The sequence below is a fragment of the Diadema antillarum genome, unplaced genomic scaffold, assembly GCF_040938485.1.
Source record: "Diadema antillarum isolate AM-2024a unplaced genomic scaffold, OU_Dant_1.0 scf00000126, whole genome shotgun sequence".
NCBI classification, from domain to species: domain Eukaryota; kingdom Metazoa; phylum Echinodermata; class Echinoidea; order Diadematoida; family Diadematidae; genus Diadema; species Diadema antillarum.
In genome coordinates this window covers 294,779-366,867 of record NW_027271015.1, presented here as the reverse complement: position 1 = coordinate 366,867, position 72,089 = coordinate 294,779, and positions in this window count along the sequence as shown.

Below are 72,089 nucleotides of genomic sequence, written 5' to 3'. Positions count from 1 at the left end.
AAAGGGATATCGTATCTATGTTATGCTTCGTTAGATTTGTTGTAATCATATACTAGTTTTAAATTGTATGTACATAATATGATCGAGGATTTCTTTCTTTAGTTTTCGTATCTATATTTCATTTGAGATGTTCTTTTGTGGGACTTCTGATCACTCCTCTCAGCTACTTTCATCGAAACTGTGAGGATCCTTGGAGGAAACAGGAATGAAGGGAGAATCGTCTTTGCACCTCGTTACAGCCCAGACAAGTTTAGACTTATACACCAAAATGGGTGGACGGCTTATGCATCTCGTCTGGTCTGCCAGTACCTTGGATTCCAGGGAGCTTACGGAACACTAAATGGGAACCTCTACGGCGAATCGTCACAGGATGTGTACGCAAAATTGGGTGTGGTCAGTTGCCCAACAAATGCCGCGAATATCACCGACTGTTGGGTGGACGAAGAGACAGATGATGACGTTAATGCTACCATCGGCATTGTGTGTTTTTCAGGTGAGATGTTTCATATTTACGTACGACTGTTATGTTTGCGTGTTTGTTTGCCTGTTCTCATTTTCCATCTGAAAATATGTCTAGATACCCCATATGCAGCTATCATATTTGGGTTTACATCGTGTCCATGCAGTTGTATATACTTGAGGAGGACCGTATGTCCTATGTATTAGTATACATACAGCTTATGGGAATGCCTATTCGTAGTATAGGATGAAAGACTATTAAAGTTATTAAAAACGAAATCATATATCCACACACGCACACATACCAATTGTATCTAGAATCTCTTTCTCTCTCTCTCTCTCTCTCTCCATATTACACTGTACATGTATATATAGATTCGTCTATATATATGTGTGTGCGTTTAGATGCGTAATACTAGTATTTTCATTCATGTATATTCACTGTTTATGTATATTTGTTTTTCTTTCTTTTTACTGAACTAAATTAACGGTAAGAATGCTTGTCTCATATTTTTCCTTAGAGAGTCCCAGCATGTCTCCTGGTAGTCCTCTTGGTCTCGAAAATGGCGCCATTCCAGACTCCAGCATCACCGCTTCATCCTGCCACAATGCTGGCCTTTGCACCCAGCATGCTCGTCTCAACGGACCCACCTCGTGGAGTACCAGCGTCCTAAACACATCTCAGTGGTTACAGGTTCAGTTCGGCTCGAACTTTCTGGTGTCTGGTATCATCACACAGGGTACGGCGTCATTGTCATATGACCAGTATGTCACGTCATATAAACTGTCCTCCAGCTTAGACAGCATGGTTTGGACTAAATATAAGGATCCTTTCACAGGCAGCGTTAAGGTGAGTTTGATGCCTCTGAAACCAGTGTGTTCATGCTGGCGAAGGTAGGGTTGTGACACACACACAAAGAAATGAGAGCAAATATAACCATCTGCATCATGCAGATGACGAATGAAGAATTCTCTAAATAAAACCAAATTAAGATCGTGAATGATAAGGTAATAACTTTTAAACCCAATTTATCGTGATACTGTGTATACCTATCGCATATTCGAAGTTGTTATAGTGTGGTATAGTAATAATGTTTATAAAAATATTCATGATTTAAAATTTACGTTCGTGTGAACAGCTAGTTAATTTGAGTTCGTCTCAATGTGTGCACTTAACAAATACCTTTTTATAATAATTGTGTATAAATTGTTGTCGTTTGTTTACTAGTGGTTTTTTTTTTTCAAAACTTTCTTGCCATCGAAGGTATTTCCGGCTAATTATGATAGGACGACTCAAGTAAGACACTACTTCAGGAGAGCCATGACAGCACGATTCATTCGAATTCATCCACAAACTTACTACGGTCATATGAGTCTGAGACTGGAGCTGATTGGCTATGGACCTTTGCAAGATGATATCGGTAGATATGCTTGATTTTTAGACATGTAAGCACACACTCATATCAGTATATGCACGGTCCCAACTTTGTATCAGGCTATGTCGACACCGCGAACAGGGCAACAATGTAAACACGCATTATGTGTTTATAAAGAGTGTGTATATTAATTTTAACAGAACCACTTCCTCCAGCTGGGCCGTCTGTCAAAATGCGTGTAAATTGAAATAAAAAAGTTTAACAATTTAGAGTGATTGACCGGAGTCGCATACACAAATGTATTATAGATAATAATTGTTGGCATGATTGTAATGGGAATGATCCTAAAAGGTTTGCGAGAAGTGGTTCACTTTACCTGTAGGGCGAAGACTTATTAGTAGTGAAAATGAAGGTAAACAGTAAGTTACAATTTGACTCACATTCACAAACAAGCATACTAACTCTATGTTTTCTAAACTATTTGTTTTGATTGAGGACAGATATCTGAAATATAGCTTATTTCGATTTGTATTTTTGCAGCATTTCCATGTAATTACTCTTTCACTTGTTTTTTTTTCACAATATATTCACTACGTGGCCATGTTTGCATAAGTGAGTCTCTGTGCTATGATCTCTGTGTTGTGTTGGTTTGCTCTATTTGTTTGTTAATTATTACTTCCTCCGGTTCCCAACTTGAAAAAAAAAATAGATAGCATTGTTTGATTTGTTTGTTTTTATTTTATTTTCATCATAGTTGTACACATAAATGGAATTTCCTTTTGGCAATATTACAGGATATGTCGATATACTGATAACAAACATGATTTGAAGAAAGAAAATAAATTATGTATCAATCACATTACCATAAGTTACATCATAGGTATAAAGACTTACACCGTACATTGCATGTTCGTTTTTGTATGAGGCCATTCGCTATGTTTTTATTACAGTTATAAGAAGCACGATTTTTGTGAAAAAAAACTTTGACGTGATAATTGAGCTCACAGTTTCACTTCGCACATCTTAATTAAAAAGTTCTTTTGTATAATCAGGCATGTTTGTTTTTAACTGAGAGAACCATCCTTCATAATGTAACATTAATATCCATAATCGCTATGCAATTATATGGTGCTTGTGAGCCTATCCGCTTGGCAAGCGTGCCTGTATTTGAAGAGTTTGTTCGCAAAAATCGAAAAGTCCATTTTTGAAGATTTTGAAGTACGGTTTCTGTCATGAAGTACAAAATAATACTTTTTAAATTATATATTGGTCGTTACATATAGAGCTACATTTTTAAAGTTATGGTCAAAAGAAGCAACAATTTTCTTATTATTCTCTGTATTTTTCCTGACCTTTAATCGCAAATATCTCCATTTTGGCAAATATGGACTTATCGGTTTTTGCGAACAAACTCTTTATTTGTTGATACTAATAGAAAAGGTGGTTAACATTATCTATACAAAAATGAAAGCATGTACGTCTACTGAAGTGGTAATTGATGACCCAATTCTGGTCTAGTCTACACGCAAACTCACTCTCTGTTGTGAACATGAATTTCATGAATTGTAACATCGGGCAAGCTTGTGCATTATGCTACGTAAAAAAACCCAAAAATAATGAAATGCCTACCAACTATTGAAAAAGAAAAAGTGAATTGTATCATTGCTCACATAAGCCAATTGTGAACTTGCTAATGTTCATTGATTCTAGCCGCCATTGATCACAATAGCGAGCTCTGTCCACTCGATCGAGGTGTCCCTCTCGGGGTCGAAGATGGTCGGATTCCTGATGCGAGCATGTCGTCTTCTTCTACGTACAGCTATATTACCCTGCCGCAGTATGGCAGGCTGAAAGGCGAACATGTTTCAGGAATTAACTCGGAAGCATGGACACCACGTGATGATGATCAAGACAAATGGCTGAAAGTAAGGACTGGTCACTCCCTATCCTTTCACGAGACAAAAGTTGATAGCGGGTTTTCTTAATACGTGCTTAGCATTTCGCATTTACAATCACATTTCATTCAATACATAATAAGGTCAAGAATATCAAACAAGAAAATACTCTAAGCACGCATACAAACACAAATACATACAAATAATCACATTATGCATAGTGGGCATTCACACACGGATTAAAAGATATCAATCTCAGATTTAGAATTTCCTTGTATGTGAATATTCTAAGAATCAACTGTACAACAAAATAACTCTTAAGATGATTTTTATCACCATCTGGAACCCCATCCCAGATTTTTTATTTTTGTCCACCACACAATGTTGACATTTGAGGCAAGTTTATACAGAGGTATAAAGTGATGATAAAACAAATAAAAAAAAAACAACGCTTATTGGTACACATGTATGCATCAGGCTATTAAACTTAAAGCAATTCGTCAGAGACACAGGGAGCGTAATATGTAATATTATTACGAGAACATGCACGTGAATATTGTACATTTTGATATACATAAGTACATTAATCACTGTGAAAAATAACTCGAATGCCATTTTTGTGTAATTTTAAAAGCCTTGGCATGATATGTTCATTGCACTTTGCCAAGATTTTCATACAATAGTTCTAAAAGGGTAGAATTAGAGGATGGGATACACTCTATAGGGACATCTATATGAAAAAAAAAAGACATAACGGCCTATCGGTCTTCTTGGTTAATGAAAAAAAAAATCATATATTAAGGTATGACTGTAGTACACAAGGTACCGCGCATTAATTTAGATATTCAATAATGTATTCACTCTTCTCTCTGTGTCCAGGACTGCAATTTCTAAATTCAAATGTGCTTAAAATAGGGTATCCCATAATCCCTTGAACCACATACAAATTTACAAAGGGATACCATAACATTTAGTTAGGATTGGTATAGAAGTTTCAAGGATGTATTCCTTGTGATTTGTCCATGATCAGAGAGAAAAGTTGTGAAGTATTTTCAGAAATTTATGCCATGTCAATCTAATCCCTTTGATATAATGCAAAAACGGTTTAGTCATGAATAATCAAGACCTAACATTTATTTTCAGTCAATTTCAAATTCCTGTCGTAATTGTATTTACCTGAGTTGTAATAATAATAATTGTAATGAAATTTTTATAGCACATATAACAAATGACTTTTCCCTATGCGCTTTACAATCTCATCTCAAAACACACTGTAATTAACAATGTTATTTGTTGTACATTGCTTTGCTTGTGTTTTTGCACACACACACACACACACACACACACACAAAACTATTACTTTAGATCGACCTGGGGGAAGAGTTCATGGTTACAGGCGTTGTTACTCAAGGCAGATCAAATACTGGACAATGGGCAACGTCCATGCACATCTCCACCTCCCTGGATGATACCAGTTGGGTTTTTGCAACCGACCCGCTATCCCGTGGACCCAAGGTAGAGCTATACGTTTCCGACTTGCACAATAACTAATGCATGTGCCTTTTTTTTTCTTTACACCGAAAATATTGCTTATGCAAAAAGAAAAATAGTAATGAAATAAAGAAATACTGGAAAGAGGATAAACGATAATACGATATTAGCTGTCAAACCACACAACAATTTCAAAAAGCAGTATCTAATCTTACCAAGTATAATGCAAAGTTCAATTCAAGTTTACTTTTTTTTATCATATTTCCATTTTCTCCATAATGAAATTAAATTGAACTGAAATGATATTACAAAGCGATTGACAGTAAAACAAGAATACTAAATACATACAACCAGATCTTTAGACTGAAGAAGAAAGAAGAAAAAAAAACCTTAACACAATTGTATAATGTGACCGTGCACCTCAAAACGAACATAAAGTCGCACACACTGATTTTGCGTGAGGACTGAAAATAAGTGAAATGGTTTAACCTAGCCGAACTTGACTTTTTCATATTTTCTGAAAGAGCGGGTCTTCTTTTACATTATGCTAAAATTTGGTATCATAAAACGGGCAGGAAAGTGTTTTTTTTTTAGCAGTTTATCTCGAACATTTTTGGTAGAATAGTGTGATTAGGTGTGTCTTTAGAATCCTCTTTTCATTTCTGAAAAACCTTGTTCATACTCTTCACTTTCAACTCTAATAACTTTTAAAAGGATAGTGCTACTGCTTTGAAAGTTGGCATTAATTATGGACAGAAGGTGTTGATGAGGCATGCTTAATTTCAGTTTAATGTGATAATCCCTTCATTGTTGTTACTCTGAGGGTTTACTTCCTGTTTTTTGTCCCATTCATCGCACAGCCAGCACGGTTTGGTAAAGATTAAGCGCTTGAATAGCAGGGCCTCTTTTCTCAGTTCACACTTTTCCTGAGTTTGTGCTTTCTTTCCAGTATTTAGATAGGTTAGGAGAGTCCATTTGATTTGAGTTATACATCATTTTAAAGCTTGAAGTCTGCTCTTTCAGAATATGGTCTTAACTTAAAATTCATGTCTGGCGACTTTTTGTTTGTTTTGAGGTGCAGGGTCACATGGTCATATCATCTGGATGTCACAAGCAAATACAATATATATATATATATATATATATATATATATATATATATGTGTTTACTTGTGACATCCAGATGATATGACCATATGTGACACTGCATCTCAAAACACACAAAAAGTCGCCAGACATTAATTTTTAGTTAAGACCATATTCATCATATATATATATATATATATATATATGTGCATATATATATATATATATATATATATATTGATGATGGGGCCTACATAAAAGCTATAACGCTTGTAAAACTGTAGGTTCCCGAATTCATAGGCATGAAGTTATACCCAGAACGGATATGTTTATCTTGACCAACTACAATTATACCGGTACAAAAATCAGTATAAAGAATGAAGTGATGAACCTCATGAATATCGCTCAAACCAGATTGTACAGATCTCACCGTTTTTGAAAAAGAATGTTATACGTTTAATAAAACAAAAGTGGGCAGAGAAGTCTCATGTGTCCTTGGTAATGCATGCAAACCCCAGGTTTTCGCCCCATTATCTCTAGTGTAAGTTGTGGTCTGACTGTTTAGCTCAAGTTTGTTTTTCTTTGTGTGTGATATCATATCAGGTGTACCCAGCTAATTATGACACAAACTCCCACGTGACTTCGTTACTACCTAAGCCGGTGAGGGCGCGTTACGTCAGGTTCCATCCAATCACGTTCAGGAACTATGCATCGATGAGAGTCGAAGTTCTAGGCCATGTTATTTGAGGGCTTCTTTGTATAATCATCCATCTCGTGGATTATCTAATTTAATTTTATTTATTTGTATCATCTCCTTTGTTTATGTCCATATTCGTAATGTGTTGATATCTCAATCTGAAAACCTGGGATTCCATGGATATGGATTTTTTTTCTTTTAGTTGAGTATAGATAAGTATTAGTTTGATGAGTATTTGATGAGTTTAGATGAGTATAGACTTGGAATAATTATGTTTTCTCCCCCAATAATGATCGTTGATTATGAATTTTTTTTGTTGCTGTTTTGAATTATCAGATCATTCTTTCCATGTCTTTAAATTTTTGAATTTGTGTAACATTATACATGAAAGTAATTTCATGTCTGTCTCCAGAAGTTATTGCCATCATATCAATTTCTGTGTCATCATGATATCACTTGTATATCATTGAAATAAATATTTTTTAGTGCACTTACTAGTAATCTTTATACTTAGGTTAGAAGAGCTCTTATTTCTCACATCCCCTCCCCATTCAGAACAGTGCAAAATACATGAATTTGATTAAAACGAAACAAAAACACAAAACAACAGAGTTTACGAGTTGTATTGAGCTCATAGCTCATCGTTTATTTTGTAGATTTTCACTTAACTCCCCTCCCGTCTCCCGCACGGTAAAAAAACAGTTATTGACTGGTTGAAAACCTTAATCATAGCACTATAGTAAGAGATTCGCTCTTGCCAACTATTGCCGTGGAGCTACTACTTGTCTTACTTTCCTATCGTTATTGACCATTTATCCTCTAGTGCCACCCACCGGCGTAGCCAGGATTTGATCTTAGGGGGGGGGGGGGGGGGGGGGGGGGGCGGTTAGTCTGCGAGGGAGCGAAGCGGGGGAGGGTGTGGGAGGGGGTGTCCCCCCTCCCACGGTAAGAACTTTTTGCATTTTGATGTTGTAAATGGTGCAATTTGATGCATGTTTTTGCGCGTTTAATCGACGTGAAACAGTCGTGTAGATTATTATTGAACAATTTACCTATAAATTGGTATAATTTAAATACACTTCTTCTATTAATTCTTTTCACTGAGTATCATGAACGCGACTGAACCCGAGCGAGCGGAGCGAGCGAGGGGGAGGGGAGGGTGTGGGAGGGGGGTGTCCCCCCTCCCACGGTAAGAACTTTTTGTATTTTGATGTTGCAAATGGCGCAATTTGACACATGTTTTTGCTCGTTTTATCGACGTGAAACAGTCCCACTTGTTTAAGGTAGCAGTATATTTTAGTGTAGATTATTATTGAACAATTTGCCTATAAAATGGTATAATTCAAACACACTTCTTGTATTAATTCTTTTCACTGAATATCATGAACGCGACTGAACCCGAGCGAGCGGAGCGAGCGAGAGGGGAGGGGAGGGTGGGGGAGGGTGTGGGAGGGGGCTGTCCCCCCTCCCACGGTAAGAACTTTTTGCATTTTGATGTTGTAAATGGTGCAATTTGATGCATGTTTTTGCGCGTTTTATCGACGTGAAACAGTCCCACTTGTTTAAGGTAGCAATATACTTTGATGTAGATTATTATTGAACAATTTGCCTATAAAATGGTATCATTTGTGACCGTGCACCTCAAAACGAACATAAAGTCGCACACACTGATTTTGCGTGAGGACTGAAAATAAGTGAAATGGGTCAACCTAGCCGAACTTGACTTTTTCATATTTTCTGAAAGAGCGGGTCTTCTTTTACATAATGCTAAAATTTGGTATCATAAAACGGGCAGGAAAGTGTGTTTTTTAGCAGTTTATCTCGAACATTTTTGGTAGAATAGTGTGATTAGGTGTGTCTTTAGAATCCCTTTTTCATTTCTGAAAAACCTTGTCCACACTCTTCACTTTCAACTCTAATAACTTTTGAAAAGATAGTGCTACTGCTTTGAAAGTTGGCATTAATTATGGACAGAATGTGTTAATGAGGCATGCCTAATTTCAGTTTAATCTGATAATCTCTTCATTGTTGTTACTCTGGTGGTTTACCTCCTGTTTTTTGTCCCATTCATCGCACAGCCAGCACGGTTTGGTAAAGATTAAGCGCTTGAATAGACATTGTACTTCAGAGCCTCTTTTCTCAGTTCACACTTTTCCTGAGTTTGTGCTTTCTTTCCAATATTTAGATAGGTTAGGAGAGTCCATTTGATTTGAGTTATACATCATTTTAAAGCTTAAAGTCTGCTCTTTCAGGATATGGTCTTAACTAAAAATTTGTGTCTGGCGACTTTTTGTTTGTTTTGAGGTGCAGAGTCACATTTAAATACACTTCTTGTGTTAATCCTTTTCACTGAATATCATGAACGTGACTGAACCCGAGCGAGTGGAGCGAGCGAGGGGGGAGGGGAGGGTGTGGGAGGGGGGTGTCCCCCCTCCCACGGTAAGAACTTTTTGCATTTTGATGTTGTAAATGGTGCAATTTGATGCATGTTTTTGCGCGTTTTATCGACGTGAAACAGTCCCACTTGTTTAAGGTAGCAATATATTTTGATGTAGATTATTATTGAACAATTTGCCTATAAAATGGTATCATTTAAACACACTTCTTGTGTTAATTCTTTTCACTGAATATCATGAACGCGACTGAACCCGAGCGAGCGGAGCAAGCGAAGGGGGAGGGAGGGTGTGGGAGGGGGTTGTCCCCCCTCCCACGGTGAGAACTTTTTGCATTTTGATGTTGCAAATGGTGCAATTTGATGCATGTTTTTGCGTGTTTTAACGAGTTGAAACAGTCCCACTTGTTTAAGGTTGCAGTATATTTTAGTGTAGATCATTATTGAACAATGTGCCTATAAAAATAATGGTATCATTTAAATAATCTTCTTGTATTAATTCTTACACTGAATATCATGAACGCTGTCTGCAGTTCAGCAATCAAACAGAAAAAGCATGCACACGAGGGTGTAGATAGGGGCATATCCCCTCCCACACGAAGGTGATTTTGCGTTTTCAGACCTGAAATTCAGCGATCTGGTGCAAATTTGTGGTGCAATACTTTTTCATCGAAGTGTTAAAATCACGGAATTTAGCTCTTATTCCGAATGTGCACCATCTGTGTGTATGTATAAAGTCTAGTGAGGTAGAGCTTAGGGGAAGGGGGATTCCCCCTCCCGCTCGCGGAGCTTTTGTGTTTTTAAAATTGAAATAAAGCGATCTGGGTATAGCCACAGTCTACTTCTATGCATGGTGGAAGGGGGGGGGGAGGGGTGGGCGACCAGGGAGAAGGCGTGGGCGAGTGTTATCTCCACCCTTCCCTTCCGATGGAGCTTTGAGATATCTCGTATACGCATATTTGATGGAATCAACATTTGGGAAATCACACACACAGAAAAACAAAAAACTGATGGGGGGGGGGGGGCTGAGGGAGGAAAGGGTCGATTAAAAGGGGAATTCCCCTTATACATGAGGGAACCTTGAGTTTTCGGAATATAAGTGATAAGTCTTGTGCACTCAGAAGTATTCATATTTTTTTTTGGTAAATCTAAAAAGTGTACTAAGCTAGGGAAAGAGGCACACAGGAGGAGGGTTTGGGAGGGGGATACCCCCTCCCAAGCACGAGAGATTTTGCATATTTTGAATTGAAATTCAACGATCTGGTGCACACTTTGGGTGAAATATTCAAAAAAATATCTTATCTGATGAAAGGTTGCAAAGGAGACCCGCTAATTCATGTGCATGCATACAGTAAACACGCATTTTTTTTCCGCCTCCCAAATCCCCGGTCCAAATCTTAGGGGGGGGGGGGGGGGGCGACCGCCCCCATCGCCCCCCCCCCTGGCTACGCCAGTGGTGCCACCACTCTCTGTCTTTTTCTGATGCACTTTTTTTTAATATATGTTGGACAAAGGACAGAGTACTACTAGATCAGATATCGTGTTTCTTCGAAAGTACTCATAATATCTAATTGTGAGTGACGTAACATGCCACGACATACGGTGGAGCAAAATAACGATTCCCAGATTTTTCTGGCTATAAACCATAGTGTACAGAATAAATTGTGGCCAAAAACGTTGTGGTAGGCAAAAAAGAAAAAAGATCATCGAGGTCTTATCAATACAATAAAGCATTAATTGCAATATGAAATGATTACGATTTTTGAATGGCCGGGCGTGAAATGTGTGCTTATAATATATCTGTATTAAAAGGACTATAAGTTTGCCTATATCACTGTAAAGTAGTAGTTTCTAACGAAAAAAAAAAATCCTCTAGGACTCTTGTTTCCTACTGACTAAATTCGTCATGAGTTACTGTTATGAGATTATATAAAACAATGAAATGAATGTCGTGTTGTCAAAACAAGTTTAATCGGTATCACGTGCGTTTTAGAATGGCGAAATCTTTATTTTTCTGGGGATATGAAGGTTACAGAATGTTAATTCGTGAAAAAAAATCTAAGATGGTAAAACACATTTTACTCCGGTTTGAACTGTTTGTCACTCATGCCGTAAAAAGTGGACATAATGAATAATGTATCATTATGTTTGCGTCGTATTTAAATGACAGTTCCGTGTCTGTAAATAAGTATGCAGTCATTACATGTATATAGTGAATGAGTGATGGAGATTACACGTGGTAATTAACAACATGATATGTGATCAACAAACTTACAGTAAGTAGATATACAATCATGACAAAAAAAAATCGTGTCATATTCCTTGTAATAAAAACAAGTTATAGGTAGTATTGCATGCATCATAAAGCTATTGGATGTGAACTATTCTGCGCGTATGTATGTTGCAGAATTGCTGTCTGTAAAACACTGTCAGAGAATGTTATGACTTCTGTTATCGAATTTTCTGTCAGGCATTATATGTATAAATAGTAATCATAAAGCTGTTGAAGACTCTAGCGTGGTACTTTAATTACAATGTATTATCTATTATTCAGCGTGTAGTGAATGAGTGATGCAGATCTTACAGGCTTCATGTCAACTTGTGATCTCTATTTCACAATATGCTGTTTGAGCAAAAAGAAAATTGTAAAATTTTTTGTTGTAAAAAATTATTGTGTAATAAAAACAGATAGAATAGGAGATGAAAATTACAATTGCAACTTAACAAGATGATATCTGAGCAACAAACTTTTTAAGTAGATATACAATCATGTAAAAATTGTTCGAAATTCCTTGTAATTAAAAGAAAAATAGGTGGTATCGCATGCATCTCTCGTATCGCAGGAGACTTTTGAATGTAAACTATTCTGCGTGGATGGAGATTGCAGCATCGCTGTCTGTGAAACACTGTCGGTGAATTTAATGACATCTCTGGGTTTGAACTTTCTGTCAGACATGTCATGAAAAGTAATTATAATGTTGTGAAAGACGCTATAAACACCGTGCTGATGTGAAAAGTATCTATTATTTAGGGTGCAGTGAATGTGTGATGCGACTGTACAAGCTAATGTTACTTGCACTTGCTACTTGACAACATGTTGCTTGAGCTACAGAATTGGTACTGTGCTGACTATCGTGTAATACTAGGTGTTTCAAAAAACATTTTCCACATTTGATCATTAATAGCTCAAAAACTATTCATCTGATAAAATTGTCATTGATATAAATAATAGCTGAATAGTGTACAATTTGGTTGAAGGTAATTTGAATGTGAAAGCTTAAATCAGTTTCATTAAATCTAAGATTGATTTGAAGTAAGGTTACAGATTTTGTCAAATTCTAATCCTCTGTAAAAAATTAAACTTTGCACAGGAACCAGTGATGTGTATGTGAGTGTGTGCTGACAATGGCCCTGAACAATGGACATGCCTGAACCACATGTTGACTTGGCGTCAGTCTCGTGCTCCCAGGCACATGAATGCTTAATCAATAATTCATGTGGACTGCCCTGGGCACTGCTAGTCTGGATTCATGCACGGTAAAGGGTAAACTGCATGCACATGGAAAAAAGGAAGCACACGTTTCCATGTGCTTGCAAACACCACATTCCATTCCAGCTGGCAATCATTTTAAATTTTTGCTTCACATATCACTAAATTTGGAATATAAATAAGCATAAATGATCTAAAGTTCCTCATTTTAATACAACTGTCTACTAGTAATTAAATATTCTGACAAATTTTTCGCTTTTTGATAAAAAGAAATAATTTTTGGTAAAGAGTTCAGCAGCATTTATCATTGGGGCGATATGTTTCATAGTAGATTTATTTAAGGCTCCGTTTACACAAATGTATACTCTTATTGATTGTCTTTCTTCCTGTCACCATGTTTACGATAGAACAGAAGGTATTCATTGTAATTTCGTTTTTCAGATGTAGGGAGAGCACTGTCGAGACCCAACGACAGTATCGGCAGGCGTTTGACTTTATACACAGATACTGCCAGAGGCTGAATAAAGACTAGTTGTGATAGTGGAATTTCTCATGATAAATAATGAAGCATTCAAACCCTAACCATTGTTTAGGACCATTGTCAGGGTGTAAGCACACACTCCCATACCCACCCATTGACCCTGTGCAAGTGAACATTTTGTACAGAGGGTTGAAAATAGAGCAAAATCTGAAACCTAACTGTGAAATTAATCATGGATTTCATGAAACTGATTTATGTTTCATATTCAAACCACCTTCACCAAATTGTACACTATCAGCTATTACTCATATCAATGACAGTGTTATCTGATATATAGTTTATGAATTATTAAGAATCAAAAGTGGGAAGTGTTTTTTGAAACACCTAGTACAAGCAGTTTTAGGGTGAAATAACATGCGCTTTGATCTTAAGTACATTTAGCGTGTAGGTGTAGACTGCAGAATCGCTATTATTGTGTGGCACACTCCGTATGAATTTACAAAAAATAGTTCTCATCTAGCTTTGAAATTTCTGACAGGAATGTCATGCAAAGTAAGCACAATATTCTACACACGATGTCGTGGTACTGTTATGACAAATTTCTGTGTATTAATTAATATGCAGTAAATTGTGATGCACATTTTACTGTAGTGATAGATTAATTCTGCTTGCTATTTGAGAACATGCTGTTCAGCCACAAAGTTGCAATATGTAGACGAAATAAAAGTGTGAAAAATATAGATAGGATTTCGTGTAATAAAACATTAGGTGGCCTCAGAGGAAAAAAAGAAGGATATATATATATATATATATATGTATATATATTATATATATATATATATAGAGAGAGAGAGAGAGAGAGAGAGAGAGGGGGGGGGGGGGGGAGGGAATGAGAAACCGGGGAGTAGAGGGGGTGGGAGATAGACAGATAATTAGGGAGATGAGCTGATGAGCACGATGAAGCACACAAATTATGGAATTCCCTCGAAAAATATAAAACATTATATTAGTTTGAAATCGTTTTTTTTTTTTAATTATAACGAAATATCTTAGTAGTTTATGATATTTACCAATGATTACTTTACCTGAACTGGAATTGCTGTTGTTGACGTTGTTTTCTTTTTCTTCGCCGTGCATCGAGAATATTCTGATCGGCCTTCGTTCTTTCTACCCCATCTCCTTCTCTCTCCCCCCACCCCCCCTCCACCCCCGCCTCTTCCCTTATTCTCTTCCGCCCCCTCATTCTTCTCTGTACTTTATTGGTTGACACATATCCAGGTGACTTTGTTTTGTGCGTTCTTGCTTTCTCTAGCGCCAATGTGAAGGTGCGCGCGTGTATGAGTGTGCACAATATGTGTGTGCGTGTGTGTGTGTGTGTGTGTGTGTGCATACGCATGCCTCATGTTACCATCGATATAATGATACGTGTATACTCATGATACTTGCGTTGATTTATTTGTTCGGTACATGTATTGCAGTTTTGTAAGCTTTCTATTAAAATGTATTGTAGTAATATACGGTAAGTAAGGGGACAGCACGATACAAGTTCGCTTTTTAGCAGCCCCTCATTCTTTATTTCCATCAAGTCCTTAAGGACGTTCCTCAGTTGAGTTTGTACGCATCCTAGCTGCGCAAGTTTCAGTGACGTAACAAAGAGCGTAGAAGCGCACGCACGAGTGATGAGCTGACCAAGCTGAGCTGAGCAGCTGCTACCGTAGCAGATCGCGCTAGAGTGCGGTACGTACGGATACCCCGACAGCTGTACAGCTCCCTACCGCGGCTGCGCTGGGCGGCCTCGCTCGGCTCGCATGCCAACTGTACGCTTTACAATGTACGTACTACGCAAAGTTCAGCGGTCCGAGCCGCATATACATAGACATGGTAGCACAATCTGCACTGATCGACGGAATCGGGAAGCTTGGAAGTGGAACTGAGCTGTTTCCATTTTCAATCCATCGATCTGTTTTGTGACATGCAGTTCATTATCTGTTACAATTAACATGGTCAAATCGAGTGCTAAGGTACCTAGGGCCTATAGGCCCTAGTCGGGGACTACTAGTCTACTAGACTAGGTGTTAAAAACAAACAAACAACAACAACAATAACAACAAAACAAACATATGACACAAATTTCATCTTTAGGTCTTACAACTAAAACAATCTGAATATCTCTGTTAAAATCTAAATTAGATCTAAACTTGTCATTACTACATTACAAAAGAGTGCGGTGACATCCTCTATAGGAAACGAGCGTTTTAAATGCACCGCGCAGAGCGCACAACCAGGTATAGGACACATTCCCGGCCCTCGACTTTGCGAACTCATACCTCCCAGAATATGTCTTTTTGCTTAAATGCACCTAGTTTTTATGAAAATCTAGATTTGAAGCTTGCTCTACATACCTCATTTGTAGAGTTTTGTGAAATTTTTACATCAGTACCTTTCGAGTTGAAAATTAGGTGTCATTTCTCACGCAAACGTACGGAAGCCCATTCTTGCCACGCAGGATAAAACTTTCAGTGGAGCTAACTGGCGGCCGCCAGAAAATTTTCTTCTGGCGGCGGCCAGATGATTATTGTTTAGCGGTATCGATATCGCGCCAGATAAGCATCTGGCGGCCGCCAGTTAGCTCCACTGAAAGTTTTATCCTGCGTGGCACGAATGGGCTTCCGTACAAACGCAATCAGCTCTACGACAACACGCAATTTTACATTGACGGCGCGTTGTGCCAACTGTAAGCCTGAAAGCCATTTTGGAAGGGCTTTTTTACTGCCATACCTGTTGTTTTTGTACAATGCATCTGCCTAGTGAGTTGCAGCAAATACTCACGTGTATTTATACTGAGTTTGGAGGAATTTCGTGAAACGTTGCCATCGGTACCTTTCGATATTCATAAACCATGTCAGTTTATTGTCATTGGCCTTACGACGTCGCATCGGGTCAACGCGTGATCGTGACGTAGCGCGTATGTAAATTCGTGACGTGACAATAGGTGCGCGCGTCTTTATTACTATTTAGATTTCATTAATACATTAGCTCAACGTAGCATTTGCGGCGCGTGATTGCATCATGAATATGTATTATTCTTTAACGCTCAACGCACTGTGATTGGTGGTAAGCAAAATATAATGACAGATCTACGTGACAGCTCATTATCTCTTTGTCACCGTTCGCGTGTAGACTTTTTGTAATGAATGCAAAATATTGTTTGTTTGTTTTTATTTTTGGTTACAATATACAAGGTCACGAAAGTATTATTAAATATGTATTGATCACTTTCACCATTCAGATATTAATTTTTGATTACCAAATCTGGTGTAACAAAAGGAGAATAAAAAAAAAAAGGTCGGGGGGGGGGGGGGAGGTACTCAAGGTACATGTTATCCATAGTTTACAACACGCACTTTACCAACCACTGCAACAACCAACACATGCAACATAATTAAGATTTGTGAGGACCGTCAAACTAATGCCAAAATTCCCATTTCCTTGTACTTATTCTTTTTCCTCCATTATAACTTTCTGCACATGGTAACAGCAAGTGGGTAAAACAAACAAACAAACAAACAAACAAGCATGTTAATGTGGAGTTTTCCACGCTTGCGTCCACATGATATCATGGCTGTGTAAAGGGAAATAACAAAAACGCTCTTGGACCTTAATTTCTGAATATTTTTTCCACCATATCACTGCAATTGTGACACGTTTTTGGTTTTTGTTTTTTGTTTTTGAAAAGAAAGAAAGAAAAGAAAGTGGGGTTTTGAGTGAACCGCATAGAGATTCATCCCTACGTTGGTTCCTGACCAGATTTGGGGTCTTACGATGATTTCTGTCGCAAGGAGGCTCTGCTAGCACAAAAACGAGCGTGTGTTAGTAAATGAACCTCCCATTTTTACAATTGTTCTGCATAAAGTAATCCTTTCTGTACAATTTGATAAAGTTTCGCAAAAATGACATGGGTATTGAATGTACAGCATGGCATTCATGAACCCCACCTAATCAGGACACCCGTGTTAGGTTTATAACCACATTTGGGGAACCTCGGATGATTTCTATCACATGGAGGTGCTCCCAGCACAAAAGCTAGCACATGAACCCCCACTTTTCATTATTTTTCTGGACTAAGTAAACCTTCTTTTACAATTTGGTCAAGTTTCGTGAAAATGACATGGGTTTTGAATGTACAGTGTGAGATTTATGAAAGCATCCTGCCAGGGCATCCTTGCATAGGTTCCTGACCAGATTTTGGGGACTTACGATGGTTATATGTCGCATGGGGGCGCTACTAGCACTAAAACGAGCACATGAACCCCCACTTTTGATTGTTTTTCTGGAATTAGTATGCCTCTTTATACAATTTGGTCAAGTTTCGTGAAATTGACATGGGTTTTGAATGTACAGCATAAGTTTTATGAACCCACCATGTCAGGGCATCCCTGCATAGGTTCCTGACCAGATTTTGGGGACTTACGATGATATATGTCGCATAGGGGCGCTGCTAGCACAAGAACTAGCGCATGAACCCCGCTTTTGATTGTTTTCCTGGTATAAGTGAGCCTCTTTCTGCAATTTGGTCGATTTTCATAAAATTGGCATGGGTTTTGAATGTACAGTGCGAGATTTATTAACCCACCCTGTCAGGGCACCCTTGCATAGGTGCCTGACCAGATTTTTGGGACTTACGATGATATATGTAGCATGGGGGCGCTGCTAGCACAAAAACGAGGACATGAACCCTCACTTTGTATTGTTTTCTGGAATTAGTAAGCCTTCTTCTACAATTTGGTCAAGTTTCGTGAAAATGACATGGCTTTTGAATGTACAGCATAACTTTTATGAACCTTGTCCTTTTGCTCACCCCTAACAGAAAACGTCGATGAGAAGGATTTGAGAGATTTCGGTGTTTTCTTCCGCGTGAATGAGAGTGTAAGCACTAACTTTAAAACTTTTCCCTCGTTTTGGGTATCCTTTTCTGCAATTCTTGGAAATTTGGAGAAAATAATGTGAGTTATGGGGATTTAAGTTTGTCATTGCAGACTTTGTTGCCAATTGTGGTCTTGATCCTGTAACGCTATACTATTTTGGTACAGGACGGCAGATTAGTCATATTCTTCAAAGTCCCGTAGAAGAAAAGCAAGCACATGAACCTATGGTTTTATTTACATATTTGGGGTTCGGATGGGTCAAAGTTACGGTATGGAAAGTTGGAAGAAAATGACATGGACTTTACTTTAAATGAGGAACGTCCTTAATGAAACACGATGCATTCCCACTGATTATGTGCCATTATAATCATGTTACAAGAATGTACCATCGTTTTGACGATTGAGTATCTGAATATAAGAACGACCCAAGTCCATTGAAGACCATTTCGAGTAAACTTTAAAAAACTTCATGTCTTTTTTATTTGTCCAACAATATTCTATCTAACTCTGATGGGAAGGCAACATTGTATATACAAATTAGAACATACATTATTATGACAATTAACATTTACATTAATTGTGGAGAGGCCATTTTGTGTGATGGACTTGGGTCGTTCTTTGATTCATATACATGATATTCCGCTATAGAGATAAAAGAAGGACGAGAGAGGGCGCTATAATAAGAGTGTAAGAATGACCCAAGTTCTTCATTCTTACATTCATATAAGATTTAACTCATTTATTTCAGACACTTCCAGGGGTAATTAGGATTTATCATTTATACATAAGATGAGACCATGCATAAGCTTCAATTTCCCATATCAAACTGAATTTGGCCAAAAAATGGAATTTGGGTCGTTCTTATATTCAGGTCTTCGATTGCATTACCCTTGTGTTTGGAAATGGAAAGAAAACGGAAATGAATGAATAAAAAAAGAAGAAATTCCAAGCTGACAAGAGCTTTTTAAAGTACACCTGTTGGCTCTTAGTCCACGAATTATTCTTTAAATCATTCCTCTAGCCAGTTGAATATGTAGCTGAGTGCATGTCTTTCGTCAATAGTAGGTAATTATGTTTTACAGTTCCTCACGTGAATTTGGGAGCCGCGCGACAGCACAAGCAGCCGTAAAAATACACACCATTGACGAGGCTAATCAAAATCGATACAGCTGAGTTTCATGTCACAACTGAGTTTTCATGTTCATGGGAGAATTTGTCTGAGCACAGCATAATAAAGTTTACATGACATGTTATGAGAAAAACGGCATGTTGGAGGAAACAGTGTCTGCAAAATCTTCTAATACAAACAAGATGAAGAGACTGAGGAATCTTTGTGACAAAAAGGTAAGTTGTCATTTAAACTGATGAAAACATTATTTTGAGCAGAAAGTGATCAGCGAATGCCGTGAACGAGCCGACGCATTGAAGCCAATACCCACGTCACATTGGAACTTGGAATTATTGAATGATTCAACCCGCTGGCGTGTGGATTCTTGAAATAATACTGGAATAGCAACTATACGTATATGTATCTCAATTTCTAGCAGCATAATCTAATTGAGCAAAATTAGGATAAAACGAGTGTACATTAGACTTTAAATACTAGGCCATCGCCGATGAACCAGATTTGGAAAGTCTACTCGACACAAAACGTCTAGAATAGAATATAGTGCTTTTTTTTCTAACTTAAATATCTTGGTAGAATTTGTCAATTAAACGCGTCATATATTATTGCATGTCGATGTTATTTATTTATTCTTTTTTTACTTCCAGATCTGATATCAATATTATTAGATTAGTTCGAAAACCTGTTTCTAAGACACTTGTCTAGATGATGATAAATGACTTCCTACTGGTTCCTTTACGACGGAAACAGAAATAATGTGAAGCACTTCATTTTATTTACCTTGAATTGAATTTGAATTGAATTGAATTACTGAAATCATGAATACGCCCTGCTTATCTTAAAGTCCACTTTGTATATATGACGTAGGAACAATTTTCCTTTGTTTTGGTTTCTGTCAATTTTTTATCACGCTTTGGCACAATAAGCCAGTCCGTACTTCAACCTTCCCCATGGGCAGAAAGAAAAGATCATCCTTTAAAATACCAACAACCGTGTTGGTTCCTAAATTAACTGGGGTAAGCATCTCTGATGTAATGATTATTCATGTAATCCTTATATGCCGCTTGCAAGCACATCCACATGACAGTAAAGGTAGTATTTGGCAATATGAATAGAACGAGATTGTAAATATGAAAAGTTTGCTCCCGAAAAAAAGCCAAATACATCATTTTTTAATGGATTTACTACCTTCTGTGAGCAAGCTCTTCATATAGTGAAAATCATGAATTGGGCCCTTTCCCAAACGTTAATTGACAAATCATTCTGGTCATCTAGACTACTCCAATTCATTCCTCATTTGAATGAAATCTTATAGATATCATCACTAAGGCTTATTTCACTCTGAAAACAAGTGAGATACCCCTCACCAAATAAGAAGATCGGTCATTCGTACCCATGTGCTTTAGTGGATAATTGATTTATAATGCTGTTATCATGATATATATAGCAAATTGAAGTATCCGGTGTTGCTTCTAGTATTCTAACCAATGTTTTTTTAAACATATATTCAGCGGTTTTCAAATAGCCCGGTTGTGGATATATTAATTGGCATCAATGAAGACATGATGATGTCAGACGCCATTATTTTGAATGACTGCTATAGCGTCCATTAGGCCTACTTAGTACTTCTTGAAAGTAAATACAAAGAACAGATCTTACTCGTTATATTTTTGTTACTTATTATTGAGGAACGCTTCGATTTTTTTTTCTCAATGAATTCCAGGGAATTTTAGTCTCAATATGGTTCTCGTTTCTGCTGTGGCAGCCGTCTGGTAAGTAATGCCTTGTTGTTGTTGTGTTGTTGTTGCTGTTGTTTTTGTTCTCTCGTCAAATAACTGTTCCGTGTAATAAGTAACCAACTATGTTTGAACGAATTGGTGTATTTGTTTGTTTGTTTGTTTCTTTAATTGTTTTCAAACCTGTTTTTTCTTTTCATACATTGCTTGTGAATCATTAATTGTCCCAAGCAACAGTTTAGCGTCTTTTGTCATGAAACTTACAGCACTTATTTTTCTATGATCTTGGGATGGACTCAATATTTTCCTCCTTGCGATCACCCAACCGTGACATCTGCAAGACGTCATATTCTCCAAAAGCATCGTTGTCTGTATCTCCAGCGCTAGATATTATTTTTATATGAATCCTGATAGCAACATATTTTACGTGATGATCCAGCTATTATATTTATAGACAAAATAATTTCCCAATGTTTGTATATTAGATGCGGAATATGATTATGTTGGGTGGATCTACTGAAATGTATTATTATCATTTTGGTATAATTCAATGAGTGATCAGAGTAGTTTGTTTGTTTGTTTGTTTGTTTTTTAGGTGATGTCAGGTTAATTGTTTTTGGAAATAATTTCATTTATATTTTTTACCTCTAACAGCTGATCAAATGTATTACATGTATGCTGTAAAAGTGGATATTTTCGCGCGACTGATTTTTCGCGCTGGGCTGGGTCAGAAGAGAGTGTTTGGTAGTTAATGTGTGAATATATTTGTGTCCTTGTCAATTGTCAGTGGTGTAATGACAAATTTCATTTTTCTTGACTCCACCACGAAGTGTCGCCGGTTGCATAAACTTGCGTTTGCTCTTATTTATTTTCTCACTTTTCTTGTACACCCATATGCGCATAAGTGAAGAAAAGAGGACACGTCTTTGAATTCGATTGAATTCTTGTGAAATACACAATGAAAATGTGTGAAAAATGTCTACTTTAAATCCGTACCAGCTTGTTAGGGCGAACTATAACTGTCCCAACCACCACCCCGCTTGCTTTTAACAAATTCCACATGCTGATGAGTTGTAGACATTGTGATTTGTGCGACTTGATGGTTCATCGATTCTGAAAGATCAATTTGAAGTTATTTAATTAATATTGCATGTAATGCAAGAAGAAAAATACTCTCACCTTAGCATATTTTATGTATTCTAGACCAATTTTTACCCAAATTTCCATATGCAGTACCATACGTAACAAATAAAAATCCTTGCACTCATCAACACGATTATTTGATTTGATGACGCTCTTACAATTGAACAGTCAATTGAGTTTACCTTTAAAAAAAAGTACTGCTTTGCGTGTTATCTCCACGTCAGTCGGTCCCTTTCAAAATGCCATTACATCTGTCTTTGTTACTTGAGCAATGGATAATATCATTCTCTTCATCTTAAAGGGGAAGGCTAGTAACTGATCAGTGGGAATCAGTGGAAATGCTGGGAGATGATTGTTCCAATCCTTATGGGATTCATTCAAGAGTTCATTGTATATCTATTGTTGTGTGAAAATGATTTGCTTCAGAACGGTCTCATATTCAAGTAATGTGAAGATTAATGCTCCGTCACTGACCAGGGACGCTAACCTGGAAGCAGTAAACTGCACATTACTTGAATATAAGACCATTCTGAAGCAAATCATTTTTACACAACAATAGATATACAATGAACTCTTGAATGAATCCCATAAGGATTGGAACAATCATCTCCCAGCATTTCCACTGATTCCCTCTGATCAGTTACTAGCCTTTAATTCTCCTTTAAAGATTAATGTTACAGTTGAAAATTTGGGCTCTCTGGATTGTTTTCGTCAATTTATTGTTAGACCTCAATACCAAGGGCAGAACTGTATCTAAGGTGTGCTTGAAATTGAAACCTGGGTTTCGATTTGGGAATATTTTTGCAATAAATGTTGTGTATTAACACAACCTTTGCCTCAACATAATCAATATAGTAATCCAAGTCCTGGCGCTGGAGTTATTTTGTAACCAAATCTTCACTTAACAAGAATTGTGAGAAAACAAACAAGGGAGTTACAAAATACGGGTTGTGCGCAATACAAATTAACATATCTAAGCGTATGAAAGCCACCTCCGGGAGAACAGTATGAGCCGAAATTCGGATTTGAAATGACAGAGCTGATATCCAAAGGACTGCAAGTTTGAGGCCCCGCCAACCCCTGCCCCCCCCCCCCCCCCCCAGAAAAATAAGGGGAAAAAGATGTAGAGGAACAGTCAAAGCCGTCTATAGCGGCAACCCAAGGGAAACAACAAAAGAGGCCGCTATGGACAGGTGGCTTCTATAGAAAGGTCCGTGACCATTTTGAGTTTCAACACTTGCATTGTTTTATGATATAAAATACCGCATATTATTCTTGAAAAATAAAAGAACCAAGCAAGTAAGTTTGCATGGGCAGCTAGTATATGTTGATTTTCTTTTTGGTGAGTTGCTGTTGTTGTTGTTGTTGGTGGTTTTTTGTTTTTTGTTTTTTCTTTCATTTTTTTTTTTTTTTTGGGGGGGGGGGGCTATTTCTATCCTTTTTTTAAATTTTTGATAGCATATCTGGCCTGAGCAACTGCATTGGTTCGTACCGGTTGACATGGATGGTGTTCACGTATGAGTGTGAGGGGATTAATATTGTGTGAAGCTGACGTAGGCAACAAACAATGCCCAGACATGAACCCTATTACCTTTAATCAAAAGTATTTTAATCACTAATTGTTTGCATTTTGGTCAAATTCTATACCATATCATTAGCAGCTTTCTTTGCCTCTGTAACATCTATTTAGAGCGGCATTACTTGAGTTTAGATCTGGTCAGGTTTGAGGTAAGACGGCTTTTCATGGCAAAGAGCATGACTGTGATTGTGACTGAGGTAGGACTCGGTACAATGCACACAGTGAACGTGAAAGTCAACGTATTCATGGCTGATTTAATGGTTCAGTTAAATTTCTGTGGCTGCTAAACGCATGTAGGTATTCACCACGGGACACAAAAATAAGTGGCCGTTGACCGAGTGAGGCTGGTGACTGCTATATAAAGGGTCCATAATACAGGAATTTCGTGCGGGAGATTTGTCAGTGGCCGCTATAAGCAGGTGGTCGCTAAGACAAGTTTGACTGTACACTATTGTAGACAGGGCAGAGCCAGGCAAAAACTGCCTTTTTTTCCAGTCAAGGTTTTCTCACTTGATTCTGGTACTTTAGACCATACTTAACAAAATAAGCTTCTGCGCCATCTTGAAATCTGTCCCGAATCCAAGATGGCCGCCAAAAATCCAAAATGGCCGCCAGAGGACCTAAAAAGTGCCTTCTGTGGTTAAGATTTGTCTGGGGATGGGATTTTTTTTACTCTATTTGATGATAAATGGTAAGAGAAATAAGATTCAGTGGATTAAAATTAGAATCAGTTTCTTTTTTATTGCGAAAATCCAACATGGCCGCCAGACGCAGCTCCCGAAATTAATAAATGTCATGATAACCGAAGGGCCAAACCCTAAAAACTTGCTTACTTAACAAGTGAGTTCCACTCTCTCTACAAACTAAGTAGACCATGCTTATTTTCAAATTTTTATTGTAATAAACAACATTCCACTGGTCTACCTCAAAAAATTTGTTGCGAAAGCCTCCAAATCCAAAATGGCGTCCAAGATGGCCGCCATATTTACTGAATTTGCTATTTGAAAGATAGAATTTGATAGAAACATCAGATGTCAACAAATGTGATGTCATATGAAAGAGAATAAAATTTCCTACAAGTTGATACCATTTTTGTGGGAGATTGTGATAACTGGATTGAGATTTTAAGGAAAAATACTCATTTTTTTATATTTTTCTGAAAAATGAAAATCATGAAAATGCTTGATTCAGCATAAATCAGAAAAAGGACTGAAGGATTATCTTGAAACGTTTTTAAGAATTTTGTTTAACATATAATTAATATTTGGAGAAAATTAGGGGTCGGTACCATATACGGTTCAGGAGTTATAATGTCTCAAACTTGAAAAGTCACTATGTAAAAATTTCCACTTTAGCTGTGACAAGACCTTGTTGGTCGTAAAGAGAGTCTGCACGCGCCAAGACTACTACACGCACCACTGGCACCGACGCTTGTAGCAGTGCCAGTGGTGCGTGTAGTAGTCTTGGTGTGCGCAGACTTTTTTGACAAACAAGAGTTTGTGCCTGCAAACTAACTTTTCATACCAAGTGGTAGCTCAGGTGACGCTGATCGCTATCATTTCAAAGTAAATTGTTCTGGAGCAGATGAGATGAAGCAAAAAATGTCTTTCAAATAGAGGTAGAAGCTTGAAACAACCATGCTATAGAAAGTTTAAAACAAAATTTGGATCAATCACTCAAAAACTTCAAGATTGCAGGCCATCAAAGCTGACATAGTTTATTGCGCCAAATTAAATGTATTATTTTAATTTTGGTACAATTTTGTCTGTTGTGCTATCTATTTATAGTTTGTATATGTTTTGAACATTGTAGTGCTATTTCAAACCGTCGGGTTTTTATGGAGATATTTTTAAAACCAGTGATATTCTACTCCGAAAAAGAAAAAAAAAATCAAGTGGAAGTTTCATTTTTGAAGGAGTTAACGGAAATCAGTAAATTTAAAGTAAAATTGGAGTGAATTTTGAGTGAAAATTTTCATTTTCACTCATTTTAGAGTGACCTTAGGGATCACTCGTCACTCTTTGAGTGATCCCTGAGATCACTCTAAAAGGGATGAAAATGAACATTTCCACTCTCGAGTGATCCTGATATCTAAAATGTGAAAGCATCTACCAATGGCATTAGTTCAATTCAATTTTGACACTATAACCCACATGAAATCAGCCTACAACGATGTAAGAAAAATCTATTCACAGTGAATACACTTTCAGCATGCTTATTTGTAAATTCAATTCAATTCAATTCAATTCAATGTTTTATTTCATTTTTCGACAAGAACATATAAACATCATTTCTTTTTTGGTAACAGAAAATCAGGTGCTCAAAACTATGTAGGATGAAAAGAATACAATAATTGTAGCACCTTACAATCATTACAGATTATCATAAAACTCGAGTGATTTGAAGTAAGTAAACATTGTGGATAATTCGAAAAATGGAGGGACCCACTAAAAAGACAAGTCTTGTAGAATGTGGGCCCCTCAGAAATGTGAATATACAGCATGAATAATCATTTTGGACAGTGTTATTTGAACAATATACTGAAAAGTAATTTCGCACAACACATTTAAAAGCAACTTTGAGAAATTGCCGCCATGTTGGATTTTTCGGGGGGGGGGGTGCTCGGATCAGAAGGGCTTTCAAGGACATGTACGGATCAGATATTATTACACATATGCCATCATCATTCACGTTTCTACAACAGCAGAGTAACATACGAGTACAAAAGCATATCTTTGATACAGAAGCATTTCTTTTTTTAAATCAAAGATCGGGCCTTACCCAAACACTAAAATGAGCTCCACCCCCCCCCCCCCCAAAAAAAATAGATAAATAAATAAACCCTCAATATGGTTTAAACAAGGACAATATATATGATAGACAGCAATACAAGAAATTCTAGAAATATATCAAATTATTAATCTAGATTTGACTCTGACGCAACACACTAAAGGTATCGTTTACCATTGGAAGAGATATCACATTCGATTTATATGTGCAGGTTAGTTGTATCACAAAACATTCTACCATGTAAAAAAAAAAAAATATATATATATATATATATATATAATGAAGCCTAAAACATACGGAGATATCACCATTTCTTTTCAAGAAACCATAACATTGATAACTGTTGACAGCTTAGTATAAAAAACTAGAAATGTCGCTACGGCGACTGGTATGCCTCCGCCATAATGCATGGTTCTCCTAATAGGTCTACAGTACAATGTCTTGAAAATGTGTGATAACAGTTTCACACAATTGGCAAAATATCAAAATGATAGGTTTGCCACAAATCAATGTCTTGACAATGTGTGATGGCAGTTTCACACAATTGGCAAAATATTAAAATGACAGGTTTGCCACAAATGTGCTGAATGTTCACTTTCCTAGAACTAGGGTCAATTGGATGAATGATTAAAACGTCAGAGTGCAGGTATTTGGGGAACTGATGATTTTTACTTGACTTTTGGCCCTTTTATAAGTTTATGCATTGAGTAATTTTCAAGGTATTGAGAAAAAGTATAATTTCAGTATCAAATGGTAAAATAGCATTATCTAAACCTGGCCTTTGACCTTTGACCTCACAGTTCCAAAGAGAATCACTGTCAGGTAGAACATGCATAAATATGTAAGTTTCATGATGATACCTTGAGTTACTTTCGAGATATGGAGGAAAAAGTGCAATTAAGCATTTTCACTTCACCTTTGACCTTTTGACTTTTGACCTTTTGGCAAAAACTTCCCACAGAATATATATTTGGTAATACATGCATACATCAAGTTAAAAAAAAAACAAACCTTCAGGCATTGCATAAATATAAGTAGTGATATTTTGAGGAGTTGACCTTGACCTTTGACCCCCCTGACCTTTGACCCATGACCCCCAACTTTCCTAGATAATCACTGCCCATCGGTACAAGCATATATATACTAAGTTCCATGAAGATACCTTTAACCATTTGCGAGATATGGAGAAAAACATGAAATTTCAACCTTTTTTTCACAAAATAACCTGTGACCTTTGACCGTTGACCCCATGACCCTAAAATCCAAACAAAGTATTATCCCCCAGGATATACCCTCATACCAAGTTTGATGTAAAACCACCACACAGTTCTTGAGATATCGACAAAAACAAAACGGGACGGACGTCCGGACGTACGTACGGACGGACGGGCGGACGACCCGAAAACATAATGCCTCCGGCCACTTCGTTGGCGGAGGCATAATAACATATCAGAACAATCTACTTTGAAATGATAACGATCAGCGTCACCTGAGCTACCACTTGGTATGAAAAGTTAGTTTGCAGGCACAAACTCTTGTTTGTCAAAAAAGTCTGCGCACACCAAGACTACTACACGCACCACTGGCACTGCTACAAGCGTCAGTGCCAGTGGTGCGTGTAGTAGTCTTGGCGCGTGCAGACTCTCTTTACGACCAACAAGGTCTTGTCACAGCTAAAGTGGAAATTTTTACATAGTGACTTTTCAAGTTTGAGACATTATAACTCCTGAACCGTATATGGTACCGACCCCTAATTTTCTCCAAATATTAATTATATGTTAAACAAAATTCTTAAAAACGTTTCAAGATTATCCTTCAGTCCTTTTTCTGATTTATGCTGAATCAAGCATTTTCATGATTTTCCTTTTTTCAGAAAAATATCAAAAAATGAGTGTATTTTCCTTAAAATCTCAATCCAGTTATCACAATCTCCCACAAAAATGGTATCAACTTGTAGGAAATTTTATTCTCTTTCATATGACATCACATTTGTTGAAATCTGATGTTTCTATCAAATTCTATCTTTCAAATAGCAAATTCAGTAAATATGGCGGCCATCTTGGACGCCATTTTGGATTTGGAGGCTTTCGCAACAAATTTTTTGAGGTAGACCAGTGGAATGTCGTTTGTTACAATAAAAATTTGAAAATAAGCATGGTCTACTTAGTTTGTAGAGAGAGTGGAACTCACTTGTTAAGTAAGCAAGTTTTTAGGGTTTGGCCCTCCGGTTATTATGACATTTATTAATTTCGGGAACTGCGTCTGGCGGCCATGTTGGATTTTCGCAATAAAAAAGAAACTGATTTTAATTTCAATTCATTGAATTTTATTCCTCTTACCATTTATCATCAAATAGAGTAAAAAAAACCCATCCCCAGACAAATCTTAACCACAGAAGGCACTTTTTAGGTCCTCTGGCGGCCATTTTGGATATTTGGCGGCCATCTTGGATTTGGGACAGATTTCAAGATGGCGCAGAAGCTTATTTTGTTAAGTATGGTCTAAAGTACCAGAATCAAGTGAGAAAACCTTGACTGGAAAAAAAGGCAGTTTTTGCCTGGCTCTGCCCTGTCTATTGGAGGGACACCCCTGAATCCCCGAGAACAACAGGGATACTGCACTCTCACCGCATAGATGGAGGAAAACGAAATTGTGACCGTGCATAACAATAAAGAAGAAAAACAAGTAGCTCCCCTTGATTTCACGTGATAACACAAGAGAAACTCAATATTTTGTTTTTCATATTTTCTGATAGAGCTACCCTACTATACTGTATTATTCTTCAGTTTGGGATCTTAAAATAAATGGAAAAGTGCATTTTCATTTGTTTTTTCTACAACGCTTTCTTATATAGAGTAGTAAGATCAGGTATGCCTCAGAGGCCCCTTTTCATTTCTTGATAACCCCTTGCACACTCTTCACTTTGAAGTCTAGTAACTTTTGAAGGCCTGGGATAACGCTACTGCATTGAAAGTTGGCGTTGATCATGGACAGCATGTTTTAATAGAGCATGTTTACGTTCAGCCTGATCTGATGATTTCTTCATTGTTGTTGCTCCGGTAGTTTACACCCTGTTTTCATTTTTTATTTTTGTTTGTCCCATTCATCGTATAGCTAGCACGGTTTGTTAAAGATTAAGCGCTTGAATAGACTTTGTACTTCATAGCCTCTTTTCTCGGTTCACTCTTTTACACAGTGTGTTCTTTCTTTCCAATTTTTATATATGTTAGGAGATTTAATTTGAATTGAGCTTTACATCCTTTCAAAGCTTGGAGTCTGCGCTTTCAGAATCTGCGCACATTTAAAAATTCTTGTCAAGCGACTCTTGTTGGTTGTGGGATGCAGGGTCACAATTAAACAAATTGAAGCCGAATCACCGACCTTCGCTGTAAAAGAGGACTAATTACGCTTTTCTTTTTTTTTTATCAGGGCGATTTGCGCTACCCATGATCGGCTGCCGGTATTCTGTAATTTACTAAATGAAAAAAGAAAAAGAAGAAGGAAAAAAACAACTATATCAGATGTCCGATCGATGATTAAACGGATCATATCATTTTACCATCTTGACAAATTTCCCTAGCAACCTCGTGTTTTCTCTTCTATTTGATATTCTAATCTATACCAAAACAAAATATAAGAGTCATCTGAAAAAAAAAAGATAAGACAAAATATAAGCAAAGAAAATAATTCGGTTCTGATCTCTCTTAGCAGGAAGGAGTTCATGACAAGGAAAAATGTGACCCTGCACCTCAAAACAAACAAAAAGTCTCCAGACATGAATTTTTAGTTAAGACCATATTCTAAAAGAGCAGACTTTAAGCTTTGAAATGATGTATAACTCAAATCAAATGAACTCTCCTAACCTATCTAAATATTGTAAAGAAGGCACAAACTCAGGAAAAGTGTGAACTGAGAAAAGAGGCTCTAAACCGTGCTGGCTGTACGATGAATGGGACAAAAAACAGGAAGTAAACCACCAGAGTAACAACTATAAAGGGATTATCAGATTAAACTGAAATTATAACATGCCTCATTAACACATTCTGTCCATAATTAATGCCAACTTTTAAAGCAGTAGCACTATCCTTTATTAGAGTTGAAAGTGAAGAGTGTGGACAAGGTTTTTCAGAACTGAAAAAGGGATTCTAAAGACACACCTAACACCTAATCACACTATTCTACCAAAAAAGTTCGAGATAGACTGCTAAAAAACACACTTTCCTGCCCGTTTTATGATACCAAATTTTAGCATAATGTAAAAGAAGACCCACTCTTTCAGAAAAAATGAAAAAGGTCAAGTTCGGCTAGGTTGACCCATTTCACTTATTTTCAGTCCTCACGCAAAATCAATGTGTGCGACTTTATGTTCGTTTTGAGGTGCACGGTCACAAATGATCATATTGCTAATTTTGGTATCGAGACCAGGAAGCTGCCTATAACATGAATAACGTATATTTCTATAATAATTATGAATTGTTAATGGCATCTAAAATACATGCACACACATACATACATACACACACACACACACACACACACACGTGGCGCATATAGGAGATTTGTGCGAACGAGACTAGTGAATGTAAATGTAGACTAGTATTATTTTTTATCCAAAGGTTGATGCAGATTATTCATCACCAGACATTTGCCAGCTTATGCTTTGGTATAAAAGAATGAAAATTACCATTTTGTGACCGTGCATTAAAAAGCAAACAAAAAGTCGCACCCCTTGATTTTACGTGAGGACTCAAAAAAGGTTAAATGGGTCAACCAAGTCAATTTTTAGTTTTCCATACTTTCTGAAAGAACTTGTCTTCTTCTACATCATTCTGGAGTTTGAGATCATAAATTAAATGGGAAAGTGGGTTTTCAGCAGTTTTTCCACAACCCCTTTTTTGGTAAAGTATTGTGATCAGGTTTTTCTTAAGAGGCCTCTTTCATTTCCTGAAAATGCTTTGCACCCTCATCACTTTCAACTCTTATAATATTTGAAAGGATAATGCTACTGCTCTGAAAGTTAACATTTATCATTACCAGAATGTGGTAATAGACCATGCTCAATTTCAGCGTAATCTGGTAATCCCTTAATTGTTGGTGCTACAGTGGTTATCATCATGTTTTTGTCCCATTCCTGGCACGGGTAGCACGGCTTAGTAAAGATTAAGCGCTTGAATAGACGCTGTACTTCAGAGCCTCCTTTCTCAGTTCACACTTTCCAGAGTGTGTGATTTCTTTCCAATATTTATATAGGTTAGGAGAATCCATTTGAATTGACTTATACATCATTTTCAAGCTTACACTCTGATCTTTTAGAATCTGCCCTCAACTAAAAATCCATGTCTGGCGACTTTTTGTATGGTTTGTGGTTCAGGGTCGTATATGACGTACCCCACAACGCGCGCAATAGTGACATTCGAAAGTCGTATCGAACACAAATATTAATAACTTTAATGAAACCAGTCATTCCACTAATGGAATTTGTCCAGGTCTCTCGTTCATATAGTTGATTAGTAAGTGATCTCCATAGGCCCTATTTCCCAGACATTTTTTTTCTTCAATCGTATGTCGAGAAGCCATGAAACTCTAACCAGTTTTGTGTCATTCAATATATATATATTTTTTTCTATCACCTCCTCGTTACCATCGTTAAAGCGCCGTAACCAAAAAATAAAATCATCTGTCACGTTTATAACATTGTTAGGGCGAATGTGATCGTGACGTTTCATGGTAACGGTGATGTAATGATCAAAATTGCTGCTTTAGCCTGCAAAGAAAAAAAAGAAAGGGGGAGGGAGGTGTCAGATATAAATTACATAGCCTGACAGTTACCAATTGTAAGCTTTCGAAGGGCAAAAACAAAAATAAGTACAACAAAATGGAGGATGGGTGATGGCAATTTCTACACGATAGTGTAAATACTCCTCGGGGTAGGCGGAGACTTTTGTTTTTAATTCAAAGGTGCACTCTGTAGCTACATAACACAAAAATAGTCCTCACTCTTGTACTGTGTAGTACTTTTGAGTGCCTAGATTGAAAGTGACACATTGAATATTGACATTCGAAAGTCGTATTGAACACAAATACTAATAACTTGATTACTGAACCATGCAGTCATTTCACTAATGGAACTTGTCCAGGGCTCTCGTTCACAATAGATAGTTGATTAGTAAGTGATCTCCATAGGCCCTATTTCCCAAACAGTTTTTTTTTTCTTTAATCGTATGTCGAGAAACCATGAAACTCTCACCAGATTTTGTGTCATTCAATATATATGGGTGAGAATTTTGAACGATGTACAATTGCCAATTTTCGTACCTTATGACATTCTTTCCCTTAGAACACGCCAGGATGATCTTAGAAACCAGATTTTTTCATGTCATCTCAAAGATTGGTAAATTTCCTTTCAGGAAATATATGGTTTGGTTGACTTTTGCCTGATATTTTTCATTTCACAAGGACTTAAAGCGTAAAAATACGGTAAAAACGCTATTTTCACAATAATTTTTGTTTTTCAAACTAATGATGTGCATTTTTAATGGTACGTGGCATCTAATATCTGACCATGTTCTGGATCTGACATATCATGGGTATGTACCACAAAATTATAAGAACTCTATGAGCACGTATAAAATTACAGAGAACAATTAGAATATCAAAGTCCTAAACAGACGAACGTCCGTGATGCTTTTATTTCTATCGCTGCTGCAAATTCTACTTTGTTGTCCCAACTGTAACGTATACGAAAATTTGGTGTTCCACCTAATGAACATATCCTGCAAGAATTGTACGTCTGCTGGCTGTACATGGGACGTAATATTCTTTTTATGCAAAATTATACTCAGTTTTCGTCACGGACGTGCTTCCGCTATTTTCTAATAAAGATCGTAGCCCATGAAACGTTATTGGCGATATTGTTCTGAGTCGTAATCAACTAAGATCTAGCAACACGATAAAATGTTTGTTTTGAGTTTCTGTCCATCCTTTGTCAAATAGGAACCGAAATTATATTTTTAGACGAACCTCCAAGAAAAAAAGAACGTCCGTGATGATTAAAACGTTTTCGAGTGGGACACCATCTTGCTTTGATGGCGAAGGTGCATTTTACCTTTGGCTCTCTAGCCGAGGAGCTGCATGCCATTTTTGGAGCGGACTGAGGTTCGTCTGCAGTTTTTGGACCATGCAATTCTCCAAAAATCAAGCATATAATTAATATTTTCTCTGAAAATTCACCTCCTGATCCCCCTCTGAGCAATACATATGTTGTAAGGCTGTCAAATTTCTTATAATTTGCATTGACAATACCTTTTTCAAATTTTTGAAAGAGTTAGGAAGGCTAGGTACTCTCTGCCGATTAGTTATCCGTCCTGGAACATGACCCCAGTAGTAGAACGAACGTCCGTGATAATTCCAGAGAACGTCCGTGACGTATGCAATCCCTCCAATAGGGATAACTTGTCCCGAAAGTGTCCTGTATTCTTTAAAACTTTTGGCTCGAATAGCGACAAATAAAGTTTTACAAAGTAGAAAATGAGTTTAGAGCAGTAGTTTCAGAATTTTTAAGGCGTTATGTGATCATGACGAACAAACAGTTGAAAATTTACTCACAATTTTACGCTTGTTTTCCCTCTAATTATACAAAAAACAGCTAAACACTTAAAACAAAGTTATAGGAAAATGGAATTTTGCTTAATCTGTAATTTCTGTGCGTTTAAATTTCTTTCTAATGAGGTTCTGGAGACAATGTGTACTGTTACAGGTTCTGAAAGTTTCGCTCACGGACGTTCTGTCCGAGAAAGGAAATTTCTGACAATTACAAATATATCACTGCACATAAGATTAATGTTAGTTGAAAATATTACCAAATCACCGAGCCGCTCATACCCGAAAGTGAATAGCGTTCAGCACTCAATTTGCCTGTAATAACAAACGGAAAACGTTTTTTTTTTCACGGATGTTCGTTGGTTGAATAAGTCAGTGGATTACATAGTAGGAGAAATAGGATCAGTGCCACTTTTTAGTGACAGGTGCTCTAAGTGTTTATCTTTTGAGTATGGTAGCAGCCGTCTCAAACAGAACACATCCAGTTTTGGTCTCCATAACGGACGTTCGCTGTAATTGTCATGATATTAAATGCCTTAATTCATTCTTATTTTTCTCTTCATGACGATTTTTCTTTCATTCCCTCAATAGCCTGAACATGCAGCGACCAAATAGAAAACAAAAAAACAAAACAAACCAAAACAAATCCGAAAAGTGCTACGCAATCACATTCAGGATAATGACGGAAGAAGTCTGTCAGTAATGAGCATGTGTTGAATAAGAAACGGAAAAGTTTCAAAAGGACGTGGAAGCAGTTGAATGAAAATGACTGAGAAACAGAGAAGGGATCGAGCTCCAACACACAGAGAAAAGAATTGCCAGTGCACTCCCGTTATACCAAATTCCTCTGGAGAAGTTTGTGCTTGTTTGTTTATGTTTTTTATTCATCGAAATGCCGTCACAAGCGAACAAAAATCATGCAGTATACAATTATTGTCTGATGAAAACACACAAATCCTCCGCTTATCATCACATGATGTTGTTTTATACTCATCAATGAAAAGCAATATTCATTTGTAATTTTTTCCAAGATTTTTTTTTTTCATTTTACATTTAAGAGACAGAGAGATCGTCAATTTGTTTGTGCATTTGTGCTTACTTTGAAAACACATGTTAAAAAAAGTAATGATTAAGAATAGGTTTAAGGTTGCACTTTGATACGTTCGCTCTTCCAAAGATTCGTTACTCCGATGTCCAAAGGTTTATGATTCCAAAATGAAAAGAAAATTGTAGTTAATTCAGGAGGTTTGTCATTACAAATGTTCTTCGAAAAATAGATATTAAGGATCATTATTTTTAGGTCCGTTCTTCTAAAAGTGGAATGGGCCTAATATTCGTTTAGGTGAAAACGGTTATTATGAGGTTTTGAAATTTTAGTTGTTGACTTGTTTCTCCACATTTGGATAAGCGAACATAATTTTTCATGTTCCAATTAATAAGCCTTTCGGTTAACCTTCGGAGATTCCTATCATTTACCGAATAAAAAAGCTTCATAATTATACGAACTCTATCAATTTTCGTATTGACAAACTGTATGAATAACGAGCCTCCGAAATGACGCGCTACAAAAGGTTTGTTATAACAAACCATATTGTATAATATTGAAGTCACAAACATCCATCCAAGTTATATGGACTTATTATGGACTTGTTATGACGAAACTTCGCAGTATCGAACCAATTATCATTTCTGACTAATATAATAACACAAATTCTCCTCGGTAACAGTGTGTAACACAAGGAGCAAACACAGAGGGATTTCTTCCTTACGTATTCGTTTGCCCTCCCCAGCTAAACTTCGTATTTCTATAACGGAGCACATTTCTGTTGTTTTTCTATATTAATTCTTTGTCATATGTGACCATGTTCGTTATATAAAAAGCAAATTTTGCATTGTAGACTTTATATAACAACTTTAGGACCTGAATATTTACTTCATGATAACGAAATTTTGATAAATATATTCGTTCTCAAGGATGGACTACGTCACTGAGATTACACGTACGTCCGTACGTTCATTTACAAGAGATGGAAAATTGTTTTCTTTGATTCCCCAGTATGAGAAGATAAACAAGCTTATATAATTGAGAATTGGTAATATCTATTCAGGATTTTGCAGAGGAGTTTGTTCTCGACATGAAATTGCTGTTTGTTGTGAGTAGAATGCGTTTCCAACTCAAGAAAGCTGCATTGTTCAATGTCTTGTTTGTTCCGAACGTCCGTGAGCTACATGCGAACCTCCGTGATGAAAACTATGCTATGTTTGTTGGGTTATAGAGACTGCCCAGATGAGATACATCTTAAAAAGGTATATTATTATTTGGGGGTGAGGATTAAAGTATGGGATAGTGGAATAAGAGGTGAAAATATTGAGTTTCTGTAAAATGCGCGTAAAGTTAAGAAAGTGTTTAGCGGAAGAGCAATATTTCCACAGAAATGACGAATTTTGTTTAATCATCAGTTGTCTACCATTACGTACAGGTTAAGAGTACAAGCTTAATATTCTGCAATCACGTACACATGTCCCTTAAGATATATCGTTAGGATTTTGAACTGAATCAGATCTTTGGAAACTATGTTAAATGGTATTCAAATGTATGTGCAGTACGATTCCTCACGGACGTTCGCTGCTCTGGACATGGTAAACTTCAGCGGTGAATAAAAACTTGTTCCTCTGGGAAAATCCTAGTATAATTGGGTTCATATTAAAGCTTGAGTTATACTCTTTCAGGTAAGATGAATGATTTGGAGAATTTCCTACTTTTTAAATTTTGCCTTGTTTTGGCTCAATTGTACATCGTTCAAAATTCTGACCCATATACATGTATGTTACCGTGCATCAGAAAACGAACAAAATAGTCGCACCCCTTGATTTTACGCGAGGACTCGAAAAAGGTGAAACGGGTCAACCCAGTCAACGTAAATTTTTTTGATATTTTTTCTGTAAGAGTTACCCTTCTTCTACATTATTCTTAAGTTAGGGATCATAAAATGAATGGGAAAGTGCATTTTCAGCAGTTTTTCTATATCAACCATTTTTTTTTATACAGTAGTGAGATCAGATGTGCCTTAGAGGCCCCTTTTTATTTCATGATAATCTTTTGCACACTCTTCATTTCTAAGTCTGATAACTTTTGAACGGATAACGCTACCGCTTTAAAAGCGAGCATTATTCATGGACATAATTTGTTAATGAAGCATGCCCATTTTCAACTTAATCTGATAGTCCCTTCATTGTTGTTGCTCCAGTAGTTTACCATCCTGTTTTTTTTTTTTGTCACATTCATCGCACAGCTAGCACGGTTTGGAAAAGATTAAGCGTTTGAATAGACAGATAGACGCTGTACTTCAAAGCCTTTTTTCTTGCTTCACATTTCTCCAGAGTGTGTGCTTTCTTTCGTTTAGATAAAACAGAGTCCATTTCAATGGAGGTATACATCATTTTAAAGCTAAGAGACTGCTCTTTCAGAATCTGCCCACAACCAAAATACATGTCTGGGGACTTTGTGTTGGTTTTGTGATGCAAGGTCATATATTACTCATATATCAATGAGAAATTAATAGTATATAGAAGAATTTAAAATGAATATGTTTTATTGGTATAACAAATTGGTGCTGTTGTTGTTTTGTCCCAGTGTTTCACGTCTTACAAGCTTGGCTTTCTGATAATAGTGGAACAATATTTTCCATCATTGTGATTATTTACTATTTTTGTTGCCATGGCAAAGTCCATTGTTTCTTTTTTATGATATCATTCGTGCATATACTTTATATTGTATTTGAAAAAAAAAGACGAGTGTAAGAAAAATTAAAAAATTGTATCACTTTGAATTATGTCAACTTTTTCTTTTCTTTTTGATGATGGAAATAAATACACTATTGAATTGAATTGAATTACTTTCCTATCACCGTCTCGTTGTCGTTTTAAAAGCACCGTTACAAAATCACCTGTCACGTTAAACACTGTTAGCGTAAATGTGATCATGACGTATCACAACAGTGATACAATGATCAAAAGCGCTGCGTTAGTGTGCAAAGGGAAAAAAATCAAGGGGGGATCACAGATAAATGACATAGCCTGACAGGGACCAATCGTAAACTTGCCAAGGGCAATCAAGGGCAAAAAAAAAAAAAAAAAAAAGAGGAGAAAACAGGGTGGGTGGGTGATGGAAATTTCTAAACGATAGTGCAAATATTCATTGGGGCAAGCGAACACTTTCTTATACTGTGTAGTACATTTGAGTGCCTAGCTTAAAAGTGAGGACAAGGCCTGTACTGAGGAAGAAGACCTATTTTCTCCCGGGAAGGGGGGGGGGGTGCTGTTCGTTATTCCGAAGGTTCGCTATTCGGAAGGTTCGTTATTCCGAAGATTCGTTAATCCGAAACACACAAATTCCCTATACCTAGAGGGTCGTTAATCCGAAAATGAAAAAGGGTTCGCTAATCCGAACATTTGTGGCGTTATTCCGAAGGTTCGTTATTCCGGAGATTCGTTAATCCGAAAATGAAATTCGGAATAACGAACCTTCGGAATAACGAATCTTCGGGCTAAAGAGCCTTCGGAATAACGAACCTTTGGAATAACGAGCTGTAACCGGGAAGGGAAGGGGGTAGAATAAGAATAGATGACAATGTGATGACTTTTTTTATTTAGACGTGCTCTGCCTCGAAGCCATCCATCCCCATGGTGCCCGGGCCCAACACTTACTACTCTATCGAAGAACTTAACTTTGACGTCACAAACCGATACAAACTTTTTTACATTCATAATGATAATTGTAAAACAAAAGCTATCAATTACCAACCTTCTTAATATTAAAAAGAATTGAATTACAGAAGCACTGATTTATTGAAGTAAAAATGATTCTAATCTCCACCATCATAGCCAGAGTTTAGGGCTGGATTAGAGGCAGCGTGTACTGCCGACTGCTCCCCTCCTCCGGTTTACACCATATTCTACACTACCTCGAGATATGGCAGGTTGTAGTGCTTGTTAAAAATGCTGGTTTACCAAATCTCGCTGGAAGACCCTAAATACCATAACGTTATCATGACAAATTTATAGCAATAATGTCAGGGCACATATCATTTCAGTACCCAATATTCCTCTGCATGCGTGCAGAGTGTGTGTAATGTGTGGGTTAACTGCCTGGGTTTGACTTTTTTCTGTTGACCTACTCTTACAAGCATCTGCTTCTACGTAGGTTCTCATCGCACAATTTTATTCATCCGTCATGACTGTAATGTACTTGAAATTGATTTCATTTGATTTTTTGTCATGTGAATTATGCTGAACTAATGCGTTAATTTACATTGTTATGGACGGATGTTGCAAAATACAACACTCTATATACTTTGTGTGGAAACTGCATAATACTTAATCAATGAAATGAAATGAAATTTGACGTTGGCGGTACAGGTTCTGCTTAATAATTATTATGTGGAAACAAAGTTTAGCTGTATTTTGAAACTGTTTTGCTAGTTTGGTTAAAATAGTTCCATCTTTATGATAATGGGACAGTTCTAAACCAATATGTCCCACCTCTATATGTTTATATCTAAAAAAAAATGCTCAGTAGTCCTGATATGAAATCGTAAGATTATATTTTGTATGTTGCACTATTGATCTTATGTAAACTGTGCTTTACATGTCGACAGGGTTGCATGTTCGAATTCATTACGAGTTGAATTGAGACAATTTGAAATGCAAACTTACAAACTTTTCATTTATCAAATTTGGTAATATTTTCATTCCAAAATCAAGTGGCCAGACTATGCAATTACCTAATACTAAGACTAGAGCATAAGGGTATAAAGTTTAACTCTTATCAACCATTTTTAAATCCATGTAATCTAAATCATAAGAGATGACGAAACACCGTTTATGAAAATAAGCCATCAAATAGTAGTTTTGCCTCCCCAAGCACAATTGCTGTTTTAATATCTCCTCTCACAAATAAGCGGCTCTATTGCCCTATGTATATAGAAGAACCTGTTTGCACAGGGATAGCATTATGCAGTCCAGGAGGTTCGAGAGATGGAGTTACAACTGACTATAATTATTCAATCAGCTGTCAGTTTTCTATGGATGGACAAAAGAATTCCACAGGTGCATTTGTGCCTTTGATGTTCGATGCTTGAAGCCGCCATCTTTCTGAGCAGTTTGAAGATTCCTTTTTAACGCTAACATAATATTGGGTATATGCTGCTCGTTAATGTATCAAATGCAATGAAATTTCACCTAATGATAAAGCATATAATACAAAAGTCAATTCCGTTCGAAAATATGAGCAAAAGTGTAAATCTGAGCTGTATTTTGTGAAAATGTTTGAAATTGTACACTCATGGAAAGCCGGTTTTTATCACTTTTCTCCTTATTTTCTCCCTAGTGATCTATCACTTGGTGTACTCCCACTTCGTTTAATCGCCATTTAATTTCAACCCACATAGTCAAATCATGTTTCGTGTACAGCCAGTTCGCCTAATGATTATTTAGTCCAACTGCCACTTAACCTAATTACCAGTTGGCTTACTACTTCCATATGGGATATACGGCTTACAGCAATACGTTAAAACAAGGACATTTGTTTAGGCTTAAAATATACTTAATTTGAACAACTGCCACTCTGTTCAATTAACACTAAAAGCCGTATTCGGCAGAAATCCTTGGGTCTGAATGAGCGCATTGGTATCTGTGTAATTTCGCACACAAAAATCCTCTGTTGAATAGTCACCTCTACAAACTATGAATTATTTTGTAATCTTCTTTCATATCCTAAAGTATTAAGACCGCCTTGTATCTGAGTAAAACTTATCTGCATTAATTTGATATACATGTTATATTATATATACATGTATATACATGTTTATTATTATACCATGTACGATCACTTTTGTATACCTTCGAAATATTCAAATACTAAATTTCAAATTCAAATTAATCCTTTACAATATTGAGATTTATGTGGAGACTCTGTGACATAAACGTTTTACTTTTAGCATTCAATCAAAGGACCCGAGTTCGATCCCAGTCTAGTGTTTTCATATTTGGGCAAGGTTTAATCACAACGGCAATGGCCCTTTCGGTGATCTATCACTTGGTGTACTCCCACTTCGTTTAATCGCCATTTAATTTCAACCCACATAGTCAAATCATGTTTCGTGTACAGCCAGTTCGCCTAATGATTATTTAGTCCAACTGCCACTTAACCTAATTACCAGTTGGCTTACTACTTCCATATGGGCTATGCCTATATCGTGTAATACCCACTGTTTATTAGACAAAGTGGGAAAAATCCAAGGAGACAAAGGTGCAACTAGACCATCTAGTCAGCAGACGAAACGATAATTAGCCAAACTGGGCATTAGACCGTACGGACACTAGATGAATTTGATAGTAGATTAAATGAGATTAACCCTGTAGTATTAGACGAGCTGGGAAGTAGACTCTCTGATAGTAGACCAAGTGGCAATAATTAAACCTCCCTCTCGACCCAGTTGTAAAAACGGGTCTACGTACCCAAGAATGCAGGGGTGATATTACTAGCAAGGCCATCTGTTACAGCATGATCCACCCGAAATAGGCTACCTTCGACAAAGAAAACCATATCATCTTGATTTTATTAATATTTTTGTTACTACTACTATTACTACTACGACTATTATTACTAGTGTTATTATTATTATTATTACTACTATTATTACAACTACTACTACTACTACTACTACTACTATTATCATCTTCATCATCGTCATCGTCATCATTTTCTAAAAGGTTTATCTTACTTCCTCCGCCACGTCAAACAGCATTGAACAATGTGTCCAGTCAGTAATTCTGCGCACCACTCCATCGTTTGTTTGTTTTTTCATCATGAGGATTAAACTGTTTGATCCCATTTGGAATTGAAGGCATTTGTGGTAATCAAGTTTTGAATGACACTTTTCAATAGTTGGGTATGAAAGTAATGCACCATGCCAAAGTTTCCATGTTAACATGACAATATTTGCTGGGTTTACAAGGGTGTTGATATCTTGTGATTCTGTCTTTTCTCTTTCTTAAGAAAGTAGTGACAATGTTTTCCTATTCCATTTTTTTTTTGCAGCATCATGCGATACTGCAGTGTGCCCCCAGCTCACCCAAGCCCCATGCCCTTCTGTGCTGTCAGATAATGGGGCCGTTATTCAGTACATACCTAAACCCGTGAAGTCGCACGCATACACTTTACCGCAGCTGCCGCCAGGAATGAAACTTCCCGAAAACCCGACAAGATACATCTGCGCGAGACCAGGTACGTCCTCAATCTTAAATAGGATTTACGTAATACAACATGGTATACTGGAGCACTGTTCCGTTGTGCGGCTTGGTACAACTTAATAAACAAGCTGTTTATCTGTACATTTTTATCAAGTTCAAGTTCAAATTTATTTTTATTTTCATCAAAAAGTGAAATTATGTACAATTTATAAGCAGAACGTTATAGTGGCAAAAACGTAAATAAAAAAAACATGTGAAGATGGGTAACAACATGAAGAAAGCATAATTGTATCGTTTAATATGATAATTATAAGTCTGTATAATACAAATTAAATAAAGATGGGACCCTCAGAAAATACATAAGCAAACTCTCTTTCCAATAGATTAATATGAAGACACAATTATTTGTTTCCTTGCAACTAATGGCACAGATGTTGCTGAAGTTGGTTATGTGGAAAAAGTCATAGAAGATGAAAATAATCTCACTTAAAATACTAATATACATTTGTCCTGTATACGTATATGATGTATATTGAGTCTACTTTAGATGTACAGTTTTGCGAGTCTGAAATAATCGGGGGGTTTTTGTTCTTCACATATTCTATAATATTATGTGACCGTGCACCTCAAAACGAACATAAAGTCGCACACACTGCTTTTGCGTGAGGACTGAAAATAAGTGAAATGGGTCAACCTAGCCGAACTTGACTTTTTCATATTTTCTGAAAGAGCGGGTCTTCTTTTACATTATGCTAAAATTTGGTATCATAAAATGGGCAGGAAAGTGTGTTTTTTAGCAGTTTATCTCCAACATTTTTGGTAGAATAGTGTGATTAGGTGTGTCTTTAGAATCCCTTTTTCATTTCTGAAAAACCTTGTCCACACTCTTCACTTTCAACTCTAATAACTTTTGAAAGGACAGTGCTACTGCTTTGAAAGTTGGCATTAATTATGGACAGAATGTGTTAATGAGGCATGCTTAATTTTACTTTAATCTGATTATCCCAACATTGTTGTTACTCTGGTGGTTTACTTCCTGTTTTTTGTCCCATTCATCGCACAGCCAGCACGGTTTGATAAAGATTAAGTGCTTGAATAGACACTGTACTTCAGAGCCTCTTTTCTCAGTTCACACTTTTCCTGAGTTTGTGCTTTCTTTCCAATATTTAGATAGGTTAGGAGAGTCCATTTGATTTGAATTATACATCATTTTAAAGCTTAAAGTCTGCTCTTTCAGAATATGGTCTTAACTTAAAATTCATGTCTGGCGACTTTTTGTTTGTTTTGAGGTGCAGGGTCACATATACGATTTATGAACTGGTTGTAGGGAACACCCGGACAACCGAGACAAGCATTCGTCATCATTATTGCTGAGGAAAGAATATATTTACTTTTAATAGCTAACTTTGCATTCAACTTTTCTGATGTTAAATGAAAGAAAGAAAGATATTATTCAGAGGGGTGAAGGTGCAGGTGCGAGTTTCTTCACTTTGTCTCCCTCTACCTTATCTTCCTTTCTTTCATTTAATATGCTTTGTCCGCCTTGGACTACTTAACATAACAATGTCGGAATTTCGGAGCTTGGGTATTTGTTCCATGTTCATCGTGTCACTGCCGGCAACCAGGGACAGCCTGGTGGTAGTGTCGCTGCCCGGAAAGCAGTAAATGACAGGTTCGAGTCAGATTGGTTCCTTTCCCGACACATTTGTTAATTTTCTGATGTTCTTGGTAGGTTTAATCTATCTTTTGGTTCTCCTTTCCTGTAATCCCCGCTTCATTCTTTCAACATTTTCGTTATTATGTTGTTTAATAAGACACTAACGTTATCATCTTGGCATATATACAATGCAAGCTCTGCTTTTTAGTAGGTTCCCAACATTTCATGATGGTTAAATTATCTGTTCTCTTGATTACGACGTTGTGTCTTGTCTTATGTTCTATGGATTGTGTTGTTATATTGTATTACATCTTTATATTGTATTATTATATTTGTGCTTGAGAATTCGAACAATAAAATCAAATCATAACTCAAATTAATTGCAAGAACATTGCAAGATATTTAAGTAAAGAAGCTTCAAAAATACTTTTAAGTTACCACGGTAAAAATATTCAAAGGAATAACATAGTGTTTACACATTTACCATCTATTATACACTCTTGTAAAAACAGCCTGTCTGTCTGACCCGTGTCTTCATCAGTCCCAGTGTACTGAGACGGACGACGGTTTCAACTGCACGTGTCTCGACGGTTGGCAGGGCACTCGGTGTGAAAAAGGTTGGAAACAGAATATCTGTTGCATAAATGATGTCTTAGTAGTAAATTTAGCTTCCTCTTCTTGAGTACCTTTATGCAGAAGATTACCTCATGCGGTAGAGTCCATTGTCTTGATTCTTTTTTTGGTGTTGAATTCTTTTCAATTATAAAACGTGTGTTAAAAAGAGATGTATAATTCTCATCAGTGTTTTCCGTTGGTTTTACTATAATAATCACAAACTAGTTTTAAATTGTGACCAATATACATGGGTGAGGATTTTTATTTTATTTTTTTTTCGTGTTTATGCATAATTTCATTTGACATATTCTTTTTTGGGACTTCTGATCACTCCTCTCAGCTGCTTTCATCGAAACTGTCAGAATCCTTGGAGGAAGCAGGAATGAAGGGAGAATCGTCTTTGCACCTCGTTACAGCCCAGACAAATTTAGACTCGTACGCCAAAATGAATGGACGGTAAATGCATCTCGTCTGCTCTGCCAGTACCTCGGATTCCAGGGAGTTTACGGAACAGTTAATGGGAACCTCTACGGCGAATCGTCACAGGATGTGTACGCCAAAGTGGGTGTGGTCAGTTGCCCAACAAATGCCGCGAATATCACTGACTGTTGGGTAGACGAAGAGACAGATGATGGTGTAGACGCTACCATCGGCATTGTGTGTTGTTCAGGTGATATGTTTCATATTTACGTATGCGTGTTATGTTTGCGTGTTTGTTTGTCTGTTCTCATTTTCCATTTGCAGATATGGCTGGATAGCCCATATGCAGCTGTCATATTTGGGTTTCCATGGTGTCCATGCAATTGTATGTACTTGTGGCGGACCGTACACGTCCTATGAAGTTATATATCCACAAACGCACACATACCAATTGCATATAGAATTTCTTTCTTTCTTTCTCTCTCTCTCTCTCTCTCCATATATACGTATATATATATCAGGGCTCGACACTAACGGTGGCCCGGTGGCCCGGTGGCCCGGTGGCCCGGGGCCACCAAAATTGAAAGTCGGGCCACCAAATTTCAAAAAAGGGCAAATTTGGTGGCCCGCCTCGGGCCACCATTTTTTTTTTTTTGAAAAGTACGTCAATTAATTTGTAACTTTTTGCGCCGGAAATTAGCCGTTATATTTGTTTAAAGGATGGATGAAAAGGACTGAATGAGTGCCTGAGAGTGACTGTTGCGAGTTTGTTGAGGTTTATTTATGAGTAGAGTTATGTCCAACTTCCAATTCTTACTATGACTGGATAAAACTTAGATATTTGACTCATCAAAAAAAAAACAGGACTTTTAATGTTGTTTTAATTTTTTTTTCGGGGCCACCAAATTTTTCTCTCGGGCCACCAAAAATTTGAAATTGAGGATTTTGGTGGCCCCATCGGACCACCAAACAAAAACGTTAGTGTCGAGCCCTGCTATATAGATGAAAATGTTGTGGTAAGACAAATGTCACATTCATCATTAGATAATGTTGTGACTTGGCAAAATTGTACAGCGAAGAAGTTGGTGAACCCTCTCTGTACCAATGATAGGATCAAGAACCATCTCTCTGTACTAACCTATTGAGGGTTAAGAAGCATCGTCTGTGTCCTAATTTGGTGACTTTTTTTTCCAGATATACTTAACCTCAAACTATATTTTGACCACACATAATAATAATAATAATAATAATAACTATATATATATATATATATATATATATATATATATATATACAGGGCTCGACAATAACGGTGGCCCGGTGGCCCGGGGCCACCAAAAATGAAAGTCGGGCCACCACATTTCAAAAAAAGGGCAAATTTGGTGGCCCGCCTCGGGCCACCAAAATTTTTTAAAAAGTATGTCAATAAATTCGTAACTTTTTGCGCCGGAAATTAGCAGTTAAATTTGTTTAAAGGATGGATGAAAAGGACTGAATGAGTGCCTGAGAGTGAGTGTTGCAAGTTTGTTGAAGTTTGTGCATGAGTAGATATGTCGAACTTCTAATTCTCACTGTCATAAAACTTAAATATTTGACTCATCAAAAAAAAAAAGACTTTTAATGTTTTTTATTGTTTTTTCGGGACACCAAATTTTTCTCTCGGGCCACCAAAAATTTGAAATTTAGGATTTTGGTGGCCCCATCGGGCCACCAAACAAAAAAGTTAGTGTCGAGCCATAGCGTTCATATGCATAACACTCGTATTTTCATGCATGTATATTCACTGTTTATGTACATATATATATATATATATATATATACATACATATATATATATATATATATATATATATATATATATATATATAACGGGTAAGAATTTTCATATCTTATTTGTCCGTGTCACAATATCTCTCAGAGAGTCCCAGCATGTTTCCTGGTACTCCTCTTGGTCTCGAAAGTGGCGCCATTCCAGACTCCAGCATCAGCGCCTCATCCTGTTACGATGGCGTTCTTTGCACCCAACACGCTCGTCTCAACGGACCTGAATCGTGGAGTACCAGCGTCCTAAACACATTTCAGTGGTTGCAGGTTCAGTTCGGATCGAACTACCTGGTGTCTGGTATCATCACACAGGGAAGGGCCTCATATCAGTATGACGAGTATGTCACGTCATATAAACTGTCATACAGCTTAGACAGCATAGTTTGGACAGATTATATGGATTCTTTCACGAGCAGCGTAAAGGTGAGTTTCATGCCTCTTAAAGCAGATTGTTCATGCTGGCGAAGGTAGGGTTGTGACACGCACAAAATTGAGAGCAAATATACCCACCATGCAGATGATGATTAAAGGATTCTCTAAATAAAACCAAATTAATATCATCGTTTTGATTATCTACACGTCAACATTACCAAGAGCCGCGTCAAGGCTACACGTAAAGAAATGAGAATGATGAGGTAATAGCTTTTAAACCCAATTTATTGTAATACCGTTTACCTATCATGCATTCGAAGTTATTATAAAGTGATACAATAATAGTGTATAATAAAAAATGAAGAGTTTGTTCGCAAAAACCGATAAGTCCATATTTGCCAAATGGAGATATTTGCGATTAAAGGTCAAGAAACATAAAGAGAATAATAAGAACATTTTTAATTGTTTCTTATGACCATAACTTCAAAAATATACCTTTATAATGTAGTGACCAATATATCATTTGAAAGGTATTTGTACTTTATGACAGAGACCATACTTCAAAATCTTCAAAAATGGACTTATCGGTTTTTGCGAACAAACTCTTCAAGTATTCATAGTTTAAAATTTACGTTCGTGTGAACAGTAAGTTAGTTTGTGTGCACTTCACAGAAACCCTTTTTCAAAAATAATTCATAAATTTTTGTCGCTTGTTCACTAGTGTTTTTCATAACGTTCTTGCCATCGAAGGTATTTCCCGCTAATTATGATAGGACGAGTCAAGTGAGACACTACTTCAGGCGAGCTATGACTGCGCGATATATTCGACTCCATCCACAAACTTACTACCAGTACATGAGTGTCCGACTGGAGCTGATTGGCTATGGACCTGTGCAATATAATATCGGTAGATATTCTTGATTTTTAGACATGTAAGCACACACTCATATCAGTATGTGCACGGTCCCAACTTTGTATCAGGCTATGTCGACACCACGAACAGGGCAACAATGTAAACACGCATTATGTGTTTATAAAGAGTGTGTATATTAATTTTAACAGAACCACTTCCTCCAGCTGGGCCGTCTGTCAAAATGCGTGTGAATTGAAATGAAAAAGTCCAACATTTTAAAGTGATTGACCGGAGTTGCATACACAAATGTATTATAGATGTTAATTGTTGGCATGATTGTAATGGCAAAGATCCTAAAAGGTTTGCAAGAAGTGGTTCACTTTACCTGTAGGGCAAAGACTTATTAGTAGTGAAAATGAAGGTAAACAGTAAGTTACAATTTGACTCACATTCACAAACAAGCACACTAATTCCATGTTTTCTAAACTACTTGTTTTGATTGAGGACAGATATCTGAAATATAGCTTATTTCGATTTTTATCTTTGCAGCATTTCCATGTAATTACTCTTTCGCTTTTTTTCACAATGTATTCACTACGTGGCCGTGTTTGTATAAGTGAGTCTCTATGCGATGGTCTCTATGTTGTGTTGGTTTGCTCTATTTGTTTGTTGATTATTATTTACTCCGTCTTCCAAGTTAAAAGGAATAGATAACATTGTTTGATTATTTTGTTTGTTGTTATTTTCTTTTCATCATAGCTGTACACATAAATGAAATTTCCTTTTGGCAATGTTACAGGATATGTCGATATACAGATAAGAGGTGTGATTTGAAGATAAAATGAATTATGTATCAATGACATTTCCATAATTTACATCATAGGTATAAAATAGTTCACACTACTTTGCATTGTATGTTCGTTTTTGTATGAGGTTATTCGCTATGTTTTTATTACAGATATAAGCACGAATTTTGTAAACAACTTTGACATGATATTGGAGCTCACAGTTTCATTTCGCACATGATTATTAAAAGGTCATTTCTATAATTAGGCATGTTGGCTTTTAACTTCACTGAGATAACCATCCTTTATAATGTAACAACAATATCCATAATCGCGATATATGGTGCTGGCGAGCCTATCCGCTTGGCAAGCGTGCCTGCATTTGGTGATATTAATAGAAAAGGTGGTTAACGTTATCTATACAAAAATGAAGGCATGGGTGTCTAATGAAGTGGTTGGTGACCCAATTCTGGTCAACTAGTATAGACGCAAGCTTATTCTCTTCTTTGAACATGAATTCCACGAATTGTTACGTCGGACAAGCTTGTGCATTATGCTATTTTAAAAGAAGTAAAATGCCTACCAACTGAGAAAAAGAGAAAAAGCGAATTGTATCATTGCTCACATAAGCTAACAGTAAACTGGCTATTTAATGGTTATTGATTCTAGCCGCAATTGATCACGAGAGTGAGCTCTGTCCACTCGATCGAGGCGTCCCTCTCGGGGTCGAAGATGGTCGGATTCCTGATTCAAGTATGTCGTCGTCTTCTACATACAACCACTTTACCCTGCCGCAGCATGGCCGGCTGAACATGAATCCTGCTTCGCATGGTATTTCGGCAGTATGGACACCACATCCTTCTGATCAAGACGGATGGCTGAAAGTAAGAATTGATTACTACCTTTACTTTCAGGAGACAAAAACTGATATCGGGTTCTCGTGCATACCATTTAACTGATCAGTGGAAATCAGTGGGAATGCTGGGGGATGATTGTTCCGATCCTTGTGGGATTCATATTAAGAGTATACATTGTATATCTATCGTGTGAAAATTATTTGCTTCAGAATTGTGTCATATTCAAGTAATATGGAGTCCAATGTTTTCCGGTTAGCATGCCTGTACAGCGTCGGGACGATTGTTAACGATCGCCCCGACAATCTAAATACATTTGAGACGCATATAAATACAAATGCACGTATTCAAATACATAAAGGAGCTGAAGGCATGTTTTTAACTTATAAAAGACGTAATCGACAGAATTTATGAATAACTAAGTGCTCGACAGGAAGGCAGCTCATAATGATTATGTGTGAAGTCAAGTTCTGAAAACGTGTACAGAAAGGGCAAAGTAATGAGAGTCTAAACTTGCTAGGTGAAACAACGATAAAGTATACTAAGCATGCTTACAAACACACACACGTACAAACATGCACACAACGGACATTTACTCATTGACGAAAAATATCAATCTTAGATCTAACATTTTCTAACAGACTTGACAATATCACTGCAGTATGCCGAAATCTGTATACAGTATTTCAAAGAGGGCAAAATGAGACAATTGGATATCGGTGAAATCTATACGAAGAACCAGACAGTGTTCTGGTTCAAAGAAATAAAAAGAGTGTGACTGACTGCAAATTACTACAATGTACAATTGTTTAGATATTCAATCATTCATTCTCTATTCATCCTGTGTCAGGAACTGCTATTTTCCTGATCGGGAAGTATAAGAGCATAAAATGAGGTATACATTCTTAAAACTATAATATGGTTTTATACACTCTGACATAGGAATTATATACCATAATATTCACTGTGGACAGGTAGAGGGGAATGTTAGTGTGTATTCCTTGTGATTTGTCCATGATCAGCGATGAACATCGTACAATATTTCAGAAATTTGTGCCATGTCAATCTAAACCTCTTGACATTTTCTTTCTGTTCAGTCCTTTGTGTCTCGCCGCATTCCAAAGGAAGTTCATTATTCTGAGACGGAAAACGTTCATAAACAAGATTACTATTTTTTTCAAGTTGATTGGCGATTCGATCAATTTCATAATTGGCAAAATGTTTGTCCATACGTACATACCCAATAGTCACATTGTTTGCAGTTTCGAATATCAACATCGTAAATTACACTAACATCATTTTCATTGATTCACGTTAGAAATGATAATCATCAGATCTACACACTACAAACATGATTATGTCTGTCATCATTATAACAATTGAAACCTACATGAATTCAGAAAAAAATACTGATCCTCTGGATATCATGGAGAAAAACACGGTTTGTCGATGAATAAGACCTAACATTTACTTTCAGTCAATTTCCTGTTTGTTCACTTGAGTGTTTTTATATCATTTCATTTCATCTTATTGTTTCAGCTTGGTACGTGTAATCAACTATGATCACTTTCGGAATATACACATCTTACATGTGGTTCATTATTATTCATGGCTATTTTGCACATGTGGGTAAGCAAATCATTGTGACAGAGAACAGGGATATAATTAAAGGGGAAAAAAAATCAAAGTTCAATACAGGAGGATACTCAGTATGCCGACCTTAATATTGGGGCCTCATTGAGTGCACAAAGAACTAAACAGTTTTAATCAACTGTCGATGTCTCTTAGCTACAACAAAAACAAACTATTTGGCCCAATAAAACATACATGGTCAAGTACACAGGTGATGCTAAGAAAGAAACATGAATACAAAGAAAAAAGGAATAGTCATAATGGAATGTAGTGAGAAGGAAACAGAAGAGAAAGAAATAGGCTAGAAGGACTCCTCGTTCTATTTAGGGGACAAAACCCAATCACTGTACTTTGTTATATTTCTATTTTGCAATAGATTGACCTCGGAGAGGAGTACATCGTCACAGGTGTTGTTACTCAAGGTAGATCAAATGCTGAACGATGGGCAACGTCCATGTACATCTCCACCTCCCTGGATGATACCGATTGGGTTTTTACAACCGACCCGCTATCCCGTGGACCCAAGGTAGAGTTAAAGTGCAACGAACGAGATATTTATATTAGGAATATCTTATGAAAGAAAAAGTATCACAGAAGAGGGAAATACTCCTGAAACAGATTATCATTTTGTCTTATCAAAATATATTCGCGCCATTGAGAAATTGTGAGTTAAAACTAATCAATTCACTGAACAACAATTTACAGCCGCGTCCTTTTCGAGCCCTGAACTGTGACGTCACAAAAGACTCAAGACCTTTTACGAGTGCAGCGGGACATTGTGTGATTTCAAGTTCGGTGGTAGTACCTTTAGTGCTAGCCCGCGAACAGTCTTAAATCGAGCCGTTCCAACACGTCAGATTAACGAGGCGATACCGATCAAAATTATCGATCACTAGCACTGGTGTTGGAATCACAGGACCGCGAAATCCGCGGGAATAGCGCGACGAAGTGATGGCGCATAGTAAAAGTCAAATATATATATATATATATATATATACATATATATATATATATATATACATATATATATATATACATATATATATATATATATATATATATATACATATATATATATATACATATATATATATATATATATATATACATATATATATATATATATATATATTACATATAACATAATATGTATATATATTACATGTACATATATATATATATATATATATATATATATATATAGCCATGACTGCTTAGTTTTAGACACATAACGAAGAAGACTGATTAAATGGCACAAACTTTATCCATTCATTAAAACACAGTTATCCTAATTTTGCTTTTAGGCTCAGAATTAAAAAGGCCATGTCGAAAGTGTTCGTGTACGATACGTTTGCGACCACTGCAGTCGCTAAGATGTTGCACGTAAAACGTGCATCTATTATGAGCGTGAATATGAGTCTCAAGCACAGTACGGGCAACGGGCCGGGTTTTTGCTATGGTGCGCCAAAAGGAACCATGACTGGTTCTGTTACAGTAGGGAGCTTTAGATTTGCTGCACGGATGTTTGAGACGACGCTTGAGCTGGACGTTCTCCTTTTTCCTGCGTCGTGTTGAAAAGCAGCTTTAGATTACGCCAAGACGCAACCTATAAAAAATAAAATGGCGCCCCCATAATTATTGTCGGTGCATGAAGTAGCTCTCTACCAAAGAGCGTACAACCCTTAGTCTAAGAGGGTCTACTTGCGCGATTCTGCACCTGAACAGGTGTAGTACGCCATGGAGTCCAACGGCGGCCATTTTACGAAGCAAACCGCTGGATTATTGCGAGCGTCTAATACGTGACCTATAGGAGTGAATTCTGCCTCCCCTTCATTTTTTCCCTTTTAAGGGAGCAAACAGCGGTATAGTTTTGTTTAAGACCTAAAATTTCCATTTAGTAGCATCATTCATGCCTAAAGATAAAAAAAATGAAGAAATGTCCATTATTTTCGAATCTGTAGTCCCTCAAAGTTCGAGCTATTGAAACGCTTTTCTCTCCATCTCTCCCTCTCTTTCGCCCCTGCCCTTTTGGCCTTATAAAACATCTTTAAGGGGGGGGGGGGGGGGGGGGGGGTCGTGTCCCCTAGATTTTTTTTTTCTGAGGATCACCCCCCTTGTATTTTTTTTTCAAAGTTAGCTTTCTTATCTTTTTTTAGCACTCTTTATAGACCTTGTCACGATGATCTGCAATGGGAACATGTTGAAGATTACAATGTATTCCTATTTGATTGAAAATTCTCAAATATTTCACCAAAGGTGTGCATCACATGGTTTGACTTTGATTCTGAAAATGCATTCGGTCCACCTCTCACACAATGAAGACACGCATATTATGTCGATCTTGGATAAAGAGGTTGCGAATAATAACTAATTCAGCCAAATTTTCCGTACATTTCCTCTCTTTAGCCCGTTAAGGACGGACTGAATTTGCTACAAAACGCATTTCCCATAGACACTTGCCCGAGAATACTCGGGACTCGTCCTCAACGGGTGAAAAAAAGCAATTATTCCGTCAAAATACGCATCAAATCATATCAATTTTGAAAATAAAAAAAAAAACTCCCTCGTGTGGGACCGAGACATCCTCTAAGTCTCCGCCCCCCCCACACCCTCCCCCGAGCCCCACTGTCAACTTCCAACACACATGTCAGAGTGCACCACGAAGACCGACAACATATGGATCAAGAGTTGACAGATACCATGATTCAGGCAATCCTACTGTCCCAGAATCTATTTAATTAAAAAGATTTTAAATATCATTCCACCGAAATGGGCACCGGCCAAAGATTGTTGAATTCTTCTTGAGAAATCCAAAAGCTCCGACGGTATAGAGGGGGCAGTGGCGTAGACAAGTCCTCAGATTAGACCTGGTATGATTTGTAACCGAGAGCGATCTCAATGTATTGCGGCCAAGAAAGGCGATTAATGTCCGTTCAACCCGCCCCCCCCCCCCACACACACACAGGTGCTGTTCGTTATTCCGAAGGTTCGTTAATCCGAAAATGAAATAAGTTCGTTATTCCGAAAGCTCGTTTATCCCAAAATGATAGGGTTCATTATTCCGAAGGTTCGTTTATACGAAAATGAAATAGGGTTCGTTATTCCGAAGGTTCTTTGATCTGAAACTGAAATAGGGTTTGATACGAACCTTCGGAATAACGAGCTTTGTGTCATTTTTCGGATTAACGAACCTTCGGAATAACGAATCTCCGGAATAACGCACTGTACCCCCCCCCCCCCCCCCCACACACACACATACATACTCATCACTACACTTAAATACATGGCCACTTTACCCAGGAATACTTTTCTCTTAGGGCAAGAATAATTGACATTTTGTTGCAATAATAAGAGACGTTGTTTTTAGGTATCAGTAATGTGAAAATGTATAAGGTGATGGCCACAAAGATCACCAATAAGATAATTCATACTAAGAAGAAGAGTGTCATGGTTGATAAGAATACATTTTTATTAATTTCATAATTGCATTTACTCCAGGACAGCACATGATTCAGCCAATAGGGCTGTTCCTCATGTCCGTGCATCATAACAATAAAAAATGATTATAATACCATGCACCGCATTCGTTTGGTCCATGTTAATTCTAATTCCAATTCCAATTTAGATTCAGATTTTATTTTCACTTCTCAACAAAATGTACGAAAAATATATGTGAAATTTGACATGCGTGTTGTTGAAAACACAGCGACCCGGTCATATAGGAATACATTATGTTAATGTCTATGATTATGATCAGTACAAAAAAAAAGAAACATACAATTCACAAATTTTAAATGTGCAAAACAGCGAAAATGACCAAGATGTCTACACTACCCCATCCACGGTATCCCCCCCTCCATCTACAAGAAAAAAAAAGAAAGAAAGATAACCCCCAAAGAAAAAATATAGCATAGTGTTCTGCAGCTTTTCTGTAAACAACTGTTTAGAAAGGAAAATTGCATTGACCGCCTACACTGATTTCTATTGGTTGTTCTAGGGAAAATCAGGGCATGCTAGCCTGCATTGCTGACCAAGAGAAGAGTTGAGAGAGAGGAAGAGAGAGAGAGAGAGAGAGAGAGGAGTGGGAGGGAGAGAGGGGAAGGGGGGAGGGCTCTGAAATTGTGAGTCACTTATTGACGACATGAACATCTATCAGTGACTAATTGACATGGTTTGTGAATATTTGAAATAAATCACATCATTTAATGTTTACATTATATAAAATAACCTTATGATACCATTATTCTTATCTCTGCATTATATCGATATTTTCAAAACGACCCTAAGACAAATTATGGCAAGGCTTTCTATTTATTGTTCACCCGACCCGTTCCAAGGTTGAATCACCTCATTACTGATATTCAACGTTCTAGAAATACTTCTTGTAACAGCACTGTCAGAACTGAATTGGTCCCTCGCTTAGAAAACTATAAAAATTGAAAGTCTCGTCGGGTCAAAATCATGGTGTGGAAATTTAAGATACATGCGTGATCATGCGCTCCAAGGGTATCACTAGATAAATTACTCAGCGATGTATACAGTGGATCAATATGGAATGATTATTGTAATACAAAAAAGAGATCCCCAAAGAACTCATGTGTGCAAAGTCAGTGTTATATCTTTTATTATTGATTAATATGGAATTCATTAATGCAACAATAAGTGTATCTAATTGAGTAAACAAAATCCAAGCCAAAATTGAGCTGTCGACCAGAGTGGATTGTAGTTCTTGTTGTTTACGTGGATTTAATTGCAGCTGCCTGAGCCAGAGCGCATTTATTATACATACATCGTGCGCGCACACACACACGCACACATACACACACGTAGGTTCCTACTCTGTCATCTACATACAGAGTATTACTGTATATAAAGTTCACGTTTACTGTCCTTCCGCGAAAGTTTGTTCAACTCTCCACTCCGAGAGAATTAACAAATCAGGTACGCGCCTCGCGGCAAACTGAAATCTTGTCAAAAATTAATGGTACAACGCAATGATTTATTTGACAACCTGACCCGTTCCAAGATCAATCCACATGAAGTCATTGTATTTTCATAGAATGATTTTCCTCTTTCATTTTATACCTCTTCCATTTTGGTCCATGTTTATTGCATTGGTCTAGTGTACCCCCAAAGAAAAATGAAAAATATGCAAACTTTATTTTTTATAATTTCCTTCTCTGGTTGTCTCATTATGGAATACGTGGAAAGGCCTTGGAGTGGTTCACGAGTTACCTATCAGAAAGACCCCAATTTGTACATGTCAACGGCTTTGACTCTCAAAGTAAAACAATTGCATGTGGTGTTCCACAAGGGAGTTTATTAGGCCCATTGTTATTCATTATTTATATTAATGATTTTCATAGATCCTCGGAGAAACTATCATTCATATTATTCGCGGATGACTCTAATCTTTTTTTCCCCCACCCTGACCCAAATATCTTAATAAGAACAGTCAATGAAGAATTAATAAAGGTCATACAATGGATATACGCAAACAAATTGTCATTAAATATTCAAAAAACAAAAGTTATGCTTTTTAGTAATTCTTTAGATAGCCTCCCAAGCAATATAACATTTGATACTACTCCCTTAGTAGAAGTTTCTTCTTTTAAATTTCTTGGTGTTTGCGTTGATAACAAGCTTTCATGGAGGAATCATATTGATAACACATTATGTAAAATTATTTCACGTAACATTGGCGTAATGAATAGATTAAAATATTATCTTCCTTCATCTACATTATTAACTCTTTATTCTAGTTTGATACTCCCTTATTTAAACTACGGGATTCTTGCTTGGGGTAATACATATCAGATGTTACTTGATAAACTTGTTTTATTGCAAAAGAAAGCGCTTAGAATTGTCTTTAATTTACATACCCGAGAACATACAGATGCTTTGTTTTCTGACCATAGAATATTAAAAGTAAATGATTTGTATGTGTTTCAACTTGGTCAGTTTATGTTTAATTACAACAGTACCTTTTTACCTAAAATATTCCACGATTTATTTCATCGAAACAGTCATGTTCATGACTATCCCACGCGACGATCCGACGAATTCCATCTTCCGTTAATGAGAACCGCACATGCCCAAAATACATTTCTTTATACCGGACCCAGACTTTGGAATTACTTAGATAATAGTTTAAAATATTCCCCCAAATTTGTCACATTTAAATATAAACTCAGAAAACATTTACTTTCTACTTATAATCTTAGATAATTTAAATTGCTATAATTTATTCTTGAGCTTTCACCTGTCCTGATGTCGCAGCACTTGGCGTGTTCTGTGTGCAGACCTCTCTTCTTTCTTCTCTCCTTTTCCTTTCCTGTCTATTGTTCTTCGTAGACTTGTATTGTTACCGTCTTCTCTCCTCTCGGTACTGTCTCGCGTCCAACAGTGTATATGCGTGTGGGTAATTGAATGTGTGTACGAATGTATTGTCCTTGTCATATTTCCCGGTACACGTGGTTCAATTAACAGTATCCGGGCACTATAGCATTGGTATTCTATATTTTTTTCCCGACCTGTGTATCTCAAAATAACTACATGTATGTTGTTATAGAATGGTATATCATTCACTCATTATTTATCTAGCGATCGACGTCCGACAAGCTTTGCTTTTTAGTGGATCACCATTTTCCATGATCGAATTTATTTTCCGCTCTCCCACGTAGTATTTGTACAGTGTTCCTCTTTATTATTGTACATAATATGTTGTTCTATAATTTGTCTCGTATATTACATGAATCTTTTGCAAGCGTTTGAACAATATCATTTAATGACATGTATACATTGTACTATGTTTTTGATTTTCGTTGAGTGGAAATAAACTATGCATGATTGAATTGAATTGAATTGAATTGAATATATTTCATATGTCACAACCTATCGAGTGGTAGGATTTCATCAAAGTACAACTCTTCAGCTTTTTATCGATGCATAAAATAATCATGTTGATTGCTAATGTCATTTAGATTTACAGGGACTCTAAAAATGTGGTCTACCAGCTCATTACGTATTCATGTCCGGGAGGTCCATGCATACGCGTTTATTATAAATGCGAAGGCTTTTCAGGGTTTCGCGGTCTGACTGCTAACGCGTAGTGACAACTCAGGTGCGCAAGCTATATTATATGCATCGACTTTGATATGCGATTCTGCGCATGCTCAAAGCATGTTTTTTTTTTCTCTGAACCTCTCAGTCGCGAAAATCTAAACCTCCCTAATATCGCTATTAAGTAAACTTTTACTGGTGACTGATTATTGCCGTTGATTAAAACATAAGAACACTATTTTTTGGTGATTTTCTGTCGAAATACTGTCTTTTTTTTTCTTAAGAGAACCAGACATGATTCTCTTTTTCGCACCATAGCCTTCACCCCCCACCCCCCACCCCCCCCCCCCCCAAAAAAAAAATCATGACGGTTGGCGTTAACGTGCTCGGTGTAAACGCGCTCTCACTACCATTTGTTTGAATACTGATACACGAGTAGCTAGGGTTATGGGCACCGTAGCTCATATAAAGCGTGTTCAGTGGACGCATTCTAGCTGCCAGCCGGTCGCCAGCAGCAATTAAGCTAGCAGCAGAAGCCGTTAGGACAAAAGGGCACTGTCTTTTAAAGAGTCAAAATTGATTATAAAGTTAATTTCAACTGTAAGTCTATGGCAACTTGTGTGGTAAGGAAATTGATATCAATTTTATCTTTTGATGAAATGGGGCGGTGTGTTTTAGAGGCAGGGCATAGTTACGTCTCACAAAAGTATAGGGACTGTTTACTGTAGAACTCTGCAGTAGCTTGTAGACCTCTAAATACTAATTTAAACCTACATACTATATTTAGCTTTGCTTCCTTATAAACAAACTACGGACTGAAGCCAAACCCTAAGTTAGTTATCCATATATGGGATACGAATCTGATATATATGTATTTAGCTAGAATCCTGAAATTTCCAGGGTTCAGAGGGTGTCTTGGGAACACTTTTTTTTTTCAGGACTCTAGGAATAGGACTAATTTGCTAGTCTAGATCTTTAACGTTAGCTCAATCTAAAGATGTAACATGTTAGATCTACAGACGAAGATGGATGAGCGAAATTTCAAGGGAATTACTAGCCCGACCAGACTGTTACGAGCTTCTAGTTCTAGCACGAATTAGCAAGTACCGACTGTTCGAGGGTCGATACTATGGCACAAAAGCACAAGTAAAAGTATAGAAGGAGCGCTGTATTCTTCTTAGTTCTAAGCAAGACATACGAAAAATTTTCGAAAATTATATGTAACAAAGTTCACGTACCTCCTCTCTTAGGAAGATGTCTCGCTGAAATGTCCATACAGATCATGCAGAACTCACGCTTTGAACCACGGTGATGTGTAACAACAGCGCATCAGCGCAGGGCTAGCTGGTTCGTTTCTTGCGTGACGTCATAATTTTGGTCCGGAAATTTTGCCGTCAGATTGGGTTCTGGTGGTCAGAAAAAAATCTCAAAACACCATCTATCCATCGTTTTCACCTTCTGAAACTTAATTATCCATATTTCTACAGACCTAAGCTTTCCAGAAATCTACAGTTCACCTTATTTATGAAATCGGGCTATATTTTCTCCTTATGAGTACTTTAAATGTTTTCCACTCGCACAATAACGAATGCATGTGGTTACTTTTCACCCACAATCATGCTCATGTAAAAAAAACAAAAACTACTTGAAAGAGAATTCTTTACTAAGCTATGATTGGACGAAGGAAAATGAACAAAACAGTCCCACAAATGGGCGCACATCAAGGTTGTGATGACGGGTCGTCTTGTCTTAGAGTTACTCTCATTTGGCTTACAATCAGCTAATCACAAACCTGAAATGCTGGATCCGTTAGTACATTTTGCTTCTGCCTGTTATTTTCCTGGCGCTTGAACTATTTAAAGCACTAAAATGAATTTCTTTAAAATGTTGTACAAACCTTTAAAATGAACCAGATTGATTCAATAATGTAGTTAATGAATAAAAACAGAACATTCAATTTGTTAATGCTTACTAATGAGAAGTCTTCATCTTTTTGATAGTACTTACTCAGGGGTCAAGTTAACAGAATGATCTAGAGTTAAAAAGCTCAAAATGTCTCCTATCAAGTTTCACGCTCATATTTTCAAAGCACATGTTGTGATCATGAATTATTGCAATTTCAAAAAGCGGTGTCTGAACTCGTGAAGTATAATGCAAGATGGACAGAGAGGTCTCGCGTGTCCTTGTGTACTGCATGCAATTCCCAGGTTTTTGCCTCATTATCCCTATAATCATAAACAGTTGCGGTCTGACTGTTGTGCTAAAGTTTGTCTTTCTTTGTGTGTGATATCATATCAGGTGTACCCAGCTAATTATGACAGAAACTCCCACGTGACTTCGTTACTACCTAAGCCGGTGAGGGCACGTTACGTCAGGTTCCATCCAATCACGTCCATGAACTTTCCATCGATGAGAGTCGAAGTTCTGGGCCATGTTATTTGAGGGCTTCTTCATATAATGATCCCTCAAGTGAATTAATTTGATTTATTTATTTGTTCGTATCGTCTCCTTTGCCTTTTTATGTCCCTATATGTAATTGTGTTGACAACTCAATTGGCCAAATATAGAATTCTATGGATATATATTCTTTATTGTGCAGTAGACTTACAATGATCATGTTTTCTCGCGTAATTATGATCCTTCATTATGAAATCGTATTTGTTTGCTGTTTTCAATTATCATATCATTCTTTCCATGTTCATGAATTTTTGAATTTGTCTAACATTATACATAAAAGTAATTGCATGTCTGTTTTAATTTGTCATGTTATCAAATCAATTTCTATATCATAATGATATCACTTTGATATCATTGATACAATTATTTTTCAGTTGACATAATCTTGAAACATATGGTTATAAGAGCTTTTGTTTCTCCCACTGCCTCCCCACTCAAAACAATGCAAAATAAACGAACTTAAAACGAAACAAAAAATACAAAAACACAAATAACAACAACGTTTACGAGGTTTATTGAGCTAATAGTTTACAATTTCTTTTGTAGATTTTCACTAACTCCCATCCAGTCCTCCACAAAAAAAAAATACTTACTGACACCTTTAATGCACAATGGTAAGAGATTCATATTTGATATATGCTCTTCATACTCTTGCCAACTGTTACAATGGAGTTACTACGTGTCTCACTTTCTTACGGTTGTTGATCATGTATCCCTTAGTTCCATAACTCAGATTTTTTTTTCTCACGTATTTTTCAAAGATGTTGGACAAGTGACCAACTACTACTTCAATTCAATTCAAATCCTTTTTCTCGATGTCAAATCACAAAATATAACATTAAACATCCAGTGTTACAAGATAAAACATACAACCAATGACATATAAAATACACAACAAGAACATGAAGATTACATACACATACAACAATACAAAAAATGAATAAAAAACAGACATAAAAAAAGATGTTTAATTACGTAGTTTTTAATGAGAAGACAAAATATGTCTCTTATGATGCTTCTTAAATAAATCATTATTTTTGCTTATTATAATTATCCGGGTTTATTGCATTCCAAAAAAACTGGTCCTGCATGACAAAGAGTTGCTTTAATTTCGTACAAGGACATTTCCATTGATGAACATTATTGCAGCTCCATGTATGATAAGTATGTATATTTTAGTTTAATGTGAACATGTGATTATTCATGATAATATATATTTCATATGCGTTTCATATGCTGATGACACTACCAAACAACAACGGAAAACACTTTTGATAGTTTTAGCTTGGCAGGTACAATACCGTTGGAAAAAGATTGATTAAAAACATACATTAGTGGTTCAATAATTACATCAATTGCCCCTTTTTGATATCTACTTCACCATCAACATTATCAAATGTTACACTTTTCCCAAACTACAACTACTGAAATCAGAAATCGTGTTTCTTCGAATGTACTCATAATATCATATTGTGAGTGACGTAAGAGGCCATGATACAACATTCCCAGATGATAAAACATTCCCAGATTTTTCTGGCTGAACCATAGCAGCATAGGGAATAATTTTGGCCAAACACGTTGTGTAAGTCAAGTAAAATGGGCGAGATTTTGTCAGTACAATTAAACATTAAATGCAGTATAAATCATTTATGATTCTGGAAGGCTGGGCAGGGGATTATGTGCTTGTGTGTGTGCCTGTGCGTGTACTTATATCATATCCCTATCAAAATGACTTAGGGTTTGCCATATTATTGTAAAAAGTCAACTCTAAAGAAATTATCCTCCTAGACTATTGTTCCCTTCTGATCATGCTGATTCCACTGACTGTATTCGTCATAAGTTGCTGTTATAAGATTATATAAAAACCATGGATTGAATTTCGTTTTGTTAAAACAAGTATAATTGGTATCACGTGCGTTTTAGAATGGCGAAATCTTTATTTTTCTGCTGGCATGAAGGTTGTAGAATCCCTATTCGTCAAACACTCTAGGAAGATAAAACATCCTTTGTTCTGGTTTGAACTTGTCAACCGTGTCATGAAAAGGAAAACATAATGCAGCTGTGACACGCTAGTGTGATACTGCAATGACAATTCATTCATTTTTTCATTCATTTCATTTATTTCATTCTTCTTTTTTCAACAATTCCCTGTCTGAAATTAGTATGCACATCACAAGTCAATAAATGAGAGATATTTATATCGTAGGATATGTTAATTATGCTTGCTACTCGACAGCACAATATTCATTATCTGAGCAACAAAATTGCAATCAAAGTAGATATAGAATTATTGCAAATAGCGTTAGATTCCTTTTAATAAGAAAAACAAAAACAAAACAGGTGGTGGCTCATGCATCTTAAAACTTTTGAACGTAAAGTATTCTGCCCGTATGTACACCTAGGGTGCAAAATCGCTGTCTCTGAAACACTGTCGTAGAATGTAGATGACTACATTGGCTTTGAATTTTATATCAGGTATGTCATGAATTGTAATTATAATGTTATGAAAGACGCTAACGCGGTATTGCAGTGAAAAGTTATTATCTGTTATTCAGCGGGCAATAAATGAGTAATGCAGATTTTACAAGCTATGTGTTACTTGCACTTGCTATATTATATCCCTATAAAAATGACTTGAAATGAATCGCATCACTGTAAAAATAGTAGACTCTAACGAAAATATACTCCAACACTTGAATTGTTTCCGAGTGATCATGCTGATTACACTGACTGTATTCGTCATAAGTAACTGTTATAAGATTATATAAAACTGTGAATTGAATTTCGTGTTTAATTGGTATCACGTGCGTTTTAGAATGGCGAAATCTATATTTTTCTGCGGGCATGAAGGTTTCAGAATCTCTATTTCTTGAAACACTCTAGGAAGATAAAACACACTTTGCTCTGTTTTGAACTTTTTGTCAAGTGTGTCATGAAAATTAAACGCAATGCAGCTGTGGTACACGCTAGCGTGGTCTCCAATGACAATTCCCTGTCTGAAATTAGTATGCACTCAACGCAGTAAATGAGTGATGCTTAGCATTATGACATGTTGATTATGCTTGCTACTTGCCAACACAATATCTGAGCAGCAAAACTGAAATTAAAATTGATATGGAATTATGTAAAAATCGCGTTAGATTCCTTGTAATAAAAAAATAATAGGTGGTGTCGCATGCATCTTAAAACTTTTGAATGTAAAGTACACTGCGCGTATCGTATGTAGGTTGCAAAATCGCTGTCTCTGAAACACTGTCGTAGAATGTAGATGACTACATTGGCTTTGAATTTTCTATCAGGTATGTCATGAATTGTAATTATAATGTTATGAAAGACGCTAACGCGGTATTGCAGTGAAAAGTTATTATCTGTTATTCAGCGGGCAATAAATGAGTAATGCAGATTTTACAAGCTATATGTTACTTGCGCTTGCTATATTATATCCCTATTAAAATGATTTGAGGTTTGTCATATCACTGTAAAAATAGTAGACTCTAAAGAACATGTCCTCCCAGACTGGAATTGTTTCCTAGTGACCATGTTGATTACACTGGCTATATTCGTCATAAGTAACTGCTATAAGATTATTTAAAGATTATATAAAATCATGTATTGAATTTCATTTTGTTAAAACAAGTATAATTGGTCAGGTTTGAGTTTCTTCAGTTTGTCTCCCTCTACAAATGAAAATTTGTTAAGATCGCAACTGCTGATCTGTAAATTAATAAACATGTCGGAAAAAATAAACAAGTGGGACTCGAACCTGTCATCTACTGCTTTCCGGGCAGCGACACTACCACCAGGCTGTCCCTGGTTGCCGGCAGTGACACGATGAACATGGAACAAAATACCCAAGCTCCGAGATAGAAGCAGTAGATGACAGATTCGAGTCCCACTGGTTCCTTTTTTCCGACATATTTGTTAATTTATAGATCACCAGTTGCGATCTTAACAAATTTTTCATTTGTAGAGGGAGACAAACTGAAGACACTCAAACCTGAGCCTTCACCCCTCTGAATAATATCATCTTGTTTTCATTAAGCATAATTGGTATCACGTGCGTTTTAGAATGACGAAATCTTTTTTTTTTTTTTGCGGTCATGAAGGTTGCAGAATCTCTATTCGTGAAACACTCTACGAAGATAAACCACACTTTGCTCTGGTTTGAACTTCTTGTCAAGCATGTCATCAAAAGTTAATGTAATGCAGCTGTGACACACGCTAGCCGGGCACTGCCATGACAATTCGCTGTCTGAAATTAGTATGCACTCAACGCAGTAAAATGAATGATGCTTATATAATAGGATTTGTTAATTATGCTTGCTATTTGTCGACACAATATCTCAGCAACAAGATTGCAATTAAATTAGATATAGAATCATGTACAAATCGTGTTAGATTCCTTTTGTAAAAAAATAATAGGTGGTGTCGCATGCATCTTAAAACTTTTGAATGTAAAGTATACTGCGCGTGTGTAAGTTGCAAAATCGCTGTCTCTAAAACACTGTCGTAGAATGTAAATGACTTTTCTGGCTTTGAACTTTCTGTCAGGTATGTCATGAATTGTAATTATAATGTTGGGAAAGACGCTACTAACGCGGTACTGCAGTGAAAAGTCCTTATCTGTTATTCAGCGTGCAGTGAATGAGTGATGCAGATTTTACAAGCTATATATTACTTGCGCTTGTTATACATAAAACTATCAAAATGACTTGAGATTTGTCATATCTCTGTAAAATAGTAGACTCTAACGAAAACATACTCCAAGACTAGAACTGTTTCCTATTGACCATGCTGATTACACTGATTATATTCGTCATAAGTAACTATTATAATAATACATAACGCAGTGGGTTGAATTTTCGTGTTGTTAAAACAAGCTTAATTGGTATCACGTGCGTTTTTATATGGCGAAATCCATATTTTTTTGCGGGCATGAAGGTTGCAAAATCTCTATTCGTCAAACACTCTAGGAAGATAAAACACACTTTGCTCTGGTTTGAACATCTTGTCAAGTGTGTCATGAAAAGTAAACATAATGCAGCTGTGATACACGCTATAGTGGTATACTGCGATGACAATTCCCTGTCTGAAATCAGCATGCACCAAACGCAGTAAATGAGTGATGCTTATATTATGGGATATGTTATTTTTGCTTGCTGTTTGACAACAAAATATCTGAGCAACAAAATTGCAATAAGTTATAAATTATGTAAAATCGCTTTAGATTACTTTTAATAATGATTAAATATATATATATATATATATATATATATATATATATATGGTATCGCATGCATCTTACAACTCTTGAATGTAAACTATTCTACCCGTATGTAGGTTGCAGAATCGCTGTTTGTGAAACACTGTCGAAGAATGTAATGACTTATAAGGTTATGAGCTTTCTGTCAGGCATGTCCTGAAGTAATTATAATGTGACAGCCGCTAACGCGGTACTGGAATGACAATTATTTATCCGTTACACAGCGAGCAGTGAATGAGTGATGCACATTGTACAAGCTAAATGTTACTTGCGCTTGCTACTTGACAAAATGTTGTTTGAGCAACAGAATTGGCATATGCAGATATAAAAAAAAATGTAAGGTTTGTGCTGACTATTGTGTAATACAAGCAGGTTCGGGTGATATCACGTGCATGCTAGATCTAACTGTATATTATAGTTTGCAGGTATTTAGATTGCAGAATCGCCATTTGTGACCCACTCTGTACGAATATCATAACTTTCACATGGCTTTGGAATTTCTGCCAGGCATGTCATGAATAGTAAACACAACATTGTTACACACAATAATATGGTACTGTTATGACAATGTCCTGTCTATTCATCAATATGTAGTGAATTAAAGGTGCACATCACGAGATCGACACCAGCGAGTTATACAGCCCACGAGTCAAACAGCCCATGGGTTTGACACTAAGCTAACAAGGCCCACGAGACCGACATATAAAACCCCGTGTTGTATCTGTCGAATTCTGTTTTTTTTTCCTATTGTCGAATTCATGAGCTTTATTTGCCTATAGTGTCGAAACCTTTGGCTGTATGACTCATGGATGTCGGTCTCGTGGGATAACCCCGTAGAATTAGTGCTGCACATTTTACAAGTTAACATCATGTATGTTAATTCTGCTGTGGCTTCTTGACGACATGCTGTTCTATAGCTACAAAGTTACAAAGGTAGACGTAATAAAAGTTTTGAAAAAAATATAGAGTGGATTTCTTGTAATATAAACAGTTTAAGATGATGTCAAGTGCATTCAAAAATTCTAAAGGCATATGTATACTATAACAGCATTCTGCTTATATGTATAGTGGTCTAATCACTATTTGTGACCCTGCATCACAAAACTACCAAAAAGACATCATGAATTGATTTCTGGTAGGGTGGATACGAATTGAGCAGACTCTAAGCTTTAAATGACACATAATTCAATAGAAATGGACTATCCCTACCCATCTAGATAATGGAAAAAATGTACACACTACGGAAAAGTGTGTAACGAGAAAAAAAAAAGTTTAAAGCTAAGGCTTATTGCTCTCTGCAATGAATGAAACAAAGTACAGGACATAAGAATCTATAATAACCACTGTGAAGGGATTACTAAACTAATTATTTTTTTTTTAATATTATCATGTACATTCTATTCATCACTGATACTAATTTCCAAAATCATAGCATCATCATTTTAAAAGTTGTTAGAGATGGGAAAAAATGAAGGGTTATTTGTGCTCCGAATCACTAAATCGACCGTAAAAACACCTTCGTCAGACCGAAACAAAGTGTTCCACAAAAAAAAACAACAACAATCCTGCCACATAGACAATTTAATACCTGAATATAAAAAACGATCCAGGTCCAAATTTGCCTATCGTCTTTGGAGACGCTTTACGAAATCATGCAAAGATAAGTAATTGGTCAAATGATTGTTTTACATTTAGATTTGTATAAATGACATTCCACTCGCCGAAAAAAATAACAAAATAAGAAAATCATTTCAAGATATCTATTTTTTCTAAATTTTGTGTAATGACTTGGGTCGTTTCTATATTCAGGTATTCTATTTCCTATTTGTTTGATGACCAAAACTTAAGAAATATTCGAAGCAGAATTACTCTTACAGAGAATATAAGAAAAACAAAAGTTTGACTTGTTATTCGCTTTTCACCTGTGTTGAGTCCTCATGAAAAGAAAACAAAAACAAAAACAGGCCGTGCAACATTTGTTGGTTTTGTGATGCACAGTCACATTTGTGAAACACTCGTAAAGAAAATAAAAATTTCTTCTCTGGTTGTGAACTTTATGTCAAGCATGTCATGAGTAGTAAGCATGTTAAAAGTTTAGACACACAATATTAAAGGTTCTGAAATCGCAATTTCCTGTCTATTAATGAGTGTGAAATCTTTGAATGTTTCATTTCATTTCATGTCATTTATTTGTTTCCACATCCAAATAATACAAAAAAAAAAAATCGCAAAGACGCATCATCAACTCGTATTTGAAGGTTAAATGTCCTGAAGTAAATACAAATTCAAACAATATCTACAGCTGTAATACAAACGTATGATACTAGATATTAAAAAAGTTCCCCCTTTTGATTGTTAATAGTTAAAACACTATATATCAGATACCAACGGCATTGATATGTGTAATAGCTAAATAATGTACAATTTTATCAGAGGTAATTAAAGAATGAAAGCATATATCAGTTGCATTAAATTCAACATTTACTCTTATAAAAGGTTAGGCGTCAGATTTTGCTCTTTTTTAAACCGCTGTACAACACTTTAATTTTGCACAGGGGTCAATTGGTGTGTATGGGAGTGTTTAACACCCAGACAATAGTCCTGAACAATGGCAAGAGTTTGAATTCTCTAGATATTCTTCTTTCTTATTCTCTTTCTCCTTGTGTGTGAGTGTGAGGACGCACGCTTGTCCATATGCACTTGCGTGCGTGCAGAGAGAGAGAGAGAGAGAGAGAGTGTGTGTGTGTGTGTGTGAGTGTAACTGCCTGTGTTTGACTTTCTTTCGTGGAACCTACTCTTACAAGCATTTGCTTCTATATAGGTTCCTGCCACACAATCTTATTTGTCTGTCATTATCATGTATGTACTTGAGATTGATTTGAATTGATTTGGGGCTATTTGTATATTCTGAACTTATAATCTATGTGTTACTTTACATTGTCATGGATGGATGTCGTAGATACCACACTTAATGATTTGTGTGGAAACTTAATAAATGAAATGAAATGAAATGAAATGAGAAATTCCACTGTCACTGTTAATCTTTATTTGTCCTGAGATGTGTAATGCAAGGACATGAAAACATGTGCTTATTCTATTCATGTGCATGCATTTTATCCTTAAAAGGGGGTTTACACCGGGGTTTGCGTAGGGTTTGCGCAGCGACTACGCCGAAATCAGCTGTGTAGCCTACTCGTGAAAAATAATTACTGTATGATGATACGCGCAGGACTGGCGTTATTCCGGCGGCGAATATTTTTTTCGTACATGGAAACGCTATGGGACATGAATTATTCATTGGTTGAGCTGAAATACTGAAATGCGCAAGCGCGTGTATAGCTGGGCCAACTTGTACACAATGAACAGACTCAACTCGCATATTTCCACAGGCCTACTCTCTGATACGCGCAGGACTGGCGTTGTTCCGGCGGCGAATATTTTTTTCGTACATGGAAACGCTATGGGACATGAATTATTCATTGGTTGAGCTGAAATACTGAAATGCGCAAGCGCGTGTATAGCTGGGCCAACTTGTACACAATGAACAGACTCAACTCGCATATTTCCACAGGCCTACTCTCTGTGTACACATGAAACGTATTTCTTATTATACGTATTATTATTGTGTGGATCGATCGCGCGTGTGCATGCAGCGCACACCCGATGCAGCGAGCTAGCTACTCGTACCTGTGTATGTATATGTATATGTGTGTGTGTGTGTGTGTGTGTGTGTGTGTGTTGTGTGTTGTGCCATAGAGATGTAGTATATATCTCTATGGTGTTGTGCATGTACATACGTTCGTGCGTAAACATGTCACTGCACTCACGAGGTTCGTCCGATCAATGTACAACATGCAGAAAACTGAACTGTCATGTCGCTTAGGATAGCTAGCTAGCTAGGCTAGCTAGCACTACAAAACACATTCACATTGCACACACACTTGATAGCATGCACTCTGTACATCGGATACAATCACGCTCACGTATCACGTACGTCTAATTGACTAATCAGTTTGAAAACACAGAACTAGACTCTACTGAAGTTCGGTCTACTATTATTAGTTTACATGTGGATTAGTAATGATTTTATCGTTGTAATTCGAAAGTGCACTCGAGATGCTTGAGTCACTGGCAGCACTTAGAAGTCGATTGTGAATACATGTCCGCTGCCGATCATAGCCAAGTACGGAGTAGGCCAACTACGACCAGCAGCCCCATACGCATAGCGTAATGGTGCTACGCATTGTAGCATTCACGATCATGACAGAATAGTAAAGCGGACAAATATCAACTTAAAATCGAAAACTTTCTTCAATTTGAAGACTTACCAGTGAATTTGAAGTATTGACAACAGGGTTCGTGCAACGTTTAGTTCTGCCAATAGTCCCTTTCTGTTCAAATTGATGACTTAATATGACTCGGTCAAGAGGAACCTGGGAGAACTACACTGAATTGACGGCCAGCGCATGCGCGCACAGACATGTTATCCAGTCAATGGATTTGGGTTTGTGCGCATGTGATGTGTGCGCATGCGCTGGCAGTCAATTCAGTGTAGCTCACTCAGGTTTCTCAGGACCGAGTCATATCAAGTCATCAATTCGAACAGAAAGGGACTATTGGCAGAAGTAAACGTTGCACGAACCCTGTTGTCAACACTTCAAATTCACTGGTAAGTCTCCAAATTGAAGAAAGTTTTCGATTTTAAGTTGATATTTGTCCGCTATACTAATCTGTCATGATCGTGAATGCTACAATGCGTAGCCCCATTACGCTATGCGTATGGGGGCTGCTGGTCGTAGTTAGGAGTAGGCCTACTGTGGCAGCGGTGTATTTACGAATGCTGGTACCCGATCGACAAAAAGGTCGTGCAAAAGATTTCGGAAGAGCTCTTATTTGGCAATTTATGCGTGTACGAATAGTGGTAATGTGGCATCAATTCCAAGCCTATGGCTGTAGAGGTTGTGACTTGTAAAGTTGTACATTTCACGCGAGCCACGCGTATACCTGCTCTCCTCTCCACGCCGCCGGCTGCCCTGGCTGACAATCACGATACTCTCCGCTCTCAAGCTCCCCCCTAATATTTCCAGCGGGGTTACGTAGGGCGCTCATGAACTGCGAATCGAATGTAAACTGAATAGCGAGAACGTACGTACACGTACGCACGCAGTGATCACTCGTGATCATGTATGTACATATGTACAGTATTAATTATACACCGCCCAGTCGCTGTACGTAGGTACGTAGCGCACAGCGTACTTACAGCCTCTGGTCGGGCTAGTACAGTATGCGAGTCCGTTCATTCTGTTCAAATTGGCCAAGCTATAGAATTTTAGCGAAGTCCACGCGCTTGTGCACTTCAAAATGTCACCTAAACTTATGAATAATTCATGTCCCATAGCGTTTCCATGTATGAAAAAAAATATTCGCGTTCCGGCTTAGGGTTACGTATGGTTGCGTATCCACGTAGCGTATTTTGCGTGAGCGAGCGTAGAGGTACGTACATAATCATTTATACAGAGGTCGGGCGCATAGGTCACGTAGAGTTGCTTGCAGTTGCGTAAAGTTGCGTACCGCCCGTGCATACGCAAATTAATGAAACTGCAGAGCTACTTCAGCATAGATAGCTCTCTGCTTCTCATTTCACTATTGACTGCTGTTCAAACACGTAACAAAATATCATGGGAGAGGTTCAATCCTTTACTACATTGTACTATCTTTAGTATTCTTCAGCATTTGGATGCCCTAGAGATTTGCAGTTCTAATGCGAACGTTTTCAA